Source organism: Gossypium arboreum, chromosome 7 (assembly GCF_025698485.1).
Source record: "Gossypium arboreum isolate Shixiya-1 chromosome 7, ASM2569848v2, whole genome shotgun sequence".
Classification (NCBI taxonomy): Eukaryota; Viridiplantae; Streptophyta; class Magnoliopsida; order Malvales; family Malvaceae; genus Gossypium; species Gossypium arboreum.
In genome coordinates, this window is record NC_069076.1 from 101,884,751 (window position 1) to 101,955,743 (window position 70,993).

General features: G+C 32.2%; 7 protein-coding genes, 1 long non-coding RNA gene and 3 other non-coding genes across 30 annotated transcripts; 6 read left to right on the top strand and 5 right to left on the bottom strand.

Moving 5' to 3' along the window:
• Positions 1-5,358: 5,358 nt before the first annotated feature.
• Positions 5,359-6,277, bottom strand: LOC108487271 (VQ motif-containing protein 31-like). The gene has a single exon (XM_017791572.2). It carries the CDS (start codon positions 6,029-6,031, stop codon positions 5,519-5,521), a length of 513 nt encoding a protein of 170 aa, XP_017647061.1. The 5' UTR covers positions 6,032-6,277; the 3' UTR covers positions 5,359-5,518.
• Positions 6,278-7,624: 1,347 nt separating this feature from the next.
• LOC108481547 (uncharacterized) lies at positions 7,625-10,069 on the bottom strand. Its single transcript, XM_017784667.2, has 5 exons — positions 9,812-10,069; positions 9,581-9,676; positions 8,797-8,922; positions 8,457-8,496; positions 7,625-7,872 (listed from the first exon to the last, which is right to left on the bottom strand). The coding sequence occupies exons 1-5, from the start codon at positions 9,956-9,958 to the stop codon at positions 7,799-7,801; spliced, it is 483 nt and encodes a 160-aa protein (XP_017640156.1). The 5' UTR covers positions 9,959-10,069; the 3' UTR covers positions 7,625-7,798.
• A 10,772-nt stretch (positions 10,070-20,841) lies between these two features.
• Positions 20,842-22,988, top strand: LOC108471868 (enhancer of rudimentary homolog). Its single transcript, XM_017773418.2, has 4 exons — positions 20,842-20,976; positions 21,319-21,412; positions 21,751-21,871; positions 22,531-22,988. Exons 1-4 carry the CDS (start codon positions 20,974-20,976, stop codon positions 22,619-22,621), a joined length of 309 nt encoding a protein of 102 aa, XP_017628907.1. The 5' UTR covers positions 20,842-20,973; the 3' UTR covers positions 22,622-22,988.
• A 661-nt stretch (positions 22,989-23,649) lies between these two features.
• Positions 23,650-26,719, bottom strand: LOC108469796 (ubiquitin C-terminal hydrolase 22-like). Of its 2 annotated transcripts, XM_017770852.2 has the most exons (4): positions 25,625-26,719; positions 25,136-25,254; positions 24,609-24,797; positions 23,650-24,518 (listed from the first exon to the last, which is right to left on the bottom strand). In XM_017770852.2, the coding sequence occupies exons 1-4, from the start codon at positions 26,395-26,397 to the stop codon at positions 24,022-24,024; spliced, it is 1,578 nt and encodes a 525-aa protein (XP_017626341.1). In that variant the 5' UTR covers positions 26,398-26,719; the 3' UTR covers positions 23,650-24,021. The 2 variants fall into 2 exon arrangements, with proteins under 2 accessions (XP_017626341.1, XP_017626333.1); XM_017770844.2 differs by having other exon boundaries at positions 23,650-24,797.
• A 4,773-nt stretch (positions 26,720-31,492) lies between these two features.
• Positions 31,493-33,583, bottom strand: LOC108454306 (probable phospholipid hydroperoxide glutathione peroxidase). Its single transcript, XM_017752726.2, has 6 exons — positions 33,115-33,583; positions 32,947-33,023; positions 32,796-32,857; positions 32,590-32,708; positions 32,337-32,504; positions 31,493-31,738 (listed from the first exon to the last, which is right to left on the bottom strand). The coding sequence occupies exons 1-6, from the start codon at positions 33,385-33,387 to the stop codon at positions 31,709-31,711; spliced, it is 729 nt and encodes a 242-aa protein (XP_017608215.1). The 5' UTR covers positions 33,388-33,583; the 3' UTR covers positions 31,493-31,708.
• Positions 33,584-33,756: 173 nt separating this feature from the next.
• LOC108454316 (uncharacterized) lies at positions 33,757-38,467 on the top strand. Of its 10 annotated transcripts, XR_008285804.1 has the most exons (6): positions 33,757-34,239; positions 34,445-34,517; positions 34,894-35,032; positions 35,242-35,380; positions 37,157-37,322; positions 37,962-38,467. It is a non-coding gene; the product is annotated as an uncharacterized LOC108454316 (long non-coding RNA). The 10 variants fall into 10 exon arrangements; XR_008285801.1 differs by having other exon boundaries at positions 33,789-34,517; XR_008285803.1 differs by lacking the exon at positions 34,445-34,517 and having other exon boundaries at positions 33,789-34,257.
• LOC128295746 (small nucleolar RNA snoR103) lies at positions 34,130-34,236 on the top strand. The gene has a single exon (XR_008286304.1). It is a non-coding gene; the product is annotated as a small nucleolar RNA snoR103 (small nucleolar RNA).
• Positions 36,205-36,310, top strand: LOC128295744 (small nucleolar RNA snoR103). The gene has a single exon (XR_008286302.1). It is a non-coding gene; the product is annotated as a small nucleolar RNA snoR103 (small nucleolar RNA).
• On the top strand, positions 37,550-37,655 carry LOC128295745 (small nucleolar RNA snoR103). The gene has a single exon (XR_008286303.1). It is a non-coding gene; the product is annotated as a small nucleolar RNA snoR103 (small nucleolar RNA).
• Positions 38,468-40,805: 2,338 nt separating the features above from the next.
• On the top strand, positions 40,806-45,427 carry LOC108452906 (probable protein phosphatase 2C 60). Of its 10 annotated transcripts, none has more exons than XM_053030657.1 (11): positions 40,820-40,949; positions 41,596-41,719; positions 42,063-42,126; positions 42,699-42,807; positions 43,163-43,316; positions 43,711-43,836; positions 44,049-44,172; positions 44,289-44,365; positions 44,510-44,562; positions 44,686-44,740; positions 44,833-45,427. In XM_053030657.1, exons 2-11 carry the CDS (start codon positions 41,603-41,605, stop codon positions 45,037-45,039), a joined length of 1,086 nt encoding a protein of 361 aa, XP_052886617.1. In that variant the 5' UTR covers positions 40,820-40,949; positions 41,596-41,602; the 3' UTR covers positions 45,040-45,427. The 10 variants fall into 10 exon arrangements, with proteins under 10 accessions (XP_052886618.1, XP_052886617.1, XP_052886616.1 ...); XM_053030656.1 differs by lacking the exon at positions 40,820-40,949 and adding an exon at positions 40,957-41,111; XM_017750717.2 differs by lacking the exon at positions 40,820-40,949 and adding an exon at positions 40,972-41,185.
• A 243-nt stretch (positions 45,428-45,670) lies between these two features.
• On the bottom strand, positions 45,671-46,614 carry LOC108452937 (early nodulin-like protein 1). The gene is made up of 2 exons (XM_017750755.2): positions 46,209-46,614; positions 45,671-46,130 (listed from the first exon to the last, which is right to left on the bottom strand). The coding sequence occupies exons 1-2, from the start codon at positions 46,396-46,398 to the stop codon at positions 45,784-45,786; spliced, it is 537 nt and encodes a 178-aa protein (XP_017606244.1). The 5' UTR covers positions 46,399-46,614; the 3' UTR covers positions 45,671-45,783.
• Positions 46,615-70,993: the final 24,379 nt, after the last annotated feature.

A 70,993-nucleotide genomic window follows, 5' to 3' on the forward strand; every position in this document is an offset into this window, starting at 1 on the left:
TTCCTATTCTTTGCTTGTTATCCTCAGATATGTGTGTACAAGGCTGAGCCTTCAGCAACTGGGGAACTCATATTTTCTGCCATCATCGGTTTCTTCCTACTTTCTTCTCTTCTAACTTCAACAAATGTCTCTCGGACGGAAGGCAGAGGCCTGCTGCCCAAGATTCTACCCCTTCATCCAAATCCTTATTGAGACCAACAAGAAATTTGAATGTTCTCTTTTGATCAACATCTTTTTGTGTAAAGTTGCATCATCTGGACATTTCCAGGGGTATATTTCAAACATATCAAGGTGCTGCTAGTACCAGGTTATTGTGTTGAAATATTGAGTGATAGTCATCTCCCCTTGTCGAAGATCATGAAGTCGAGTTTCAATTTCAAAAAGTTCAGAGGTATTTTTGGAACTAGAGTAAGTTTCTCTTGCTCTATCCCAGATTTCCTTGGTTGTTTTGTAGAGAAAGAAATTTTCTCCAATTTCCGTGGTCATGGAGATTATTAGCCATGACATGACCATATGATTTTCAATATTCCACATGCGATACTTGGGATCCATTGTCGCCAGAATAGGAAAATCAGTGAGATAATCATCCTTGCCTCTACCAAAAATAAACATAAGGACGGATTGTGACCACTGAAGAAAATTGTGGCCATTGAGTTTGTGACGAGTGATCGGAAGAGGAGAGTTTTCGATGATATTGGCTGAGGAGTTTTCATAGTTTTTGGCTGAGGGATTTTGCTCGGGTCTGGAATTGACTTCCGAGGAGGAGGTGGTTTGTGTATCCATGTTGTATTAGGGTTTAGAGCCTATCTCTGATGCCATGAGAATTTTGGTGAAGGAAATACAGCCTAATACTTATATGAGGATGACCGGCATTCCAATCCATTATTCTAGGAAAAATAATAGGACAATCCCACAAACTCAGGAATCTTAACAAACTAGGAAAGCAATTAATTAGGAATCAGTTAATGACTGATCCTATTTCTTAAGAAACTAAAGAATAAATCCTAATCTACCAGATTACAGCCTATGAGTAATTTCATAATATATAGAAACTAATTCGGCTCCTTTCTACAGAACTCATATATCAAGAAAGAGACTGGGCAAAGTTGGATTCAATATCAAGCACGAGTACTTCACTGAGATAGTACCATTCATATGACACTACCATGGTAAATTACCAGAGTTTTCTACCTCCAGTGTTAATAAATGATAATTGAAATGACACTTTTTTATCAAGTCACAAGCCTAAACCCTATTAATATCAAGCTTTTCCTTTATATGCAAATTCAACATAGGAAAGGCAGGCTCCAGAAAACAGCTCAAAATAGGTTAAATTGCAAGCCTAGTGTGGGGTTTATGCACAAGAGTGGATTGTGCATATGCTTCTTGAAACATCATGTAAAAAAACGGAAGGTATCAGGGTCTGTCATCTTTCTTTCCAAGAGACACATTATTAATGACATATTATTTATGAATTATTATAATCAATTATTAACTATTAAGAGTAAAAAATGAATATATCAATTTTTTTATAATTTACACAAATACTTTAATAATTATTAGGAATTTTTGTTAGCATTATATTTATGAATTATTATAATCAATTATTAACTATTAAGAGTAAAAAATGAAAAATACTTTCATGAAATAGACACAGAGTCCAGGTGGCAAATGAAAACGCTCCTATCAACACATCAGGTGCCATTCTGTAAAAGCGAAAGCTACTTTCCTACAAATTTCGTTTTTCTTCTATGACATACGTAAAAGATAAACCAGTATTACTCATAAGACTGTTCTCTTTTCCTGTTTTTTGGACTTTTTTTTTTTTTACTTTTTTATCAATGATGGATGATCAAGTTTTATAAGTCAAACCTTGGTATAAATATTCAAAACTGATTCCCAAAACAAGGTTTATTTCTTATGTGTCTCTTTGAATTTTCAATGTTAAAAAGTATTCATTTTATATTTTCTAATATCCATCTAAAGCTATAAAATATTATATAATGTTCTTTTAAGAAAATTTATTTACGATCTTATATATTAATTATTGAGTTAATTGAGTTTTAGTTCAATTGGCATAAGTATTATTCCTAATACGGAAGAATATAGATTCAAGTACGTTAAAATATATTATTATCTAATTTATGAGTCGGGAAGAGTAAATATGAATAAAAGCTGTACATTATTGAAGTTGGTTGAATTATTTTAACATTGAAAATTTATCATTTTTTTTGTGAAAAAATAAAGGAAGTCTAGAGGTGGAGAAAATGCTCTCGCCAATCCCAAGTATGCTCAAATCCACTATATGAACAAATTTCAAAGACTTATCATAAGGGGAGGAAATGATAAAAATTTCTTTTCTAATTAAACTACTAATTTCAAAGAATATTTACATAACCCTAACTCTCTCCCAGTGGCGAAGTCAGAACAATTTTTTAAAAAAGACCGAATGAAATTTTAACTTTTTATAGTTTATATCTTTATAATTTTTAAAGAATTAAATCGAATTTTTATAATTTAGGAGGGAAAGTGCAACTTTATATTTACTAATTTAAAATTTTAAAAATTTTTAAAGGGTCTAAATAATAATTTTTCATTTTAGGGGGGCGGGGCCCCATCAGCCCCCCTAGCTACGCCTCTGCTCTCTCCCTTTGATTTTGAGTAATTAATTAATCATGGATGTTTCGTGTAATCTACCAGATATTGTAATGTGCTTCTTGACTTTTTAATCCAACTCATTTGAAAAAGAGAGAGAGAGAGAGTTGATAATGTTAGACACATGAAATTAGAAATTTTGTTTAATAAGCTATGATAAAATTATAAATTTTAAGATTAAAAAGAGTTTGAAAAAAATATCATGAATCTTGGAAGGACGAATTTTAATGGATTGTAAAACGAATATGGAGGATACTTTAGTTTCACAAAAATAAAAAATTTAGTTTTTTTATACAATTCTTACTAATACTCATAGCCCTCTAACCCTTATATTACAAGATAGTATGTGCTTAAATATGTTTGAACTAAGGTCTCTTATATGTTGTAATAGTAACAAAGGTTAATCAAACTAAAGCTTGTTATACCCCCCACCAATGGGGGACAATTGGTAGAATGGAAAGCTACTTAAGAAACATACTTCACTTGCTACAAATCTGGAGGTCACCAAAAGTCTTACTTCCCGGCTCAGTCACCTAAGCATGTGGAAGATAATTATTCAAGATGGCTAACTACTTGCTCCCCAAAATGTAGCCACCACCCGTTCCTCCAAACACTTGGGCTTCTATTAGGAACATGATCCTTTTTATTACCAAACATTACATGGGTTTAATTGCTTTGTATCTCAAATAAGGAGGAATGACAGAATACATCCCATCACATGCATCATCATGCCATTGGAAACATCTGTCACACGTGTCCCATAATGATAACATGATTTTAGGTTTGCCACATTAATGCTAGCCAACACAAGACCTTGCCTATAAATAACCCCCAAGATGATAAAAAAGGGATCGATTCTCCAGCTCACTTGTCAACACTCTCCCAATTTACTTCCCAACAACCACCTATACTATCTCCCATTCTTTCTCTACTCTCCGACTAAACAAGGTGAACCGACCTCCGCCAGCACCATCACTTCCTCCTTTATATCTTCTCTTTGTTAATCCCAAGGAATCAACTAAATAATTTAAACTAAATATGTTAAAAAAATTTAAATGAGTTAAAATAATAAAAAAATTCATTTAACCAAATATAAATATCATAAAAAAAAAAGAAAAAATACCTAAAATATTATATGAAGCATTTATACAAAATAATATATAAAACAATTATGTTAAATTTTGTATAGTATGAATTATGTAATCTATTAAAATTATATAAATATAAATATAAATAAATAAATTATTTCTTAACATTAATTTAATTATAAATTATTATTATATCATTATTTTTTATATAATACGTAAAACTATCAATAACCTCTCTCTAACCTTTAAATAAGGGGATAATGTGCTTCAACGCACTCGAACTAATATCCTCTTGCACTAATAATAATATCAATACCAATTAAACTAAAACTCAATCCGCACAAATTATTATATGCTATGGTCGAAAATTCCAAGATATCTAGAAGAGTTGAGTGGAAAGAGGATGGGGGTAAAATAAATAAAGTGATGAAGTTGGTTACTGTTGTTTTTGTCGAGTCAGGCAATATGTTCCATCATCTTAAAATAATTAGGACGTATACTGTTTGTTATTAATTATGGCAGACATGATTTTATGTGTTTCTTGAAAACTTTATGTTTAAATGGGCCACTCTACTACTATTTCACCACCCTTATTTCCTTGCATTAATGATGTTAAAATTGCCAAATTTCTTATTTTATAAATTTAAAACTATAAATGGGAAAAATTTGCCCATAAGTTAGTCTTAAATTATTGTACCTCCTTCATTATTGCCAAATATTGGGTAACACCACATTTGGTAAATTTATATCAAATATGAATGATGTTTAGTTGCAAGTGTAAGATTGAGGTTGTTTGAAATTACAATATTATATTCTTTATTTTGTAAATAAATAATTTTTAGTTATTTCTTTAATTGATATTTTCGATTAATTCATGTTAAAAGTGGTAATTCCATTACTAGTCAAAACTATATTTCTATTTATAAATGAGGGTAATAAACTAGAATAACAGCGCAACTCACTTAGCAACGAAATTTAATTACAAACAATAAAAAACACCAAACCAATAAATAATCCAAGTGAAAATGGTATTCGAAATGGCTCGTTCCCTTTGTTCTTCTATTAAAAGACTTTGACTGAACGATTGCATGTTATGTCTATTAAAAGTTTAATGGGGGAGAGATATAAACGATATGGCCGCGAAACTAGTAGTACCAAAAAACCACTAGAGATGCACTAGTACCTTAACTGATTGTTGATGAAAGTATGTTAACTCGTCGCAATTAGATTGCATCTACAATGAAATCCAGTCAAGGGCAAAATCAGAATTGTTGATAAGGGTATCATGATATTTATATAAAATATATATGTTCAAAATAAGCCCCATCTTACTTTTAACTAGGTAGTTTTAAATTTGAGATAATCTTGATCACCAAAATTAGGAAAATGAAATAAATTAAATGCTTAATTTGTATTAAATATTATAATTATTTATGTTTATTTTTACTTAATTAATATTTAAATACTATTTATATTTAAATATTGCAATTATTAAATTTTTTACTAAATTAATATTTAGATAATACTTTATATTAATTTATTAAATTAAACTAAAAATGTTACTAAATTTATAGTAAAAAATATAAATAATATAAAAGAAATCAAATTAAAAAAATTCAAGAAACCATGATATCTATCTTGAAGAACAATACACAAAAACAACAATGACAGATTTTTTATGTTTTAAGTTTTAACCATCAAATAATGTAAAACCCCAGAATTTTTTTATTTTCTTACTTGCAAAATTTACCCTTTTTTGGAACAATTCAGCAACCCTATTCTCGTTTATCTTGCCTATGTGAAGTAAGTGGAAAAAGTGCTAAGAGCTCCGGTGGTTGGCTTCCTCTAGGAGTATTTAATGGTGATGGGTGCAAGTAAAATCCCTTCTCTGCAATTGACTTTTCCTCCTCCCAAACTGAAACCACCGGAGACGACAGTGATATGGTACCAAAAGACAATGGAGTCACTGGACTGGGACTCGGAGAGTCGAGCCGGGAAACTTGGCCCGGAGAGCAGGACTGAGTAGGTGTTGAGTTGGTGGGACAGGTTGTGAGAGTACCGAGCTTGATCTCGAGCTTTCTCATGGCATGTTGCCTACGTTCTTGGAGCTTGAAAGGTGGACGGCGTGGAGCTGTTGAGGAGAGCCTTCCGGGGAGCTTGTCAGTGTCGGGGCCGGTGAAACCAGTGAGCTTCTGGACCAAGTCTCTGAAGGTGTTTGCATCTGCCTGAACGAACATGGTTGGGGTTGCAGATGAAGAAGAAGCTATGTTGTATTGGTGATTTTCCATGTTAAGCAAAGCAACAGGGCGGAAACTTTTAGAAGATAGAAACCAAGACGGGCTATAAATAAGAATATAGAAGTAACTTTCGTTGATTGGTACTTGGAGAATGAAATAGGAGAATGTTTGATCGGATGTTTTTGTACGTGTACATACACTCGCCAATCTTATACATAGTCGGGATAAAACCTAGAAACTATGGTTTAACATTTTCTTTACAAAAAATAATATCATGATACTAGAAAAAACTATGGGCGCTGAAATATTATTTAAAATTAGGGAGCCTTGCGTCAAATTCAAATTATGAAACGGATTCGAAGGAAAATCGAGAAAATTGAATATAAATATTTATATTAAAAAATTCTTTCGGAGAGGATAAGAATTTATGAAAAAAGAAAATTTAATTAAAAATGTCAAAAATAAAAAGGGGAGTACAAGATAGAGAAATAAACAAACTCTGAATTCAAAATACAAAATTTTTCTAAAATTCTCATAAACTCTCTCTTAATTTTGTTGTTGCTATTTTAAATTATTTAGGATTGATAAAGAACCTATTTATAAGCTAAATTTCATGTGAAAATATGACTAAAATATCTTTAAAATAATCAAAGTTAAACTGAAAAAATTTAATAGAGTTTAACTAGGAGAAGAAACTCGGTTACATGAAGAGTACGTCGCCACGTTGTGACGTCGCATTCGACTCATCAGAACATCATGCATCGCATCGTCGGAGACATGGTGCATCATGTCGTCGAGACGTCAATTATTTCTTATCTTGACGTGAATTATGTCTATTATACAGTAAAAAAAACCAATTGTTAAGGGTGGAGGAAAGGTCTCAAATTTTGTCGTTTGTGCAAATTGAAATGATAGATATTATATGATGTGTAAAAAGAATAGATTGATGAAGAAGAGGATGGTGGCGATGGCGATGGTGATGACTTAACAAATGTTTGCTTCAACGTGGTTAATGATTATGAATCATAGCCCCAAACTATTTTCCAAGCATTGAATGCAATGCATGTAGCAGTTAATCTCTCGATAAAGAAAAAAAAGTCACAAAATTTTCCTAAATCTTTATAAAATTTTAGTATTATTTAATTATTTTATAGTTTTTCTATAATTTTTATAGTTCTCTAAACTTTTATAATATTCTAATATTTTTCTTAATTAATTAAAAATAAATTAAATTCTTGTAAAATAATTAAACCCTTGACGTGAACATTTTTTGAAGTCAAATGCCATATCAACTACCACATCATCATTTCTCCACATTGACTGCTACATCAATTATTATGTAATCACTTAATGACTTGTCAAGAATTTCAACAAGAAATTATATTTCAAAATTCAATTGATTTCTAACTTTCAATTAAAGCTCAATCGATTTTAGTTTTCAATTAGAGCTTAAGTGATTTTTACTACATTATGAAGGTTTTTTGACATTTAAACTTACGATATGAAAAATAATATAAACATAATACAAAAATAACACCGTTTTAATTTTTATATGAATTATTATTATTTGATTACGTCACACTCATGCTGTGGGTGACAAAATTATATAAAATAAACACAAAATTGAATCTGCATCCAAAAATCTTATTAAATCACCAACTTAATCATTTATTTCTTTTAAGATTTCTTTAATTATTTAATTTAAAAGAATAAGACGCATACATATTACAAACATAACAAACTGACATATGTCTCTTACAATATATGTGCCAATCTTTCAACACCAACTCATCATCATCCTTGGAGATCAAAGTTTGTTCAGTTGCTTTGAACAATGGCTGAGAAAAGTAATTTGTTGATATCCTCAGGCTCTGATTCCCGCATTTGATCTCCTGAACCAACAGTGTAAAAAGTGTTTTAAATAAAACCATTGATGCAGATGTATCAATTGCTTGAACACCTGCAAAACCATTTTCTTATCAAAGCAAGAGTGCAACTCAAAATTATTCCCACATTTGGTTACGTTCAGGAAACTTAACCAACTCCTAACAACAGATAAAAATTTAAGCTCCAGCTATAACAGGGAATAAACCTTTGGCCAGAAATCTTAATCTGTAAGTATTCTAAGAACAGAGATTAATGACCTTTGATGGTGGATTAACTGCCAAAAATATGTTTATAAGCAAGTATTGGGACAACAGAAAATACTATAATAAGCGAAAAAGTCACTGCATTTGAATCTTTTAGATCCGAGTATATCTGTACCATCTGGATGCAGGATGCCAAATCTTAACGGGCGCTTAGCTGAAGTCATAATTGAGAATGCAAGTATTCACTCAGGACAGTTTCAAAGCACCAACAAAGTGAACCAATGATATATTCGTATATTTTCTTATATACCCTGCCTTTTTCCCTAATGAAAGAACATTTCCGATGGTGTCTGCCATTATTGGGTAAAGCAAAGCAACAAACATACCTATTCTTGATCTGACTTGATCTGTCCACTCATCAATGATCTGCATGATGCAAAATATCGAAGTGGTGAAAAAACTTTCTTCCAATTACGGTTCAAGTGCGCAAGAATTCAGATATGAAGGGCTTAACACACCAACAAGATAAAATTCATGTAGGCTTTATCAAGAAAATTGAAACTACCCATGGAACATCTAAGCATGGGTGTTTAATGTTAAGCATTAGTTTAATCTTGGTTGCTTGCTGGCAAGTGGTGCAACCACTTTAGACACCACTTGGAAAATAGGCAACCCTTAACAACAGGTGCATTAATCATTAGCAATGGAATTGAAAAGCAGGAAAACCTGGTTGAAATTGGTGAGTGCCGGATCATCAGAATCACTGGTGAGGGACGTGCCTGTTGATGCTTGCATACGCTGGAGTAAATTTCTGTTCCCAACCAGAATTGTTCTAGCCTTATCAATCAAATCCTGAAAAATGAAATCAATAATTAAACAAAGCTCAATTTGCAATATAAACATGTTCTCATAGGGGAGAGCATAAATCAGCTAGAACCGATTAATCAACCTATTCAGTTAGCTCGAGCCATGCAGAAAATTAAGTACTGAATATTTAAGTATTGAAAATTTAAAAACTGAATTTAAGTTATAAAATTGTTTGATATATTACTTAAAATTAATTAATGAATATAATTAGATTATTTAGTAAATATATATCTTAAATTATAAAAAGAATACATTCTACCTTTTATCCTTGATTTTAAACATCTCAACTTTTTCTAAACAAAAATAAAATTTTAGCAGTAAAGATTTTATAGAATAATAAAATATTAAAATAAATAAAATAAAACTAATTAATTGAAAATATTATACCTTAAGCTTATCTACTTATTATTTTCTACAACTTTTTATAGAAAAATTCTATCAAATTGTTTTTTTTAGATTATGATGTGTAAAAACTAAATATTAATTCTCAGTTGATTCTGTCAATCAAACAAGGCCTAAGATGGTTTTAATTGCTCAGTTATTTGTTATTAAAATTAGTAAACAATCGAATCAACCGAGTTAAATGCCTACCTCTCAACTTCAAAACTCTGAGATTCCTTAGATTAGAAGAAAAAAATAAAACCTGTTTGGCAGATAAGAGCTCACGGCACTGCTCGGTCAAGCTCGATAATTCTTCCTGGATCTTCTTCATTCGAGACACCAACTTCATAGGGTTCGCCTGCAATCAAAACTCAATAAAGCTTCAATTGAGTTTAAAAAAAATAAAGAAAAGAATTATTGTCTTCTATTAGTTACCCCATATAATGCAAAACCAAGAGATATGGAAATGAAAGTTAAGGAAATTGGGGATTACATTATCAGGATAAATTTGTTGAAACTCCTTCTCGAGCCTGTACTGAACAACGAGAAGATCATGGTTTGCTTTGGTGAACAAATTCACCAAATTATCAGCTGCTTGATGATGGCTTTTCTCCTCATTGTTCCGATTATTATGACCCATCCTTTCTCCCCCTTTCACAATCGCATCCCAATTAGGGTTTTCTTCTTTTTGAATTTAAGATATGCAAATTTGCCGCCTGCCAGTGACAATGCTAATTTCTTTTTAACTTTTATCTTTTCAATCTACGCGCCATGAAGTGCGTGGATAAATTAAGTAATTAACCAATGTTAACTTTCAAGACTAAAAGTGCCGGTTTTTTAAAATATTTATTGGATTAGATCGGTTTTTGAAAAATGATGGAACAATATCAAAATAACGAAAAAAAGTTCAGCTGGAAGCATTTTTAGTGTAGTGGCAGAAAAACGTTTTTAGCTGAAAGTGCTTTTTGCCACATTAGTTAAACACGCTTTCAATTGGAAGCGTTTTCCTCAAATGACTGTTAAGAGTATAAGCAGAGAAGGCAATTAGTTTGTTATACTTTAGCTAGCTATTAAGTTGTTATCATCTTAGCTGTTATCATTTTAGCTGTAAGTTGTTACTAATTGGTTAACATAACAGTTAACTCGTTTAAGGTTATATACTCCGGTAAATCATTGAATTGAGGTAGTTTATGAAAATCATTTTCAATAGAATTCAATTCAGTTTACCTTTCATTTCTCAGTAGTTTCTTCAATCTTCATTTCTTATACTTCCTTTCATGGTATCAATCGCCTAGTTCTTGGAGATCTTTCTTACGGCCACCGATGCTTCCTCTGACTCCGCCACAGTCCCGCATTGTGCCTCCACCACCACCAATCAGCTTATACAGTCCTTTCCCCGTCACAACTCCGTCAAACTTGAGGACGATAACTATGTGCAATGGAGACAGCACATTCGATTGATCACTGACGGATACAATCTCACTGAGTTTCTAGACGAAACTCTTCATCTTCTGCCACGGTGCGTGCAGTCGCCGGACGGTGTATTGGCTCCAAATTCGGCTGCCTTGGCTTATGAGAAATAGGATAAGTTACTCACCTCCTAACTTCTTTCCACTATTTTTCACCGATTTTGGCTAGTTTTACAGATACGAAAACCGCAAATGATGTTTAGATCATCGCGACTCTGTTGTTAGCGGCGGTTTCTGGCGCCAAACTCTCTCGAATCCGTCACGAGCTTTCTTCGTTGAAGAAGGGAGCGTTGTCGATTAAAGAGTATATCGCCAATATTCAAAACACTTGTGCTTCACTCGACTAGACGGAGCTCGAATCTCTAAAATAGAGAAGGTTGAGATCGTGTTAACCAGTTTACCATAGGAGTATGATGTTGTTTTAACCCTTACTTCGTTCTCTGCTGATCCTCTCCCGCTTCATCGGTTGATCCACGTGCTCTTGGAGTTTGAAAGCCAATAGGTTCGGGCAATTCTGGATACGCCGTTGCAGGTTCATAGTGTTGAAGGTGCTCTAGCCACGATGGCGACTGAAGATTCTTCACGCGGTGGACGTCTGGTTGCTGGTCAAAGATAGGTGTTCCGATCGCGATTACAATGTCAGATCTGCAGTAGGTTCGGTCACACGGCTCAATGGTGTTATTACCGTTTTCATCGCGATTACAACCGTTCGGGGCCAGAGGTGCGAGCACTGCTTTCGTCAAATCTGCCTAAAGGGTGGTGGAATGTCTCTGCTGTGGCGCCTTCATTTGTGCAGAATAGGGGATTTCATTCGATGGAGCAATTTGGACGTAGGAGTGACCTCCCTTTTGGCCCTCTTTTTGGGCCGCTTGTACATAGGCATGGTGTGGATATTAGGCCTAGTGGACATGCTACTGCGCCTGGCCTTGAGAGGTATAGGCCATCTGGGCCCATGTTGACAGATTAGTAACTTGGCCATTTTCCATGGATTCTACGCCTGATGGACATGGGGGTCGTGGTCAGCCCAATTGGTTTAAGCCTCCGATCATCTCAAATAATGTTTAAATTTTACGGTTTGTAACTCATGGTTCGGGGTCTCGTGTTTCACGCGCTCGGGTCTGTCCTGAGTCGGCACCTCTGTGTGTTGGGTTACCCAGAATTCCCGACGTCCATTCTTCAGATATATCAAATTCTACGGGCTCTAATATAAATTCTACCAATTTTGGAACTAACTTTGATGATGATTCCTATATTCCTCTTCCTGTAGGAACAACATTGTTGTACCCAGATTCAGGGGCTACGCATCACATATGCCGAGACGTCTCTGCCCTGCACGAGTCCACACCATATTCAAGTATTTCTCCACTACTATGGGCAATAGGACTCCTACCAAAATTTTAAGTATCGGTAATTCTATTCTTGCATCAAAGACTAAAATGCTTCATTTGTCTAACGTTCTTTGTGTGCCAGCTATACAAAAAAATCTCCTATCTGTTTCTCAGTTTACGACTGAAAATAACATGTTTTTTGAGTTTCACCCAAACTATTGTGTTGTTAAGAACATCAAGACCAGGGAAACTTTACTACGGGGCCACATTCGTGATGGATTCTACCAGTTTTCTCCGATGGTGTTTGTTCGTACGGTCATGGCTACGTCTCCATCTGACCCTAAACCGCTATCTCCTGCAGCTGATTCTGATGTGTTTACTCTTTGGCACCGACGACTTGGCCATCCATCTGCTCCTATGATTAAGTCTGTTCTAAATAAATGTCAAGTTTTATTCAATAGAGCTAATAGCTCTGATGTTTGTGTTGCTTGCCAGAAAGGGAAATTTCATAAGTTGCATTTTTCTCCCTCTACTACTGAATACAATGAACCATTTGTTTTAGTTGTCTCCGATTTATAGGGACCTATTCCTGTTGTGTCTGAAAATTATTAGTATTATGTGTCATTTATTGATATGTGCACTCACTACACCTAGCTCTATCTTATTCAACACAAATCTGATGCTGTAAGTTGTTTCTTTCAGTTTCAGCAAATGGTAAAAACACAATTTAGGCGATATATTAAACAGTTCCAGAGCGACTAGGGAGGCGAATTTTGTGCATTCAAATCTGTTCTGGCTTTGCATGGAATTATTCACTGGATTACTTGTCCTCATACGTCTGAACAAAATGGTGTGGCCGACCGTAAACATCGACACATTATTGAAGTCAGTCTTACATTGTTAGTCCAAGCAAATCTACCTATACAGTTTTGGGGATATGCAGTGTGTTGTGTGGTTCACCTTATTAATCGTCTTCCCACATCTGTTCTAAATGGGCATTCTCTGTTTTTGGTGCTCCATGGCAAAGATCCTTCGTATGCTCATTTGCGGGTATTTGGATGTTGTTGTTTCTCGTATTTGTGGTTGTTTAATTCCCATAAGTTGGATTTCAGGTCTCAGCCATGTACATTCTTGGGCTATAGTGCTCATCATAAAAGGCATCAATGTGTAACGGCCCAAATTTCAGTAGTGTCGGAATAGTGATTTGAGATCACTAAATCTGACATGTGAGTTTAGATATTAGCCAGTAAAAGTTAAATGTGATTTTAGAAATATTTTTGAATTAGTGGAATTATGAATTAAAAGAAATTTATAGATTAAATGAGATAAAAACGAGGTATCGAGACCTCGAATTTATAAACCAAGAATAAATATTTTTAAAAATATTTATGGAGTGTTAATAAGTTAGTATTAAAGTTTCGTTAAGAAATTTTACCATTTTGATAGTTAATTGAAGAAAAATGAGTGAATTGAATAAAGTACAAAACTATAAAATATGATTAAATAGCTTAATAGATTATAATAGAAGGAATTAAAATGTAAATAAACCCAAATTAGATGGGTTGGCAGCATGAGTGTGTAGGAAAAATAAAAATCAAGTGTGAACAAGGGGCAAAATTGAAAATAGGGTAAAAATTTAATTATAAAATATGATATATTAAGTAAATCTAGAGTTTTCTTCATTTTTATTCATCCTCTCCAGCAAAAACACCATTGAAGGGTTCTTTTAAGCTGGTATTTCATATTTTTATTACATGTAAGCTCAATTCTTGATTATTTCTTGTAATTTTTGTGTTTTTGAGACTTTTACAACTAGGTCCATTTGTTTAATTCATTAGTTTTTTATTTCATGGGTAATTTTGAAAGTTTCCATGAATAAGTGCTGAAAGTTTATGATGATTTATCATGGAATTTAGGTTTTAATTTTATTATATGATGATTTTATGAAGAGATTTTTATAGAAATCAATTTCTAGGATCTAATTGTGAAAGTTATTGAAATTAGGGTTTTGTGATGAAATTTTGAGTGTTAAAGGATTTGAGGTAGTTTATAATGTCTTGATAAAGTGTTATTTGAGAAGAATTAGCTCAATTGATGAATAATTTGAGCAGGGACTAAATTGTAAAAATTGAAAAGTTTGGGTAATAGTGTAATTTTAAAAATTAAAGGGCATAAATTGTGAAGTAGAATAGAATTGAAATAGATGCTAATGAAGGAATGATTTTATAATTATAGATCAAGAAAACGAAGTGAATCGTGGAAAGAAGAAATTGTAAGAATAGTCCCTGAATTTCTACGGCTTTTGCAAATTAGCCCAAGTAAGTTCATATGGCAAAGTTTAATATTTTATTATGAAAATATTATGATTGCTAAGGTATCTTATTGTAGACGAATACTATCAAATTGTATTAATTACTAAATAATGTTTAACTAAAAGTACAAATTAGTTGGAACAATGGTTTTGAGTGCTTTCATTTTATGACCAAGATGAATTGACGGAAAAGATGTGATATGTGTGCCCGTATAAGACCATAGTTGGGCTATGGCATCGGTGCAATGTGATACGTGTTCCCGTATAAGACCATAGCTGGGCTATGGCGTCGGTGTGATGTGATAATGTGATTCCGTATAAGACCATATCTGGGATATGGCATCAGTATTATACGTGATCCGTGTAAGACCATGGCAGGGCTATGGCTTCGATGTGTGATGTGTGATATGTGACTATGTGCAAGTCCATGGTTTTACCATGGCAATGTGATTGTGAAGCACTCAATTCCATTATTGTTCCCTAATTTGTCAATGGAAGTGAATGAGAAATTGGCCCAAATGAGTTAAATTGTGAATAGTAACATGGAAATTATTCAAATGAGCTTATTAATGAATTTTTTATTTACAGGATGAATTAGTTAACTTAAAAATATATGTTTGTGTACCATGTTCGGTAAGATTTATATTTTATGCCTATGAGTTTACTAAGCTTTTATAAGTTTGCTTGTGTATGTTATTTGTTTTGTAGATTGATTTATATACAAACGGAGGATCGGATCTACATTAAGGATCACACTATCCTGATTTAATCTGGTTGATTTTGTTAAACAACTTTTTTATTTATATGGCATGTATAGTGGTTGATTTGATAATGTAATTGTAGGAACGATTAAGTATGCAAAGTAAGTTGAATGTGATGTTTTGTGTTTGAGAATGAAATATACATGTTTTGGCTTGAAATGATTGATTGGTTAGATTCTATTAGTGTGTAATTGTGTTTAAGTGCATGAATGGATGAAAGAGTGAGAAAAATGGCCTAAAACGGCCTATTTTCGTCCACACGGGTAGACACACGACCGTGTGTCTAGGCCGTGTGTGACACACGGTAATCCCACGGGTGTGTGATATGACCGTGTGTCCCTTGCATCATTAAATGTGAAGTCAGGATAGTACACGGGACAAAGACACGACCGTGTGTATTGGTCGTGTGAAGGACACGGGTTTTAAGCACGGTTGTATGTCAAAATTGTGTGAAAATGGCTTTAAAATGGTGAAAAATCAGTGTACCACACGGCCTAGCCAAATGGGCGTGTGCTCAGACCGTGTGCCCCTCTGATACTTAAGAAATTGCAAGTCAGAATTCCACACAGGCTGACTACATGGCCATGTGATCCTTACAGGCTGGCCACACGGCCATGTCTCAGGCCACACGGGCTTATACCCCTATCTCTAAGGAAAAAATTCTAAAGTTTCCAGTTTAGTCCCGAACCACTTCTAAAGCATGTATTGGGCCTTGTAGGCCCATATTAGGGACTTTAGGGTGAAATTTGAAAAGAATTTATTTAGAATGCAAATTTTATAACTCGGTTTTGTATAAATAAAAGTGTATAAGTCTGGTAATGCCTCGTAACCCTATTCCGATGACGGTTGCGGGCTAGGGGTGTTACACAATGTTTAAAACCGGAGGGAAATATTGTTTTGTCTAGACATGTTAGATTTGATGAGAATCGGTTTTTATTCTCTACTTTTGGCATTCTCCCTTCCTCGACTAACGCCTCTGTTCCTACTTATGTTTTTGTGGTTACTACAAGGCCCAGCTAGTCTCCTATTGTCTTGCCTGAGTCAACTCTTGCACTTGCTTGCACTTGCTACTAGTTTATTCCTCATCCCGGGTACCTCTAGTCTTCTTCCAAGTGGCTTCGAATCGGGGATACAAGCACCTCTCCTATTCGGCCACCGTCTATCTCTCCTACTGCAAGAAGGGTCAATGCCCACCCCATGACTACTCGGTCAAAGGCCAGGATTTTCAAACCAAAAGTTCTCTCGGTTGAAGCGTGTATCTATGAACCCTATACAATTGAAGAGGCATTTTTTCATGAAAACTAGCGACAAGCTGCTCAAGCTGAATATGATGCTCTTATTCAAAATTCTACTTGGGAACTGGTTCCTAAATTCTACTTGGGAACTGGTTCCTACTCCTCCTGGTCGGAAAATTATTGGTTGTAAATGGTTGTTTAAAGTCAATAAGAACCTTGATGGGTCTGTTGCTCATTGCAAGGCACGTCTTGTCGCCAAAGGCTGCTCACAAGTTCTCGGTTCTGACTTCAAAGAAACGTTCAGTCCGGTTGTTAAACCTGCCACTATTCGAACCATCTTATCTGTGGCTGTTACTAGAGGATGGCAACTTCGTCACGTTGACATCAATAATGCTTTTTTGAATGGCGATCTCACAGATGAAGTATTTATGTAGTAGCCTTCAGGTTATGTTTGATTTGGGCCCTACGGTGAACACTTAGTGTGTCGATTGAGGAAAGTCTTGTACGGCCTTCGTCAAGTTCCTCGTGCCTGGTTCGATAAATTAAAAAGTTTTCTTCTTTCTACTGGATTTGTCTTGACTAAATCTGATACCTCTTTGTTTACTCGTGTAACAACTATTTCTATTTTGTACGTTTTGGTTTATGTGGATGACATTATTGTCATTGGGAGCTTGTCCAAAAGCATTGATGAGTTTGTTCAACAACTTCATCAGAAATTTTCGCTCAAAGACATGGGTGATCTCAGCTATTTTCTCGGTATTAAAATAAGTCGGTTTTCTACTGGTTGTCTTCATTTGTGTCAGTGAAAGTACATCCGTGAACTCCTTGATCGCAGTGGACTATCTAATGCTAAGGATGTTTCCATACCATGGTTAGTTCTTCGGTTTTGTCAGAGGATGAAGGGAATCGTCTAATTGATCCGACTAAATATAGGAGTTTTGCTGGTGCTTTACAATACATAGTTTTAACTAGGCCAAATATTGCCTATGTTGTGAATCGAGTCTACCAGTTCATGCATGCTCCCACTGTAGTGCATATGGCTGCCTTAAAATGAATTTTACGATATTTACATGGCATTTCTTCCCTCTGATAGGTTGTTATTAGTGGGCTATGCTGATGCCAACTGGGGCTTGGATTTCGATGATTATTAGTCAACGACAGGGTATTGTGTGTATATCGGCCATACACCTGTCTTCTGGTTGTCAAAAAAACAAAAAATTGTGTCCCGATCCACTGCTGAGGCAGAGTATCGAAGTTTGGCTGCTGGCACCAGTGAGGTTACTTGGTTACTGTCACTATTACAAGAGTTACATCTAAGTTCGACTGATCTACCTGCTATATGGTGCAACAATTCCAGTGCCGTAGCTGTCGCGGCTAATCCTGTACTTCACTCAAAGTTTAAACATGTTGAGCTTGATATTTTCTTTGTTCACGAAAAAATTGCTTAGGGATCACTCGTCTTTGGCGAAGTACCAGCTCGTGATCAAGTGGCTGACATTTTTACCAAACCCTTATATGTTTCATCTTTTGTACGATTTCAGAATTGTCTTCAGGTCTTACCGGTGGAGAAATTGGGAGAATGTTAAGAGTATAAGCAGAAAAGGCAGTTAGTTTGTTATACCTTAGCTAGCTGTGAAGTTGTTATCATATTAGCTGTAAGCTGTTACTAATTGGTTAGCATAACAGTTAGCTTGTTCAAGGTTATATACTCCTATAAATCATTCAATTGAGGTAGCTTATGAAAATTATTTTCAATAGAATTCAATTCAGTTTACCTTTCATTTCTCTGTAGTTTCTTCAATATTCATTTTTTATACTTCCTTTTAATGACTAATTAAATAACCATTGGAGAGCAATGGCTGCTCGCTAACCGTTGGAACCAACGGCTTCCCCCACCCAACGGTCACTTTTTAATTTATATATAAACCCCCCATTTCAATTTTTTTTCAATTCAATCTCAACTCTCTCTCATATTCTCAAATTTCTCTCAATTCCCTCCTAAATTCTCAATCAAATTTTATTTCTCTCTCAACTCTCCTACTTTTTTTATTAAAATTATCTTAAGATTTTCGAAAATTATTTTCTCTATTACAATTTATTTCGTGTTTTTCGAAATTAACAATGGCACAATCTTTAATCCGTTTTTATGGCAAGTACATTTCTGTCAATTAATTGCAAATGGTAAGATTTTTTTTATAATATTTAATGTAATTTGATTTAAATCAATTGCAAATCTTATCAACTTCAACCTCCCCTAAAAAAAATAATCAAAACTCAGTTGCATTAAAAAAAATCGAAAAAAATTACAAACTAATCTTTAATCAAATCAAGTAGTTTGAGCTTCGATTATGAATCGAATTGAATTTTACAATTCGAATAATTCATGTATATGATTGGTGTAAATACAATGCTTGTAAATTTCGAATTAAATAATTATTAACTTTACATCTGAAAATTTTATAAAAAAAAACTAAAGAATATATAATAAACTAGAAAAATATATATAAAAAACTCAAAATCCTACAAAACCCTAAATATAAAATGTTAAAAATCATAAAACCCTAACTTTATTAAAAAAACAAAATCTAACCTTAAAAAAAAAAAAACACTTCTAATTGAAAATGTTTTTGTTATTTCGACCTAATCCCATTATTTTTAAAAATATGACCTAATTCAGTAATTAAAAAGAAGAAGGCATTTTCAAAAATTCGTTCTAACTTTCACCTTATTTCATTTCACCAAGTTTTTTTAAAAAAGAAAGGATAAAAAGCCTAACTAAATTAAAATAATTGCTTAAAGAAATACAAATCAAAGAAAAACGACACGACACCTTTTATATATATATATAGGTGGTTGGGTACAAAATATCGTTAAAATCAAATAAATCAAGATAATTCATTTTTGTTTTTATTTATTTTGTTATTCGGCTTAAATAATTTATTTGATCGATTTTTAATTTATGATATTTAAATTGAATAATTCAATAAAATCATAGTAATATTCAATTACTCGTATATAAATCAACTCAAATATAAAATAGTTCAGTTAATTAATTAATTAAAATATAAAATTAAATAGTTAAATATAAAACAATAAAATTGATTAATTTCAATAAATAACCCAACTTAAGTAAAATATAAAATTAAATACTCAAATATAAAATAATACAACCCAACCTAACCCAACCCGATTAACTAATTAATTTAATATAGATATAATATTTCGATAAATAGTAAAAATATATTATTTCTTAAATGTTTTACAATGATAATTCTTCTTTTATTTTATTAGCTTGTGAATTTAATAAAAGTACAAAATATTAGTTTAATAAAAGTATATAGAGTAAATTTTAAATTTGTAAATATTATAGAAATTTATGGTATATTTTAACTAAAAATAATAGGTAAATTATATTCATGGTCACCCTAAAATAAAAATTTTCTTATTTTGGTCACTCTAAAATTGTTTCTCAAATTAGTCACTCTGATTAAGATAATTGTTTGAATTAATCACTACCGTTAATAATTTTGTTAACCCACTAATAGATTGAAGATGTTAAATGGTGTTAGTGGTGGGCAGTGACGAGGATATTGAGAAAGAGAGAATAGAAAAGAAAAATAAAGAGATAAAAAAATAATTCATCATGTTGCAAATAAATAATTTTTTTTGACTAATTATAAAGAGGTTTCTAACTTCAGTCAAAAGTAAAAAAAAATATCACGTTAACAATCTGTTAGTGGATAAAATTTTAATGACAGTGACTAATTCGAATAATTATCTTCATTAAAATGATTAAATTGAAGAAAAAAAAATTAAGATGATTAAAATAGGATAAACCCTATTTTAGGGTAACTATGGATGTAGTTTACCCAAAATAGTAAAGCCATTATATTTCAGTCATCGTCGACCATTCTAAAGACGTGGCAGAACCATAATTTACTCTTTAACTTAATTTTAGGTAAACTATCAAAATCTTCACTTTTGTTTACCTTAGTTTATATTTTAGTTATTTATATTTAAAATGTTACGTTTTAGTCACTTATGTTATTGCGTTATAACATTTTAGTTACTAAGCTGTTAATTGTAGAAGGGAGGAAAATTTAGAAAAACTACGTTAAAATAAATAGAGAATGGAGAAAAACAGTGAGAAACAGAAGAGAATAGAGAATAAAGAAAAAAATAAAAAGAACATAAAAGAAAAAAATTAAATTGCTCAAAACAAAAAAAATATGGGGACCAATTATTTAAATTAACCTAAATTTTTTATTGAAATGATGATTTAACGTGCCATGTCAACATATCATTAACAACAATTAACGGTCCAATACGTAAATGACTAAAACATAACATTTCAAACATAAGTAACTAAAATATAACCTGAGTTGAAAAAAGTGACAATTTTGGTAGTTTACCCTTTAATTTTGTTTTTGTTTGTTTGTTATTTTGTGTCGTTCTGATATTCGGTTTTCCATGACTTCCATCTTTGGTTAGTTCAACGGTAGCAGCACATTCTCTTACATTCTTCTTTCGGTTCCACTCCAACAACCAGACATGGTAATTCCTCCTTTTATTTTCCTTTAGTTCTACTAATTTTGATTTTAAATTTCATTTCTTTTATTTTCCCTTTTTGTTCAATTTCAAGTTCTTTCCTCAACAAACTAGGGTTTCGTTAAAATTTTCTTTTCGATACAAAACCAACCGAATCGCAGCTATTTTCCTATTACTACACGATTTTCGATTTCGTTTGTAGAAATTACTTGTTGATTAATTCATTCTTTCCGGCGTGTTAATGGTGCAATCCTACTTTCGTAGTAATCATTTTTATTTGATCAATATGGTCGGCGGTGTATATATATATATATATCTCCTCCTTTTGTTTTTGTGCGTGAAATTTAGGCAAACAGGCACACCATTATTTTGATGCAAACTTCACAGAGCAGAGCAACCAGAACATTTATGGATTATGATTCCATAAGTCAAGCTATGGATGGTATGTTTTTGCCTATATTTTTCTTGGTTTTTGTTGTTTTGGCCTACTAGTGTATGTGTTGATTCTACTGACTGGATTGCCCGTGTGGGATTCGGATTTAAGTACCTACTGCCTGTGTTCTGCAGGCAGTGGACTGTACCTTTTGCATATCATATGTTTTTCATTCTATAGAATGTATGTCCTAAACTATTTATATTTTCCATATTGTGTTAATGATTTGGTTGAATGAATTTGAGTGGTTCCAACACAAGTCTCCGGATTGAATCTACACTATTTTTTCCTTCTCATTGTTTAAAGATTTGACAAGTTTGACAGTTTATGCTATTTGGCATGTGCAGGGATATGTGGACTATATGAAAGGAAACTTAAGGATCTAAATCCAGCTACAGGAAACATCACTTACGATATTGCTGATCTTTACAATTTTATTGATGGCCTTGCAGATATGAGCGCCCTTGTGTATGCCTCTCTTTTCCTCCGCTGTTTCCTTTTTTATATAATGCATCATTCTCATGTATTTTATGTTATATTGCATGCTCAGTAGTCATGTGTCCATCATAATAACTGTTAATCAACGGCATGAATATGTCACGTAAAACCTGAACCCCAAGGAATAACTGTGTTTTGAGTTTGTAAGTATACTATTTCCTTCTGGTGAAACTCAAATATGTTTGTGAATAAGTTTTGTTACGTAAGTTCCTTTTTTTGGGGGAGGACCATATCTCTATACCCATTCCCAAATATGTCCCGGACAGAGGTGTTAATCATGCAAACTTAAGAGAAAGAATGAAGAGTCTGGGTAACATGGTCCTACATCCAAGGAAATTAATATGGCTGATGGGAAAGTCTATGTATAACTTTGATTCTGAGAATGGTCCAACAATCATGGGGTAATGAGTATCATTGCATATATGGGAGACAACATCTTGCAACAGATTATTGGATTGTTTGAATAGGTGGAACCATGTGGTTTCTCTGCGTTCCATGGGAAGCTAAACGGTTTACAACCAATGGCTTTGCAAAGTCCCTTTTACCTAATATTTGTTGCTTGCATCCATGTTCTTATTATTTATTTGGTGGGATAATTGGTTTTACCATTATTATTTTATGGCTTGCAGCTATGATCACAGGATTCAAGCTTTTTTGCCTAACGACAGGCAATGGATTAAACAGAAACTATTTCAACACCTGAAGAAGTTGGCACATTAAATAAATCCTGTTCACTGAAAGTAATAGAAAAAAAAAATGTGCATCAAAGTGCAAAAGACCTCATATCATATCTGATAATTGTGCTTTTATTATACCTCCTAACTTTTGCACACATATTTTTGAGTACCCATTGCAGCTTTGTCCAGAGTTTCAGATGAAATACCACAGGTTTTGTGTGGTCAGTGTTGTACTCTAAGCAAAGTTACTGGTAATTTTGTCTAGAAAGCTTGACCTTTACTATAATCATATACTATTTGGTTGAGTGGTTGGTATTTGATGGTAATTTCATGTCAAAAGCTCAAGTCTTGATAATCAAGCAAAGGAAAATTATATTCCTTTTCAATACAAATTCAACCCAGAGATTAAATTGTCGATATATCTCATATTCATATAGATTACAATTTCATTGTCAATGATTTAGCTAAGAATGCAGGTTTTCAAGGCATTATCTTTTTCTGCTCGCTTTCAGCTGTTCTTTTAATCTTTCCCTTGCATTTTTTTTTTTTGAAATGAACTTTCAATTTATGGAAGGCACTAAGGTCAATAAAAAAAGATCAAATATCCCATAAAGCCACAAAGCAACAATCAAAATGGTAAATTTTCATCTTAGTTTATTTTTTTAGTTTTAAAATTATATGTTAATATAATGATAAAATTATATTTTGATTCCATCAAAATAATGAAATTTTAATTTAATCCTTGTAAATATTTTAAAATAATAAATTAATACAATTAAAAATATTTAAACCTTTTTATTTTTAAATTACAATTCAATTTTAACTTCTCTTGAAGTAAATTTCTAGTTTTGTTCTACTAATTACACAATTAGGAAAGCTCATACAGAAACAATGTCAAATTAGTGTATTCCCGTAGTCATTTATCTTGACTTGTCAAAAAGGCAGACGCGTGCAACTTTTGATGATGCAAATCTATAATATATATTAAAGCCAATATAAAAGATTCCCACCAACCATTACCACTTTTAGACGTGGATGAACCACAGTTGATGACAGAAAAGGCACAAACCATTAAAAAAAAAGACCCTTTCAGTAATTTTATAGCACACAAGAAGCATACAATACAATGATGTTAACTGTTTATTCTTTACACGACTGCCTGCACTGCAGTCAAAAAAAATTCAGAGCTTGGATCTTGTAGTGAGGTTTTGGGGATCCCAACTTGAAAATTGGTTTGATTTTTTACTTTCCCTTTTGGCCAATAACTGTTAGGAATACATGGCAGCCATAGAATTTGCTATTTGGATATATAAATATTTGATTCTGATGATCAGGTTTCTGATATTTGTACCTCAGACTGGTTTGATACTAGAAGAATGTTTCATCCAAGAAAATTGTTGCTTGATTATCTTTAGCTGGCCTTGCTTGCATGAGTTTGTTGCACTAGGAACAACCGGCAGTAGAGTCAAATGGATCTCTACGCGGGGAAATATGCACGAAACTTGAATCCTCGATCGCTTCATTGTAAAGCAGCTTCTGTACGTAGAACAACATATAACACTGTGAAGCTCTCACTATTCCTTCATCAACCTCAGATATCCAAGCATCATCGCATTTGTACCACTGGTTCTTTAGTCGCAGATAAGTCACGTAATGTCCTGACTCCAGCATCCCCGAATGAGCAATCACAGCAAAAATCTCATATGCTGCAGAACTATTGGAGTTGTCATATTCGAAAGTGAATATTCTATTTCCGAACTTGCTTCTAACAATGGAGGATGACAAATATGGAGTCATGTCCAATGAGAAAGGGAACTGCATATACTGATTGATTTTCCTCGATATTTTTCTGACTAAAGAGTGCTCGACTCTCTTTATATGTAAACACAGCACCAATGGGAGTCTTCTAATAGACAGTTGCTTTGACGAGTCACGTAGTTCTTGACAATTTTGACAATGAAGTTTTTGATCAGAACCTAACCTCTCAGCTCTTGTAAAAAAATTCAGACAACCCGAAAGAGTAGACGCACCTGTCTTCTCATCGGGTTTAATGGGTTTGTTAGCATTGGATGAAGACAAATTACTCGTGTCCATGTTGAGTGAAATATCAACACAAGGATCGTAAGTTGTGGAAGTAAATCCGCAGGAGATACATGTCACATCAGATCTCAACAACCCAGAGAATGCCCTATGAGCAATACATTGGCAGTCTCCATCATCTGTTTAAAAGAATAACAACATCATGAGTAAAAAGAACTGCATTTCAAACCCAGATTATGTCCAGATTATCGGTTTGTTAATATATGTATGTCTACAGGTCAGTTCTAATTGTTTCCAGCCTCTTCAACATATGCATGTCGACATCAAAATCCCGAACTACCACTGACAATTAATCAAATTTCATATTCTGCATCTAGGCCTGGTGTCCTCTACAACTGTATTTATGGCTATGGATTAGTAGCATATGAGATAGAGAACCATTACTACCTTTCGACAATGTAATTGTACATAGGACATGAAATTGAAGCAAGCAAACATGGTCTCAGCATCTTATTACCTTTGCCGGAGTTTCGTATTTTGCTTTCCGTCTCATGAATCCCATCTAAAACTGAAATGAAGAACTCATGAGCATCCTGCTCCTCATAACTAGCTAGATTCGATGAATGCTGCCACCAGCTTCAATAAAAAACAACATAAATCCATCAGTAAAGCATGATCCATCCTTAGGCATTTAGAAACCAAGGAAAGGGAGGACAAAACAAACCAAAACAACTTGTCATTTTCATTTTGTAATATAAAGAAGTTTATTTTTGAGATTAACTAGTCTTTACAACCCTGAAAATGGAGAATCCGACCGACATCGAACCAAACTTTTAGTTTAAACCCATTTCCTTTCACACAATACTTATTCCAGACAACAGATCTCAAGTAAAACAACCTAAAATAACCTAAAGCACCACAGTATACCATTCAAATAATGCAAGTCAAATACCAAAATCAGTAACTCAAACAAGCATTGAACCAAGGCACAAATTTATTTTCAGACCTATAAAGAAAGTGAGCAGGAGTATAAGGGGTTCGATCACCGGAAAACATAGCTGAAGAAATAGCATCAATGTCACAAAGCAAGCAGAGCTTTTCACCAGATCTTTTCCTGCATTGAATACTGTTGTGTCGATCATTCAGAAAGTAATTCCTCAAAGGAGGAGCATGAAGCAAAGCCTGCAACACAGAGTTCATAAAACAAGTACTCCCCAGATTGTTCAATCCCCTCAATCCCAATGGATAACATGATTTTGCTCTCCGATCTCTCATTGAAACCAACAGTTTTGATTTCTTCAAATCTAATCCTATCCCAGAATCTAATCTCTTTCTCTTGCTTGATCTCTCACCACATGCCTCAAAACCATTGGTTTTACTTTTACTACCTCCAGGCAAGTCCTTGACTTGGTTACACACAACAACTTTGTCAAAATCAGGATCGTAGACCTGATCACAACACAAACAACAATAAAGCTCTGATCTGTCCATGTCAATAGCTACCTCATGGCCTTTCTCAGATTGGGTATGTAAAAGAATGTGGGTTGGACACCATAGTGAAGAGCACATCAAACAAAAGTAAAGTCTTCCTTGATATCTATCACAGAAACTACATCTGGGTATTTTAGTGGTGTGTTTAGCAACTCTAGTTCTTCCATTAGGGGTGGTCTTGAGGCAATTTCGGATGGAATAATAAGTATTGAAGCCATGCCTGAGCTTGTAATCAGCTAGGTGTTTGCAGGGTTTGGGGGTAGTGTAGATAGAGTTTCTTGCGCACATGCTGCTGATGTTGAATACAAAAATGGCTTCGAATTGATGTATGAAGCTGAGATTTTTATCAAGTGTAAAAAAATCTATTAATAATAAATAACAGTATACTACGATCTATATATATTGATAAAGAACATAAAAAGAAAGAAACATGATTTTCCAAGAAAATTATCCAACTGGAAATACTAAAAGAAGAAAACAGATGGGATTTGGAATAAAAGAGTGTGGATTTTGGCTCTTTTATTTTGGGTTGATTGAGTGAAAAAAAGAGAAACGGAAAACAGGGATGCAATTGTGGAGGGTGCTTCGAGGATGGCTTAATTCATAATTTAGCCCTGAAGTACTTCCATTTTCCTATTTTGGTATTTTTGGTCCAGTTACAAAAAATCTATTATGCGACTTTGGCTAATGAAAAAGTGCCTCGTAATTTTTTTTGGCCAACATGACAATTATATTCATATAAAATAAAAATATTAAATTTAAATTAAAAAATAGAAATTTATAATACTAAATATTTAAATATAAAAATTTTATTGATTTTGACTAATCATTAACCGATCATCAGTTGGGGTTGACCTGCCACGTGATATTTTTTCATACTAAAGTTTAATATATAATCATAAATTTTAAAAAATAAAATAATATATAAAAATTAAAATAGTTAAAAAATTAAAAATGTATTTAAATTTCAAGTTGAAATTTAAATACCTTTTTATAATTTTATAAAAATATTTTTATAATTCATATTTTCTAGATTTTATATATATTTCTAAATTTTTATATTTTTATTTTATTTTCATATTTTTAAGGTGTATATACATTTAATAAAATAAAATATTTATTATTTTACATAAAGTCATTATATGGTATTTTGTGATTGGCCATCAATTGTTTTTTAATATATATTAAAAATAAACTAAAAAAATCTATGAGAAACATACTTTAGGTATTAAATTAAAAAGTAATCGATATTTTAAGTATCAAATTGAGACAAAAAATTTAGATATCAAATAAAAAATAAATATATTTTAAGGGCTAAATCATGAATTAAACCTTCCATGAGTTTTGATTATTTTATTTATTAAAGAACAATGAGCGATGCAATGACTGAGTGATGACTATTAAACCTTTCCAGAACCGACTACACTTGTGTGTGTTCATTTAAACAACATTGGAAATCAAATTATTTCCCGTTTTTCATCAAAATTTGGTGTATCCGCCGATTCATTATTTTTTATGATAAAAACTAATATTTTCTTTATAGTAAATAAATAGCAAAAGCGATAATAAAAAAAAATGAACACAAAACAGTATCAGAATTACTCCAATCTTTTATCAATAAATTCGGTATTACAATGGAGACTATTTCGATTATTCGCATATTACTGATACCAACAATCCGAATCTTAATTATGTGATCTGAAATTGATATCAAAACATTATCTTTATTAATAATACTAAAGTTTCCTTCTTTTAAAATTAACCGAACTTTTATTATTTTCTCTCAATTTTCAGTTTCTTTTATGTTTTATTAGTATAATTTTTAAATTAATTGTTATCACTATTTAAATTCTTTTATTAAATTTATTCACATAACATTTTGAAATAAAAATTTTATTTGATAGTCATGTAACAATAAAAATAATATTGGAAATGTTTATATAAATTTTTCTTAACAACATTTATTCGAACTCGTTGTGGTAAAATATTTCTTTCTTGTTGGAATAGTGTTCCTAAAAAATTTAATGTCAGTATTTTGATTAAAATAATTAATAATATTTGACATTATAAAAGTATAATGATCAAATCATGTTAAAAATAAAGTACACAGATTAAATCCCAAAATTAAAGTTTAATCATTATCATAATATATATAAATATATATATATATATATATAAAGAAGAAGAAGAAGCAAAATAGCCTAAAAGAGATGAAAAGTTATGCATCCGCATGTAGAACCTTTAAGGCATCAAATTATATATAACCACGTAATGTTTTAATCGAAAAATTAATGGTTAGAATCTATGAGTAATTTTAAGCATTGTGTAATTATAATATCAAAATAATGTTTTAATAATATTTATGGATAATTTTAAGCATTTTGTGAAAAAATCTATAATGATTGTTCAAAAACAATCATGATAAACAAAATCTATTTTGTTGAATTTTTAAGTTTATTATTTTATTTTTAAATTTAGGTAAATTATATAAATGATCACTGATTGTGCTCGCGTTCTTGTTTTGGTTATCTAATATTAAAATTTTTAATTTAAGTACTAATATTTGAATTCATTCTTATTTTGGTTACTCACGGTTAAATTGATAATGAAAATTCATTTTCTAACTAGTATAATAACATATTTAGTCCTCAATACTTCCATATTTTATCAATTTGATCCTAATTCTAAATAATTCAATAAATTTCACCCTTTACATTTACAAATTTTTTAACCAAAGTTTTTAACTTTTAAAACAAAGATATTCTAAAAAATAATTCGCTCAACTAACGAGCTATTTTTCGAGCTAATTACTTTGCTGATAAATTTTCGAAACTTCACATCCAGAACAAGCAGGTTATAGATTATCGAATCAATTACCAAAGACTACATTTGAATGTCAATGAGACTTGTTCAGTAGTGTTATAGTACTATATAATTTTTTTAATAAAGCAGTGGACACAATTTTCACACCCAATGTATAAAGTAGTGGCTGCTGCAAAAAAAATGGTTGCCCTGTTTGTAAGACTGAGGCAACACCTGGATGATAGCAGCAGTAGCCATGGATGGATTCAATTTAACCCTCCTGTTGGTGGTTTACTTACTGTTAACACCAAAACAAAATCGGGGTTTCATTTATTTTATTTAGTCTAAAAGGGTTCAAACCTCTATTTGATTAGTGTTTATATGGATGAAAATTGTCGCAACTTTGCCTGAAAACAAGTATGATTGTTGCTTTCAATCTGATTCATAAAAACAATTAAGGTGAGGTGATCGGAAAATTTAAGTTAAACCTTGAAGAAATATAGCTTTGAATGTCATATATTTATTGGGTTTGTTGAGAGAAGTTTTTTTTATTTTTTTCTTTTTTGGAGTTTACAAATTTATAGTTGTGTAATGCCTCTGTTTTAAAAGCTAAATTTTTTAGTTAGGAATTTTGAGGATTAAATTGATAAAATTTGTAAATATAAAAGTTGAATTTATTGAATTTTTAGAATTAATATTAATTTGATAGAATATGTAATATTGAGGACTAAATGTGTTAATATACCAGTTATAAAAACGTTTCTTTTATCAATATAACAACATGACCAAAATACGAATAAATTCAAGAATGAGTGCCTAAATTAAAAATTTTTAAAGTTGGGTGACCAAAATAGGAATATGAGCATAGTTGGGTAACCATTTGAATAGTTTACCCTTTAATATTTCATTTTAGATAGTAAGTTAAATATATTTTTAAACAATACTTGAAAAAGGGAATAACATATTTTATTGATGTTAAATTCTGTTATTGTCTTTAAATATTGTAAAGAAATAAATTTAAAAATCTTAAGAAATTTTGTTACGTTAACATTTAAAATTACAGTGTTCAAAATAGTAAAATCTGATATTAAATATTATTTTTAAATAATGTTACAAAAATAGAGTTTAAAAACTATGGAAAAATTCCACTTATAAATACTATTAAAACTATTTAATAAAATAACTATTTTTTAACAATGTTTATGATTTTATAATATTGTTATAGAAATTCTTTTATTTTTAAAACATGTTTTCTTAAAATAAATTTGAATTTGTTTTAAAAGGTAAACTATATAAATAGTCATTCAACTATCAAAAATTTTATTTTAGGTATTGAAAATAAAATGTTTGTAATTTAAATACTCACGTTACATAGTTCGGTCATTTTGATCACTCTTGTAAAGTTACAAATGGTAAACCGGCGTGGCGGTTAAAAAATCGATACAATAATGTATTTAACCTAAACTTTTACATATTATATTGATTTAGTCATAATTTTAAAAATAACCCTCAAAATTTATAAATGTTCTCAATTTAATCTTAATTCTAAAAAATAAAAAAATATAAATAAATACATAAATATTTTTAAAAATTATAATAATAAATTTAAATTTTATATTAGTATTAAAGAAAATAAAAATTCCCCTCGCCACCAGACCTCCCCTGCTATCGTCTCATCCCCTCCATTTTAGCATTCAGATTTTGTCCCCATCCTTAAATAAGGCATGGAGGGCCCTTTGTTCCCATGGTTGTGCCAAGAACGTAGAGGTTCACATGACCATCCTAAGAGTCACAAGTTACCTAAATTCGTGGATCACGAAAATTTGAAAAATTTACATGTGACGGGATTCAAATTCATAATCTATAGCATATAGTAAATTTAAAGGTAACATAAGTACCATATTAGCTCGCAATTCTCAACCGGCTCGTGTGAATCCCCTGAATTCTTAGTACACTCATATGAACCACTCATGCTTTAGACAAAAGACAATCTGAGGATTAAAATTGTGATGAAATATTTATGATTAAGATTTGTGATTAAATATAACTAAATGGAATCTTATATTATAAAATAATAAAAAATAAGTTGTTTCAATACGAATAAATTAAAAATAAATCTATCCATGAGTTAGGTGAATTGATAAGTTCAATTATGTCTGATTTTCTATCAAGCGGAGTAGAATTTTATTTAAATAATAAAATATTTTAAATTTAATTGTAACTTTTAAAAAATGTATATTTACATATAAACAATGAAACAAGGCATTAAATTTGACTTAGTTTTTGACATAGGACCATAACCTGAGGCATAAAGAAATGGTTAGTTCTGTAGAAGGCTTGTATTTACATTTCTGAAATAGAAATCCTTGACATACACCACACTAACTTTGAGGATTTAATCAAAATGTATTGACGTTTGAGACCAATTTAGAAGGACGTCTCGTGAAATTAAACCAAAAATAAAATAAGTCATAACTTTGGAAATAAGGTTTTAAGACTATTTTCATATCCACATTCATTCCTAGAGGAAAATTATGAAAAAAAAACATGTAAAGCAAAAGTGAGAAGATATTGAAAAAGCTGAGGCAAAGTAAACAACTTTGTATAACTGTTGAAAAGGGAAATTTGATCAAATAAGCAGACCTCATACCATGGAAAACAGAAAACAAAAAAGTTCATATCAGACATATAGCCGAAAACACCGTTCCATCTTCTTTTTCTGAAATCTACTTTGTACTATGTATCTACTTATTTTCATCGCAAGCAGAAGCGGTTCATGTCACTGTGACCTCGAGATTCATGTCGCGAGGAGCTTCTGAATGTCCTTCTGCAACACCATCACATGATAAGAACAAGAATTAGTCCGTTGAATCATATTCTGAGATTCAGGGCCAAAATAACAAAAGAATAAAACGACCAAATCAAAACAAAGAGACATGTTTTCGTTGTCAATGTTCGGTATCTATTGCACCGAGTACAAAAAAAGATTCGACCTAGCGGTGCAAACAGGGAAGACTAGAACAAACCACTTCAAATCCAACATAGTGGTATTACTTGACAGTAATACAGCTTTTGAGTTTGATTGCAACACCAAATCTGATACCAGAATAAACCAGTAAGATAATAACTGTTCTGGATGTTCTATCAGATAAGAGAGTTGCATACAATGTCGGCATTTCAATGCCCCGAAAAGAGAAGAGCATCGAATATAGTAGAAGAATATGTTTGATATCAATCCAAAATCCAAAAAGCCACCAGTTCTTTCTCAAGATATATAGCAATCAAACAGCAAACAAATGATAAATTTTATAAGTATCAACATTGATCTTTCATTACAAGCCTTAAGACAAAGAATCTTAAATCATACTTGATTTCATGTTATCAAAACCCTAGTGCTTCAAGTGTTATGAGATTAACTTGCATACCTCAATTTGGAAAGGCGATGTCGTTGGTGGATACCTCTCAACAACTTTGCCATTTTTATCCACCAAGAACTTCTCAAAGTTCCACTTGATCAGGTCACTGAAAAATCCACCAGCACTCGACTTCAGAAACTGGTAAACGGGAGCCGTATTCGGTCCATTCACATCAACCTGATGCATAAAACTTCCTTTAGTCCTTCAAGAACTTATCTCTACCGTAAATGCTATAATCAAATAGAAGAGCAGCTTGACTCACCTTATCAAATATAGGAAACTCTGCCTTGAACCTGGTACAAGCAAATTTTTTAATATCAGGATTTGATCCAGGCTCTTGTCCCCCGAATTGATTGCAAGGGAAAGCTAGAATCTCAAATCCTGTGATAGAGTTTTATCAACAAATCTTACAAAAACATGATGACATTATTAAGGAACAAAATATCAAGGCAAGAATGCTTAACTGACCTTGATTCTTGTACTTGTCATATATGTGGGAAAGCTCAGAGTAATTTGATGTTGTCAAACCACTATGAATCAAAATGAAAAAATTTCAATTAGACCAACAAAAAAAAGACAAAAGCTCAAAGCAGCCCTAGAAAATATTGTGATGATATACCATCTTGAAGCAACATTAACAATCAAAAGAACTTTTCCCTTAAATTTGCTAAGAGGGGTATCCTTCCCATCAATATCCTGCTCAAAAAGATAGAGAGAGATATCCTTTAGCAAAATACAGTAACAAAATTGGAACTTTTGTTCAACGTAATATTCCCCAAGCTTGTACCTTTACTGTGTAGTCGTATAGGGTTTTATCCGTAGCTGCTCTTGCATAAATGCCTGAAGATCTAGAGTTAAAGACAAACCCAGAAGCAGTAAGCGATAGCAACGAGAATCCATTTTGGAAAAAGGCTGATTTTGAAGACCCAAGCGAGGATTTGATGGAAGGGATTGAGAAAGACATGGAAGGCCATGATGAAGAAAAAACTTGGTTCTTTTTGGTTTGGGAAAAATCAAGAAGGGGAGACGGAATAGTTGCAGAGAAAGACATGGAAGCCATAATTTCGTTCTCTGTTTCCTTTATGTCTGTCTAATTGTCTAAAATGCAACTTTGGAAGACAAGAAAAAAGAATGTTGGACAGTGTTAACCATAACCTGCGAAGCCAGTGGGAGGTTTGTTTAAAAGGACTTTGTAGCGGAAGGTAAAAGTCCACGTTGGTTTTCTTTTGATGTTTGTTATGTTACTGATACGTCTCGCAGGGTTAAGTTTGTACTTTTAATTTTGTTTGTAAGCAAGTAAACTTATTTTTGGGATAGGTAAGGGCCCATTTAAAACCTTGAAAAAAAAACTTCATGGTTGGGTTGGTTCATGAAGTTTCTTACTGTTGTTGCTGATGACTGGATGATAATTGAGTAGCGTGGCGCCTGGTGGGTCAATAGCTTGTACTATTTCTAGGACATATCCAGGTTGGAGAGTTTGAGGCTTAGAGGGAAAGAAAATGCATCTGATCCTCAATAAATTTTGATACAAGTTGGCAGTTCCAAAACTGGGCTAAGTGTGGAGAAAAATCATGGGCCTTAAATTTACAATCTCATCATCAACTGGGGTTTCAAAATGTCCATTCAAAAACCCTAGCTTTTTATAATTATCTAGACATGCAATTTGTCTTTGTTCTATGTTCGAGTGTCTTCCAAAAGGGACGATTTTTCAGATATGGGGTTCTAAAAAATTGAAACTTGTTTTGTTTGTTATCTATCTTTCATTGCCTTGTTTTTTAGTTGTCCTAATTCTTGGCAGAACACTCAAGCTTATGTAGCTGCTGTAAATATGGACAAATATCAATATGCAGGCTTTAAAGTGGGCGAGCCATTAGTACATGGACTTCCATAAAGAACCTACATTACATTACAGGTTTCTATAAAACAATAGGTTTGCATGAGTTCTGATTTATGTTTATTATAGCAAGTTGAGTTTTTCTTTTTAGCTTTTCTATGATGAACAAACTATAATGCTTCTAACACTACTGTTTTATTTTTCAATCCCCTTTGGGTCCATTGTTTGATCCTCTTTTTGTGTGTTCTTATAAATTTAATGTTTCTGTTTCTGTTTGTAATAGGCTGGGTGGTTTTTTGGTTTGAAGTTCATGAGCATGTTTGGTATAAACATGAACACCTGTTGAACTTATGCAGGTAGTTTTTGTCTTCTTTAGATGATGATCCAGAGGAATCATGTTTGTGAACTTGACATGTGAAACTATAGACAGATTTTTAGCTTATTTTGCATTTATATCTTGTTAAGGTTATAGATAGTGAGTTCCAATTCCCAATAGATTTGGTTAATCTTGCATTTTGATATGATTTGCCCATTTTTGAACATTCCTTTGCCATCTGATATTTCTTCAATGAAAGGTATCTTAGACATTGCTTCTTGTTGTTCTAATTAATTGTCAACTAGAAATACAGATTTTGGAATATTGTGGTTCTTCTGTAAGAATGAATGAAAGGATTATGGTTGGATATATTTCTGAAACTATTATATTTCAACTTTTGTCAACTCCTACTTCAGTTTCGCTCAGTTGTTGATTAGTTCAGAGGTAGTTGGTTAGATATTCATGACTCCTTCCTCAAGTTACGAAGATGGAAAAGGGCATTTAACGACGGACAAAGATGCTGGTGCAATTTATGATGCATGTTACGAATTCAAGGTGGAGCGGCTGGCTGATTCACAAATCTTTCCTTTATTCCTGTCTTGGACAAATTCCTATGATTCCTTTCCCAATGTCTCTATTCTCCTAATAGAATCAATTGGTTTATCTTTATATTAATAGATGGTTAGAAATTACAGCTTATGTTTGTTCATCAATTTATCTTTAGCTCCAAGCTCAACTCCTAACTCATTGTTCCGAGATAACAGGGTCAATCTGCTGCCGTTGGAGATAAAAGATCCTGGAATACAATTCATGACTGGACTAAAATGGTTTCGAATAATAGTGATTCAAGGCTGTAGGATATGAAGCAATGAAGCAAAGGACCAAATTTTATCAAGCCTAGGGGTAACGTCTTACCATTTTTTCCACTCCCCACCCTCTTTTTTCCTCAGTATTTTGGTTATTTGCTTTATAATTTATATCACTTATTCTTTATCTCTAAGTCATTTAGAAAGATTCCTTATCTGGAATATCTCATTTGATTCTCCATCTGCAAGGTTTTATTGTGCGTCTTGATGAATGTTGTTTTTCATTTGTGCACTGTGTGGTATTTTGAACAAATTACCCTGGAGAAGTATGATATTCGTAAGGTCAGTTGATTGATTCTGGCAAAACATCCAACCTGGTGATTTTAAAGGCTTCAACTTTGTCATGTCTTGAGACCTTCATCTTTGGCTTTTTTTTTATCGCTTGAGTCTGATTTTACTGTCTAGTTGCATTTCAGGGATTTGTCTGTCAATAAACTTCTAAAATTTCAGAACCTTAGAAGGAAAGAGATGCATTCGATTTCCTTAAGAAACTTTGGTACCAGTTGGCAAATCCAGAACTGGGCTAGTCGAGGCTAAATTATGGACCTTTAAATTACAATCACAAATTCAATTGAGGTGTCTCCGTCTTTCAAAAGGTTCAATCAAAAACCCTAACTTTTTATCTTCACATGCATTTGCCTTTGTATGCTGAAACTATACCTTTGTTTGAGTTTGTGCCAAAAAGGGATGATTTTCAGATATGTGTTTATAAAAAAAAAGTCATTTGTTTCCATCTCTCATTGCCTTTTCCTTTGAGTGAAGAATGATTTTTTTTAATGCAAGTAATAAGGTTTAAGTGATTGTTAAATGGAAGAACTAATTTTAATGGGTTCTTTAGTTGTCCTAATTCTTGGCAGAGCACTCAAGTCTGTGTAGCTGCTGTAAACATGGACAAATATCAATATGCAGGCTTTAGGTGGGTGAGCCATTAGTACATTTTTGCCCATAAAGAACCTGCGTTACATTACATTACATTAAAGGTTTCAATAAGTTCATTAAACAAATTTACAAATGAAAGATTGTAAATTTAGTGAAGAATGCATTTGTTTCGATCTTGGTTTAAAGTTTTTATGACATAGGATTGCATGCAGTGCTGATATTTTCCTTTGGAGCAAATTGAGTTCTTTTTGGCTTTCTACAATAAATAGACTATGTTTCTAGCATTACTGTTTTATTTTTCAAAGAGTTGTATATTGCCTTTGGGTCCATGATTTGATTCCTTTTTTTATGTGTTCTTACTAATATAAATTTTCTATTTCTGTTTGTAATTTTCTGGGGGGTTTGTGGTTTGAAGTTCATGAGCATGTTTTGTATAAACATGAACAGCTGTTGCAATGTATGGAGGTTGTTCTTGTCTTTTTTAAATGATGATCCTGAGGAATCATGTTTGTAAACATATTATCTTGTCAAGGTTATAAATAGTTATTTCAAATTCCCAATAGATTTGGTTAATTTTGCTTTTTAATTTGATGTGCCCGTTTTTAGAACATTGCTTTGTTATCTGATATATCTTTTATGGAAGGTATCTTGATTCTTACACATTGCTTCCTTTGGAGTGAAGGAGCTGTCATTCTAATAATCGTCAAATACTAATACAGATTATTGTAGTTCTTCTATAAGAATGATTATGGTTGGAAAAATTTCTGAGACTGTCATGTTTAGACTTTTGTCAACTCCTAATTCAGTTTCGTTTTGTTACTTCATTGGTAGTTGGTTAGATAGTAATGGTTGGGTTATTCGCTCGAAGTTGCTTGTTCACTTCTTGGTATCATTTCACCCTTTGGGTTGTTTCTTGTATTGTGGTTGGTTGCAGCAGTTGATTCACTCCTTCCTCTGAATTTCTCGATTAGTGGTATGGAAGGGGACATTTGATCATGGGGAAAGATGTTGATACTCTGTTATGCAAGTTATGGAAAATACTATTATATGATGCTTAACCCAAAATCGATCGGGTTTTGGGTGTCTCCTTCCTTCAAAAGGTCCATTCAAGTGCCTTAACCTTTTATCTTTACATGAATTACCCCTTGTGTACTGAAACTATTCTATGCTCAACTTGTGCCAAAAAGGGGTGATTTTCAGACATGGGGATTGAAACTTGTTTGTTACCTATCTCCCTCATTGCCTTGTGTTTTTTTGAGTGAAATCAGTGTTTTCTTGAATGTGAGTAATATATGTGTTTTTAGTTGTCCTAATTCTTGGCAGAGCACTCAAGTTTGTGTAGCTGCTGTAAACATGGACAAATATCGATATGCAGGCTTTAGGTGGGTGAGCCATTAGTACAGTGACACCCATAAAGAACCTGCATCACATTACATTACAGGTTTCAATTAGTTCATAAAACAATGACTTGCCATATATAGTCCATTCCCCAAACACTTTTTTCACAGTATTTTGCTCATTTGCCTTGTAATTCATATCACATATTCTCATATCTAAGTCTTTTGGAATGAAGGATACCTTATCTAGAATAGTATCTCATTTCATGTGCTATGGTCAGGATTTCATCGTACATCACGACTGTTGTTGTTTTCCATTGTACGGTATATTGAACAAAATGCCGTAAAGGCTTCAATTTTGGAATTTATTTGATCACGTTGTTTATCTAAATGGAATGGCAGGCGACATGTGCACTAATGAAGCCGATCTTGCTGCCTGAAAAATGTCCCGCCCACATCATGCAAGCTGTGTCGTTGAAGCAAGTACAGTTATATGTTTGTGGTGAATTTGGTTCATTGCGTTGTTTGTTATCCCATGTTTGTATGTGGTGGAGGAGCTTTTGGGGCCATATGTTGGTGTTCACTCACTTTGGAAATTCGTAGGGTCGTAGTTTATCTCATTTGTATCTATGGAAAAGTCCAATTGATATAGTTTTTAAATCTTAGGGAGATTAACAATTCAAAGATAAGTTGAATTTATTATGGTGTACTTACTACCAGAGGTTTTATTATTAAAATATGCTTAATTTGGTGTTGAGTTAGGAACACCATAAGCCTGAGGAGGCTGAAACACCTTTGATGAAGGCAGCCGGCAAAGGTCCTAATTTGTAAACGGTCAAACCGGCCGGAATACAAACTTATGTTTATTAAGCAGAAAACGAAAACACATTTTTATTTTTATTGATAAAGCAGAATTATTCCGACAGATGCAAGACTTTCCGGAAAATATTGTGGTATTTGTTCCATCTACTTGTACATTCTATTCATAATACAATTCGTATGCAAGGTACTGACCGTAATAACTTTGCACCTATGCTGCCATATTTTACATTGAAGACAAAAACCAGTATGTTTTAGTAAAAGATGAAAACAATTATTCTTAGAACCTTTTTAGATGAACAATACGTTTATTTTACATTTAGTGTGAAAATAATAATAATAATAAAATTAAATATTATAATATAAAATAAAAAAAATTAAACACATCGCACTCGATCTCGATTCCCCCATTCCGAAGAAAGGAGACTATGTTTGTTGCCCTTTACTTGGACAATCAATTAGACTGATTCCTGACTTGCACACTTATCAACTTGTTCACCAAAAACCAAAATTTGTGGGCTCCACTTCTAATTCAATATCGAACAACCACTTTCAACCTTTATATAATTTCATATAAATTAATTAAATATCTATTTTATTTTATTTTGAAACCGAACTAATAAAAATTTAAATTACTTTAAATATACCAAAAATCTTGATAGTTATTAAGAAAAAAGGTAAAATAATTTGCTTAACCCTCGACGATTATAATTTTTATAAATTTAATCACTACTCTTTAAAATATTAATAGAATAAGAAAAATTGAAATGTTTTCATATTTTCAATAAAAACCCATAAAATTTGCAAAAATTATGGGAAAAAATTAAAATCTCTTTAAAATTCGTAGAAAAAGGGGATTAGGAGGGGTTACTATCAAGAAAACTGCAGAAGCAGGGCCAATAGTCGACCAACCAGACTTCCATATTCAATGCCTTAATTTACATTCATTTTCTTTTTATGTTTTGGATTCCAAGCAATTTGCGTCTTCTTCCACTGAAAACTATACAGGGTTCATAAGATTGTTTGATTCGGAAAAAAAAAACATTTTAATAAATTTTAAAAACTATTAAAATATGAAAAGTTACAAAAATTTTAAAATGTGTTATTTACTATTTGAATAATAATAAAATTTCAAAAGTTTGAATTATTATTGAAAGTATTTTTATTTAAATTTAAATTATAAATTTAAAAATGTGTAAATTATGACTTTTCTAATTACTTATTATTTGATTGCGTATGAGATATTTTCTCTAATAATTTTAAAAAACTGTGTATAATTATTACATAAACAGAAATATGATCACAATTTATTATGTTGGGAGAGCCATCATCACATCAACACTAAAAGACATTTACATCATAAATTTGGAATAATTCTTACTATGTTCAATCTATAATTATTTGAAAATAATTGGCAATAAAAACAACATTCATAATAATATATAATTAATGCATATTTTTCTTCACATCAACAATAATAATATATTTAATATAAAATTATTAAATGGGATAAATTTTAAAATTATACATAAATATAAATATGCATGGTTATATATGAATTTTGAATTTATGTTAATATATACTTTTCAAGTTTCTATAATTTTCATACAATTTAAAATTTAATTATTTTAATTTTATTTTTAAAATTTATTCTCTTTACTTTTTGAAATTTTAAAATTCAACTTTAAAATTAATTTTTTTGTATTATATTTTGAAATTTAAAAAATTCACATATCTAACAAAAAAATTATTATTAATGATATTAAAAATACTTATTAAGGAATAAATAATAATAAATTTCTTAAAATAAAAATCAATTTACTAATTTAAAGTATAAAAATTAGGAAAATATATTTTAACCTACAATTTGTTATAACGTTATAATGTTTTGAATAAATTATTCAACTCTTTATAATATAAATTCTTTTAAGTTCATTTTAAGGATTTTTAAAAAGAATTCTCCATTCATTATAAGATAAAAACATATTTAGAGATTCAATTTATAAAATAATTAATTTAATATATCATATAATTATTTTTAACAATTAATATTTTTAACGAGTTGTAACGATACTCTTCAATAATATAAAGAGATACTATATAATCTTGTATCTCTTATCAATTATTTAATGTCATTTCAACATCATTTTTATGTTATTGCCACATCATATTGGTAATTTTTGTAACTTAAATCTTAAACTATGGACATTAGATCTTGGACTATGGACTCATAATCTTGTGTTCAGGTTCAGTATCCAATATTTAAAGTTCAGGATTTAAAATTTAAATTAAAAATATCAAAATAATATATCAATTACATAAAAAACATTAAAATGACATTAAATAATTAATAAAAGATACATAAATTTCATCCCATCCTCGAGTATATATATATATATAATATCTATTCTAATAAATTAGATAAAAATCTAATATTTAGATTTCAATTTAATACAGCTAACAGTAACATTCTTACATATTTGAAGTACATATGTTTTTCCAACAATAGTCGCTGCCACGCCATTGCTTGCTTTCCTAACAAATAAAATTAATCATTTTTATTCAATCCAAAGTAAGAAAATTTAATAAAGCTCTTTGATTTTCTTCTTTTTTTCATCCTCTTCTTCTTCCTTCGCTTGTTTATTTATTTGTCCTCTTTCTTTGAATGTTTCAGTTCCTGTCTGTTTCACCTCATAATCCCTCGTTTTTCCTTTCAGTTTCCATGAAATTTCTGTAGGGTTTTCCTTAGCTGGGCATGTAAAGATATTACTAACAACTCTTTAACAAAGCATCACTTTTTTTTTCCTGTAAATTTTTATTCTTTTTCTCGCTTGAATCTTGCGTTATTTCATCTTTTGCATCAAATTAGCATCTGGGTTTCTCTTGTTTTGTTATGTAAGACCTTAATTTGATCTTACCAAAGTTAGTGACTATTTAGTTTGTTGCCTAGCTTTCCAAGTGTAACTTTTATGGTTTTTTTTTTGTCTTAGCATTTAATCTAGCTTCATGTTCTTGCCTGCTCTTACTTATTTCTTTTCTTTCAACATTCATTTTTTTTATTACTATTCAAGATTAAGTTTTGATTTAGCTTAAGAATTTCTGTTGTGTGTAGTTATTAATTTCACTCTAAATTTTCTTTAGCTACAAAAAATGGGGATCTAGTACGCCAATTGAATTTAAAAGCTGTTAAATTTTAACATGATTCATTCAACTGCAGAAAAAAGATGGGTATATATCTCAGCACCCCCAAAACTGAAAAATTCTCTGAAGATGGCGAGAATGACAGGGTTAGATATGGTTTATCATCTATGCAAGGATGGCGTGCTACTATGGAAGATGCTGTGAGTGACAAATTAAACCTTTAGACCCAATAAGAACAAAAAAAAACTCTAGCTTTCAAATGTTTTGATAATTTGGATCCTTGTTGCTACATTCTATTACCTGGTTGAAAATTTTTCTTTTTGGGAGGAAAAATTTTGGTAAATATGTTTAGTCTGTTATAAAAGGTCTTCCAAAACATTGAATTGAAGTTCTTTGTCATTTACTATTTGTAATGTGGGTCAATTTGTCATCTGTATTCCATATGTTATATATATTGGACCTTACATTTTATATATTTCTTTCAAATTACCAAATTCTGTTTATATGGATATGTTAGTTACCTTTTATTATTTGTTTTCATAGCATGCTGCATATCCTGATCTTGATGCTTCTACTTCGTTCTTTGGTGTTTATGATGGTCATGGAGGTAAGACTTGGATGGTTCAGGTACTTATGATTGTTTTCAGTTACATATACAGGTTATGAAGGAGCTTGAACCTATTCTCTTTTCAAATGAACTTTGATTCTTAGCTACTTTTCAACTTTTTGTCTACAAAGGGTCCTCATCAGGGTTGAACCTATGAATTATGTGAATTCTTTTTTCTTTTTTTGGGGGGGGGGGGGGCAAGATACTTTTTTTTTTTACTTTGGGGCCAAAGCTAGAAATTTTGTATTAAAATGGCTTCAATTGAATTTTTAACTTTTGAGAGGGGCCAAAAATGCAATTTTTCTGTTTAACAAAGAGGCTAAAAGGGATTAGATTGAATTATTAACATTTCGGAGGGACTAAAGTTGAATTGTACCATTTAACCAGGGGGACCGAGGCCCCTGCCTGCCCCCTGGCCTGGTTGTCACAGTTGCTGGGGCTTAACTTTGATGCTGAGGTGAATACTTTTATAGACCGCTTTGAGAATAACATCCTGATTTTTACAAATACGGTCACAAGTCTTAGTAGTTGCCAGCGTTCATGGTAAACTTACCCAAATTCATAACTTGCAGGCAAGGTGGTTGCAAAGTTCTGTGCCAAATATCTTCATCAGCAGGTTCTCAAGCATGAAGCATATGCAGCTGGGGACATAGGAACATCACTTCAGGAAGCATTTTTCAGGTTATGTAATTTGATTATGTTTGTTCTTCACTATGTTCTCATTGTTAGGGAGGTCAACAAAGCAGTTCTGGTGCCTCGATAATTTGAGGGATTTCAGTGTTTAGTACCTGCTACTAACAATGTGTGTTGATCAATTCTTTGATACTTGAAGTGTGAGAGTGAATTTTTCTTTTTGTTCCACTTTTTACTCCTGCTAACATCTCATCGTGAATTTCACAAGGCTTAAGTCCTTCTAGCAGAAACATACGCATGCATGTTCCATGCATATTGAAATAGCAATAACAAGGTTTATTGAAATGCCTTTCCATATGTTTTTTGTTTTATATGTTTCTAACTTGAGTTACATTTAATGCAGAATGGATGAGATGATGCGTGGACAAAGAGGATGGAGAGAATTAGCCATTTTGGGCGATAAGTTAAATAAGTTTACTGGCATGATAGAAGGATTGATATGGTCTCCAAGGGGTGGGGATAGTAATGACCAAGTTGATAATTGGGCCTTTGAGGAGGTACTTACGTAAACAAAAAGAATATTCCCGGGTTGTTGTCCTTAACTATTATGCTAAATAGAAAGTTGACGATAGCCACTAACTATGATGGAAACTTAGATCAAAGAAGAAAAATCGAACATCATTACTACTTGTTTACTTTTAGTTTGAGCTGATTTGGTGTGTCTATGCAGATTATATTATGGAGAGTTTATTTCCATCTTGAACATTAATATCTTACTATGCATTTTACCTTTTCAGTTGAGGCAGGTATCATAAATGTACAATCAGGGTTTGTCTGTGATTGCATGATAATATGGTTCATCCATGATTTTCATGAATTAATTTGTTTGTACAATTAAGGCACAAGAACTTGTGTGTTTAGTTTATATTTCTTTTTTATAATTGTAATCAGGGCCCTCATTCTGACTTTCCTGGACCTACTTCCGGTAGCACAGCCTGTGTTGCAGTTATTAGAAATAACCAACTTATCGTTGCTAATGCCGGCGACTCACGTTGTGTGATATCTAGAAAGGGTCAGGTAATATTCTATTAATGATATAATTTCTTCTCAGCCAGATTCTAAAAATCGAGATTATCCTTGTTAATCAATTTAATTGTTAGTGGATCGATATGCTTTTGTACTTTTAATTACGAGACATCGAACATGAGTGTTGTTGTAGGGAATGCACTTTTCTGTCTGAATTAATGGTCTATTTTATTTGTGTTCTTAAATGGCTTCCTTTTGTTTAGGCATACAATCTCTCTAAAGATCACAAACCTGATCTTGAGGTCGAGAAAGAAAGGATCTTAAAAGCTGGGGGGTTTATACATGCAGGACGTGTCAATGGCAGTTTGAATCTTGCAAGAGCGATAGGTAATTACTTTACCTCTTCCTATGCAAATGAATGCTTCCATGCATCAATAAGGGAAGTAAAGAGAGAAAGAGATTTAGATATGTAGTTTTAATCCATCAATTCTTTTTTGCTGCAGGTGACATGGAATTCAAGCAGAATAAATTTTTGTCTGCTGAAAAGCAAATTGTAACTGCAAATCCAGATATAAACACCGTAAGTATATCTCTTTAAGCATGGTGGCCAGATCACTATACTATAAATTTTTTTTCCTACTTTTGCTATATATGTTCATATCAGTCCTAAAAATATTTGGAGCTTGTAGTCGCTAACTTCTACATCTTACTAATTTTCTATTAGGTTGAGCTTTGTGATGATGATGAGTTCATGGTTCTGGCATGTGACGGAATCTGGTATCCAGTGCATTTTCCTTATATTTTATAGAAATAGAATTAATATGTCTCATTTAGTTGATTACTCGTACTCTTCATGGCTCATTACCTAAGGCCTTTTGAATTATGGATTTTACGTTTCAGGGACTGCATGTCAAGTCAGACACTAGTTGATTTCATTCATGAACAACTAAAAGCGGTATGTATATAAGCATCTCCAACTTTCGTCAAACTGTAATGTTTGAATACTCTGGTTTGAATACTTAGTATAAACTATTGAATGCAACGCAGGAAAGCAAGCTTTCTGTTGTTTGTGAGAGGGTACTTGACAAGTGCTTAGCACCATCAACAGCCACCGGTGAGGGTTGTGATAATATGACCATGATCTTGGTGCAGTTCAAGAAACCGATCAAATCCACCTCATCCGCTGAGGAGCAATCCTCGAATTCCGAATCCACTGAAACTGAACCAAAGCTAGAGGGAAATGCAGAAAAGTAGTTGCTGCAACTGTTGGGGGAGCCTTGGAGGTGTCAGATCCTCTGGTTGAAGATTTGACGACCCTTTGGTTCCTCAGATATTGTGGTATGCATTTGTAGATGGGTTAGAGAAGGAATGAATTGACACATATATTATATGCACCACCACATTATGACAAAATAGCATGTACAGAATGTTTTCTGGGTCATGGATCTTGTGTTAAAAGAATCTTTATGTTAACCTTTTAGATGAAGGACCACTTTAAAAGACTTCCAAAAACATCTTAAATTACCTTGAAGAGATGAGACCCTTGTTAGTTTAAATTATGACAAATTCATGAATGAATGGTATTTATGGACTTGATTATGCATTTTTTTTATGTGGATAAAATGTATTTTTTTTGAGCAAACATCATTAGAACCCGATGTGGATGGAAATACTATTAGGTCAAATAAAAGATTGAAAATGCAAAAACTCCGGTTTAAATTTTGGTTTTTTGGTATCTTCTTTGATTGAGTAACTGGTAACATTATTGACAGAAAATTTTAGTTTTTTATCTCACATGTTTCCTCCTGGTTTTATGGTATATCTACCATAACCATAACTTGTTAAGAGGATTGAGGATTGATTAACCCCAGCTTGGTCGTAGATGTGTAAAGAAACATATGCAAAAAAATATAGAATAATCAAACCAATACATAAAAATGAATTTGCTATTTCTATAGCAACTCAACTACATATAAAATAATCTAATGGATATCAAACTCAAAACAACCCCAAAACCAAAACCCCCCCTGTCACCAACAAACCAGCCTTCAACCCTGAAACACCGCTTGTTGGAGCAACGGCCGGACCTTCAAAATCAACCGGCGAAGGTGCTGGAGAGATTCCAATGTACCTATGCTTTTGAGACATCACAACCACAATCATCTTCTGGCCTTGCTCGCAGTGACCCTTTGCTCCACTCACGAAGAAATATGGTCCTGACTTGTCAAGCTTCACCTTGGTGTTCCCATCTTTGTACTCTGCAATCGGGTTCGACGTATTGCAACTTGTATAATCCTCCTTACTCACTTGAAGCACCGAGTCTTTACCACCATCATATTTCCACACTGTAACAATACACCAAACAGGAATTGTTAAACAATGCCCACAAAAGTGAAACAGCAGACATAAGTAGCTTTACATACCGAGAGAGTCGCCGATTTGGAAACGAGCTTTTTCAGCCCATTTGTTGAGAGAATCTGATTCAGAAGAAGGTATCTTCCAAGCGCCTGTTTTGCCACCAACCATGATTTCTTTACCTTGTGCAAAGCTTAAAAATATGAACAAAAGCACCAAAGAAGGAGTTATACTTCTTGAAAAAGCTTTAGCAGCCATGGGGACATCAAAAGCTTGAAAAAGCTGAGCTCAAAAAGAGAAAGCAGAGGACTGAGTGCTTAGATAAAAGAAGAGAGGTGAGTTGGGTTGGTGAGTGAGTGAGTGTATTTATATATATATAGGTGAGAATGCGTGGAAAGTAGCCGTTACAGGGATGGGTTTTAATGGCGGGGCACATGGCATTTTCTGGGGCACTGAGTCTCTGACTCGTTGTCCCTTCGCCGTTGTAACGGTTAATAAATAAAGAGAGAAATGGATCTAACAGTCAAATATAGATAATCCAAGGGGGAGTAGACGATGGTCTTTTCAACGTTAGCCGTTCTTTCGTGCGTGTCATGACTGGGGGTATTGTTCATTTTATTTCCCAGAGGTTTTTTTTAATAATCTCTTATCAGTTACTTTTCACATAATTTTTAAAATTATTCCTAGATTTTCTTAAATTCCAATTATTAATAATATTAATATTAATCGAGTTAATACTTAATTTACATGAATTTGTCTTAAAGAAAGGATTTTATGTTTGTATAAATTAATATATGGAAAATAAATAATTACTTGTATTTATTTTTAAATTGAGTCAATTTTTTTATAAAATTTGTTGCTAATGTAAATTTGATGAGCTTTTACTTGTTCTTTTTCCTTTTCTGGGATAATTAGTGAGGGTTTTGCTTAAGTTAAATTTTATTATTAGTCCTTGTATTTTATAAAAATTTTAATTTAGTCCCTGTACTTTAATTTAGTCAATTGTAGTCCTTGTGCTTTTTAAAATTTGCAATTTTCGTTCAGACCTAAACAGTAGTGATTAAATTTATTTGGTTAAATTTAATTACTAATCTCATATTATGCGTGTAATTGTAGATTTAGTCCATATTCTTCAATTGAATCATTTTAGTCCCTATACTTTTTAAAATTTGAAAAAAATATTTTAATATGTGAAAATAACAAGTTAACATGACATTGCATATATAATAATATGTTTATTGCATCAAATTTTTGAAATAACATAACTTAATTTTAACAATTATCGTTTGATTAAGATTAAAATTTTAAAATTTAAAAAGTATAAAAACTAAACTATAGAAACTTAAAACATAATTTAACCTAAATGAATAAGTGTGTGAGCCTTTTAGTTTTTTTTTTTTTTTTCTTTTTTTCTTTTTTCTTTTGAGATAACAAATGAGCGTTTTGCTTATCTTTGTTGCATTACTTTGGTTTGTAGTGTGAATATGTATAATATATAAAATTTATAATTACGATAAATATATTCATATAATTATGATAATTAAATTGATAATCGAAATATATTTAAATTTAAATTATAATACATTTGATCAAATCTCGCACATGATAAATTAATTTAAATCAAAATAAAATCTCAACATTAAATTCATACAGACGTAAATACATGAAAAGACTCCTACTTCAATATTTGGAGTTCTTTTAGCCTTTTTATCAACACTGTTAGTGCTTCGTTGAGAATCTAAACTTAATTTATAAAATAAATAAATTTAGATTGTATCAGCCTTATTCACGTTGGATCCCAAAACCCTCCTCCTTCATGCGTTACAAACCAAAAAAGAAAAAAAAAAAAACACCCTAAAATTCTTCTTCAACTACACTGCTAAGTCTTGACCTTTTTAGCGTACATTTTTGTGCGTTATGGTGGAGCAATTGAAGCATATACTATACAGTTAAAAATTTTAAAATGAAAAATATTTAACTCTTAATCAAAAGTAAATTGTAATGAAAAGTATTTATTATAGCTTGTTGGTTTAATGCGCACAAATACTTTTGCATGCCAAAATATTACGTCCTTATGTTGTAATAAAGAATTTTGTTCTCATAAGCAATGACCTAGCTATTAATTGGAGACGTTTGATAAATGATTTAACTAAACAATTTTGTGTATGAATATGAGTTACATGATGTTCAACTTTTATCTCAATTGACATACAATAATCATTTAAAACTTGGGATGTAAACTCATTAGAATTATCAAGACGAGCTTGATTGCATAATCTGGAATTTGTGCTCTTAATCGAATTATTTAAGCAAGTAGTCTCAAAAAAGTCAAGTTGTGAGTCGATAATAAACACACATGTGACCACTTAGTAGATGTATCTATCAAAACTAGACATGTTTATGGTCGGACAAGGTTACACGCCCAAAAAAGTGGGAGGATTTGGGTAAAAATATACGCCCGAAAAATGAACTTGGGCAAAAAAAATAAGGCCTAGAAAACGTGACAGCCCTTGGGTAAAGCTTTTTTGGATCAAGCCTGGCCCGACCAAAATTTGCAAAAAAAAAAAAGAGCTATTTTTTTGCTATTTCTTACTATTTTGTTGCTATTTTCTTGTTGTTTTCACTATTATGTTGCTACTATTTTGTTATTATTATTTGGATATTTATAACTCTTGTTTTATTGTTAATTTTGTTACTATTTTAGAGACATTTGCTTGTTAAGTTGTACCTATTTTAGTGTTATTCAAGTATACATATTTTTTTAATTTATTTTCAATTTGTTTGAAAACATTTATTTTAATATTTTTAATATTTTTGATGTATTATATTTGTAACAGCCCGATTTTGGGGCTAGTCGGAATAGTGATTTTGGAACCACTAAACCAAGGTCAAGAAAATTATTTTAAATATCATTTTATGTATTGTAGCATGGTTAGATAAGGACATGAAAATTTGGTGAATTAATTTTAGCGATTGCTTGCTTAATTGTGAAAAGGGACTAAATCGCATAAAGTGCAAAAGTCCTATTTTATTAGATAAGAGTCTCAATTAGCTAAAGAACCTAAATTGGGGGCCCTAAAGAGCAATTAGACCCTTAAAAAATAGGGTGGCGCCATAGGGGACAAATTGATGGGAAAGTCAAGATTAGGTGGTGTTTTGGTCACTAATTTTGACTAGTTTTAAATAAAATAAAACAAAAAGGCTTCATCTTTTTATTTCTTCTTCTTCAGCTTATTTTCATCTTCTAAAGGGGGATTTTGAGAGCTCAAAATATCATCCATTAACATCTCTTACAAATCAAGAGAAACGTGATTCGGGTCTTGATCAGGGTAAGAACAAAGTTTACGAGGATTAAGCTCGTCTTCATCATTTTGTATCGAGGTAATTACAAATGTAAATAATGTGTTATTGAAGCTTACTTTGGTATATTTTAATAATATACATGTGTAATTAGCTTATTGTTGTTATGTATCTAAATTTTAATTGTTGCCATGAATGTATAAGTGACATGTTATGCGAGTAAATTACAATGTGAACAAATGCGATGCTATTCGATCAGATATGAAGTCCCGTTGAACCTTAGACATAGCATAGGATACAAAGGGGCATGTTATGAAAGAAAAATTATGGTCTGAACTCATGAGTTGAGTCTGAGTTCATGAGATAAATGCTATAGGTAACGTGGGTCCGAGTACTGACTTTGTGTACAGACCCATGAGTGGCTCAATGAACAAATCTTACATGATAGCTATAGGGTCCGAGTCTTGACTTGATAAAAAGGCCCGTGAGTAGCTCAGATGTGAGTGTTTCATAGCAGGAGGTAGCCCTGATTTCTTATATGGTATTAGATGCAAATTCCCCACGTATCCATATGTATTTCGAGAGTTCAACGGGTAACCCGAAGATTTAGTTGGTGAATACTTTGATGAGGTATGCATACTGAACTCATGGTTAGGACCTGAGTAAGGAATGAGATGTATTAAGTATACATGAATGAAAGGGAGAGTAAGATAGAGACGTTAAGTGATTTATATCTTTTAAGCATGACAAGCTACCGTTGGATGAATATGATTTTCTTATAATTACACTTTATTTGCATATATGTACGTACTAAGCTCCCACGCTTACCCTCCTTTCTTTTCTTTCCTGATAGTGTCGCCAAGCTAGCATCGAGGATCCAGTGACATCAAAAGCTTCGATCACACTATCACTCAAGACCTTGGTATAGCTAGTTTCGTTGTTTTGCTTTTTGGCATGTATAGGGACTCGAGTCTTTGTTTAGTGTTTTGTTAGTTAGCCATAATGTGTTGACTCATATGATGAATATGATACTCATTTTGTATAAGGTCATGGATGATGGTCGGGCCGGGTGACACGCTCGAAAAGTGAGAGGATTTGGGTAAAAATATAGACCCGAAAAATAGACTTGGGCAATAAAATAAGGCCTATTTAGAAAACGTGACAACCCTTGGGTAAAGCTTTTTTGGATCAAGCTTGGCCCGACCTAAATTTGTAAAAAAAAAAAAAAAAAAGCTATTTTTTTCCTATTTTCTTACTATTTTTTACTGTTTTGTTGCTATTTTCTTGTTGTTTTCTCGCTACTTTCTTGTTGTTTTCACTATTATGTTGCTACTATTTTGTTGTTATTATTTGGATATTTATAACTCTTATTTTATTATTAATTTTGTTACTATTTTAGAGATATTTGCTTGTTAAGTTGCACCTATTTTAGTGTTATTCAAGTATACATATTTTTAAATTTATTTTCAATTTGTTGAGAAACATTTATTTTAATATTTTTAGTATTTTTGATGTATTATATTTTTTAATATATATATAAAAGATTTAATACAAGTGGGCCGGACCATGCCCGAGTTTTAGCATTTTTATCCCAATCGGGCTTGGGTAAAATTTTAGTCTCATTTTCAAGCTAGGCCAAGCCCGGGCTTAAGATTTTGGTTGGGCCCGACCCGATCTATGGACACCTCTAATCAAAACCATAAAATATCTGAATGATCCACATGGTGGATGAATGAGTCCACATATATCACCTTGAATATGCTTCAAAATTACGAGTGATTCAATCCTTTTTTTTTTTTGTGGTGGTCTAATAATAAACTTTCCTTGAGAACATGCATCACATGAGAATTCTTTAAATTCAAGAATCTTTTGATTCTTTAGTGGGTGTCCAATTGAATTCTCGATTTCTCTTTGCATCATAATAGATCCAAGATGGCCTAATCGATCATGTCAAAGACTAAAACTATGTGATTCTATAAACTTCTGGTTGGTAATAACATATGCTTCAATTGTAGTAATGTGCATAGTATAAACCAGATGAAAAAGCAAGTAGTCTTTCCAAAACACATTTTTTTTCACATTTAACAATTATGATATATAAATATTTAGTATTTTTCTTATTTATAATCTCAACATGATATCTATTTATCAATGAAATTTACAACATTTAATATATAATTTTTATATATTAACTTAAAATAATATTAATTATATACATTCAATAATATAATAATAAATGTATTAATTGCTAACTGTAGCGACGTAAAAATTTTTTAGCTTAGCTTTCGGTGGGTCGCTAATTGTGATGATTTATTAAACATTTGATAACCAACTTTCGATTTTATTAATAAAGGAGTCGCCACCGATCCTTTTTATAGGTGTGATCGGACACCTAATAAATTTATTTTAAAACAAAAGAAGGCCAAGTTTAGGTCTACGTGAAAGTCTAGAGAAAATTTGGGTTCGAGTCGATTCTGCGAGGAAGGTATTAGCACCTCATGACGCCCAAAATTGGTATCTTATAAACAAGTGTTGTCTTAATTTTCAAAATTGCTAGTCCAAAGTAACATTGAATTGTGATCCGATCAAAACACGAGAAATTTCAAGTTTCGTTTTCTATTGAGAAGGATATACCGTTTTAACACGAGTCGATTGATATTCACCCAACATAGCGATGAAATCGATGGCATAGTGTTTAAATCGGTACGTTGCCTTGCTTATTGAAATAAATAAAAACACGAATAAATATTTTAAAATAATGAACAACGGGGTAATATATAAAAGTGGTCGGGAAACGAAAGATAATAGTTGGAAATACATCAAGGCACATAATACATACAACAATAATGTTAAAACAATGACAATGCATGCGATATTAAATGTAACAATAGTATGAAATACGAGAATACAATGAGAACACGATGAATATACCTATAAAGATAATTGAGAGTATATATGTAAAATGTATATATATGTATATATAAATAGTAATAGTGTTAGAAATATACTATATATAGTGTTTGAACTATATACATAAGATGGTAAATAGGTATATGTAACTTGTATTATTAAAATATGTACATAGGGTAATATATACAAAATTTAACTAATGATATTGAAAATACATGTTCATAATATATATAAAGCATATATATAATATAATACTAAAACATTTTACATAATATATACACATATAATTACGATGTTAAAAAAACATATTAATATTAATAATAATACTAATATTACATAAAGATATACTTATATATATATATTAAAGATATGTACATATATGATATAATACATGAATAGTACGATATTTAATATATACGTAATATGTATAATAAAATAATAATATATAAAAAATATATACGTATATAACAAAACATATACTACGGTTAATGATTATAATAGTAATGGTATTAAAATATAAAAAAAACAACAATGTAACATAACAAAATACTATATATAAAATCTATGTACTTAAATAGAAAAATACACTATTATAATGATAGTAATAATAAGTATAATAACGATATTGAAACACAAAAACAAAAACAATAAAGATATTGAAGTAAAGTAAAAAAATAAGCCTATACGTAATATATATATATACATATATGCATAAAACATATATAAACATTGGTAATAATAATAATAATGTTGAAATATAAAGGCAAGTATAGCATTAAAAATATTAAAGTAGAATAAATAAAAACCTAATTACAAATACATATATATATACGCATATAACAAAAGCACATAATAATAATAATAATAATAATAATAATAATATGAAAATAACAATGATATTTAGATAAAAACGAAAAAGAAGGAAAAAAAAAGCAAACAGGACTAAAATTAAACTAAAACAAAGTTGTGAGGTAGATTTGAAAAGAAAATAAGGAGGAGAGGACCAGATTGCAATATGCGCATAACGTGGGAGGTTCAAAACGAAATATCCCCAATCATTAAGACGCGATTGCTTGGTGCAGGCTAAATTGAAAACCTCGAGAGAATTAGGTGGCCAAATTGCAAAATCATAGGAAAAAGGTAACTAAAGCACTAAATTGCAGCAAGACCGGAGAGGTTGAGGACCGGGGACAAATATCCCTAAAAGCGAAATACACAAATCATGGAGTTAGGCGCCGTTTCACTTTTGACTTTTCAATTTTTATTTTAAAACCATTTTAACCTTCATGTATTTTTTTCTAAGAAAACTGCTCTCAAACCCCCCCTCCTTTTATCTCTTCCTCCTTCCTTCAGCTAGGGTTTCAACACCCATCGTCGCCGGCGGTTCACCGTGCCAAACGGAGAGGGGAGCGCCACGGGGTAGATCCGGTAAGACTCTTTTCTTCCTTGATTCTTTTTTGTTTTAAAGTAAGTTAATGAAATAAAAAATAAAACAAAGCAAAGATAAATAGAAAGATTGAGATAACAGAGGAAAAAAATTGAAGTTCACCTTCTAAGCTTTTCTTTTTTCTTTTGTTTTTGATACAAATTTTTTTGTACATCCTCCCCCCTTACAAATGATAGATTTTGGCTTTTTAAGGCCGATCTACAAAACATTCCTCTTTTATTTTTTTGTTTTCGTTCTTTTTTATTTCTTCCCCATCCTCGCATGCTTTCTCTTGTTGTTGTTTTTGTCTTTGTTGCGTGTGTCGATGTGGGTGGCTCACGAGGAGGTGAGGGCATGCGTGGGTGGTGCGCGTGATGGCCAAGGGTGAAGGGGTGGCGGTGAAAACTTGGTGGCTAGGGTTTTTTTTTCTTTGAAAATGTTTAGTTTGTTGGGCTAGGTGGGCTTTAGGTTTTTTATTATTTGGGTCATTTGATGTGGAAGTTGGGCTCTTGTTTTGGGGTGGGTATTTGGTTGTATTTGGGCCAAAATTGGCCTACAACAACTGCCCTCTTTGCTCATTATCGTAAGGGAATAGAGCAAAGACATAATGAAAGGCCAATTTTGCGGTTTTGCCAATTGTTGACTTCTTTGGCGCTTCTCTTCTTCAGTAGTCTCTTTCCAGTCCTCGCATCTTGTAGCTTTAGTTCATTCCACTGTGACTTCAAAGAGATAGAAACTTGTATTTTCAATCTACTCGCATCTTCGTATGTAAGATCCGTCGTGTTTTGCTCTTCGCAACTTCGAGAGATGAGATCTGATATCTTCAATATGTTCAGCTACAACTTCGTGGAAGTGAGGTTTGTGGTCTTTTCTTACGCAACTTCGAAAGGCAAGATCTTATATCCTTGATCAGCTCCACTCGCAACTTCGAAAGACAAAATCGGCGCCTTCAACCACTTCAATCTTTATTCTCTACTCGGCATGTGATCTTGAGCTCAACTCATTTCTCGCAGATGAATTGATTCTTTAAAAACAGACATTAAAACAGAAATTGAAAATAGCTCAGCACATGAGCTAAGGCTCAACTCACTTCTCGCAATGTGAGTTGATCTTTTTGAAACTTAATTTGAAAAGCAGATTTTGAAAATACCTCGACATGTGACCGAGGCTCAACTCACCTCTCGCAATATGAGTTGATTTTTGAAAACAGAATTAAAAGGCTCAACTCACCTCTCGCAATATGAGTTGATTTTTGAAAACAGAATTAAAGGTTCAACTCACCTCTCGCAATATGAGTTGATTTTTGAAAAACAGAAATTAAAAGGCTCAACTCACCTCTCGCAATATGAGTTGATTTTTTTGAAAAACAGAAATTAAAAGGCTCAACTCACCTCTCGCAATATGAGTTGATTTTTTTTTTTTGAAGGCAGAAATTGAAAAACGGAAATTGAAAATACCTCGGCGTGTGACCTGAGACTCAACTCACTTCTCGCAATATGAGTTAATTTTTTTGATGAACAGAAATTGAAATTACCTCAGCGTGTCCTGAGGCTCAACTCACCTCTCGCAATATGAGTTGATTTTGACGAACAGAAATTGAAAAATAGAAATTGAAAATACCTCAGCACGTGAGCTGAGGCTCAACTCACCTCTCACAATATGAGTTGATTTTTTTGATGAACAGAAATTGAAATTACCTCAGCGTGTCCTGAGGCTCAACTCACCTCTCGCAATATGAGCTGATTTTTTTGAAACACAGAAATTGAAGAACAGAAATGGAAAACACCTCAGAATATGACCCGAGGCTCAACTCACCTCTCGCAATATGAGTTGATTTTTTTAAACACAAAAATTGAAAAACACCTCAGCGTGTGACCCGAGGCTCAACTCACCTCTCGCAATATGAGTTGAATTTTGAAAAACAGAAATTAAAAGGCTCAACTCACCTCTCGCAATATGAGTTGATTTTTGGAAAACAGAAATTAAAAGGCTCAACTCACCTTTCGCAATATGAGTTAATTTTTGACAAACAAAAATTAAAATTACCTCAGCGTGTCCTGAGGCTCAACTCACCTCTCGCAATATGAGTTGATTTTTTTGAAGAGCAGAAATAGAAATCGACAATACCTCAGCGTGCCCTGAGGCTCAACTCACCTCTCGCAATATGAGTTGATTTTTTTGACAAACATAAATTGAAATTACCTCAGCGTGTCCTGAGGCTCAACTCACCTCTCGCAATATGAGTTAATTTTTTTGAAAAGCAGAAATTGAAAAGCAGAAATTGAAAATACCTCAGCGTACCCTGAGGCTCAACTCACCTCTCGCAATATGAGCTGATTTTTTGAAAAACATAAATTGAAGAAAACAGAAATTGAAATTACCTCAGCATGTCCTGAGGCTCAACTCACCTCTCGCAATATGAGTTGAATTTTGAAACAGAAATAAAAGCATCAGAATACCAAAACATGTTATCTGGTGGAACTCAGGTGTCTTTTCCTTTAATTCAATACAACTATTATAACATCTTCTTATTCTACTGGAGTACCTGTATATGTCATGCATGATGTTATCATGATATGCACATGTTTGTCTTAAATGCCTTTATGCCTACATGATTATGCTATGCGCCTTAGGCATGTTTGTCGTATGTCCCTTTCCGTCATGATTTTTGATGATCTGTGTTCATTGCTTTGACTCTTGACTTTCTCTTCAGGCCCTGTACCCGTCCTCTAGCTTCACGAGTAATCTGCGTTTCTCAGTTATCGCTCTCTTGCCCCTGGTTGAACTTTGTCCTTGCGTTGAGGCTCTTGTACTTATCAAATTTTCATCCAGGTAATGCTTAACATTTCTTTTGTTTAGAGTATGTCATTTTACCATTTATCATGTAAATAAACACATAATGAGATGCATGAAAAAGGTCAGATAGGGACAAAAATGATCTTTCATATTCATCTATTTCAAATGTGGCAAACAAAGCAAGTTAAACAATGAGAGTAAAAAATGTCAAAAAGGAAGAAAGGATCGTATTCAACGGATACAAATGCTCTAGATATTCAACACATGAACTCTTCCTCGTTCCTCAATCAAAATCTTTTGAGCGTGGCTTCTTCGTAGAAGATTTCGAGCTTTTAGAAATGCTTCAAATCAGTAACCTCACCGCTTGACCTATCGTTCGACCGCCAGTTTGTTTCATTAGGGCGCCTCTCGGTTTTCATCCTAATCTTTTTGTACTAATCAAAACGCCCTTTTCGGGTTTTCGCCTTGATCCTTTTTTTTTTTTTTTAAGATGCCCTTTTCGGGTTTTCATCTTAAGCATAATATTTCTTCACAGCATCTGAGTTCACTGGATTCGACAACTCTTTCCCATCCATCTCGGTAAGGATCAAAGCTCCTCCTAAGAATGCCTTCTTTACGACGTACGGTCCTTCCCAGTTTGGTGTCCATTTCCCTCGCAGTTTTTTTGTATTGGGAGAATTTTTCTCAACACGCGTTCTCCTTCATGGAATTCTCTTGGTCGTACCTTCTTGTCATGGGCTGCGATCATTCTCTTCTGGTACATCTGCCCGTGACAAATTGCCCTTAGACGTTTTTCTTCAATGAGGTTCAGCTGATCATATCGAGCTTGTACCCATTCTGCTTCTTCTAACTTTGATTCCATTAAGAATCGTAGAGAAGGGATCTCAACCTCGATAGGTAGCACAGCTTCCATTCCATAAACCAGAGAGAAAGGAGTTGTTCCCGTAGATGTTCGTACAGATGTGCGATATGCAAACAAAGCAAATGGAAGCTTCTCGTGCCAATCTTTAAACGTCTCAGTCATTTTCCCAATGATCCTCTTAATATTTTTATTGGTCGCTTCAATGTTCCCGTTCATCTTTAGGCGATAGGGCGAGGAGTTATGATGCTTTATTTGGAATTGCTCGCATACTTCCTTCATCATCTTGTTATTCAGATTCATGGCGTTATCTGAAATGATTCTTTCAGGCAAACCATATCGACAAATGATTTCCTTCTTCAAAAACCTGCAAACTGCAGTCTTGGTCACATTGGCAAATGAAGCGGCTTATCCATTTTGTGAAGTAATCAATGACCACAAAATAAATCGATGCCCATTAGAAGCTTTCGGAAAATAGGCCTATGATATCCATGCCCCACATAGAAAAAGGCCACGGAGAAGTCATGACGTGAAGAGGCGACAGTGGCTACATGAATTTTATCGTAGAGATTTGACATTTGTGGCATTTTCGCAAAACTAATGCGATCGCTTTCCATCGTCAACCAAGAGTAACCGAAGTCTCATAATCTTTCCGCCATACTAAAACCATTAGCATGTGTCCCACGATTCCTTCATGGACATCTTCAAGTATCTTTCGCTTCAACATCATCCACGCGTCTCAAAAGTACTTGATCCTTTCCTCTTTATACAGATATCCCATCAAGAACAAATCCACGCCATTCTTCCGATTGTTCTTTTGTCGTTCTCATTCGCTTGTTCGGGATAGCTTTGATTCTTGATATATTCTAAGATATCATAGAACCATGGCCGTCCGTCTGCCTCTTTCTCAATGCTACAACAATGTGCAGGGACCTCGTATATGCTCATTTTGAGGGCATTATTTCGCTTCTTTACTTGCTTTGAACATTGAAGCCAACGTGGCGTGGCATCGCCTAACGGTTTTCTTCTCGTGGAAGTGATTAAAAGTTATTTCTTCAAATTCTTTAATCAATTTCGCCACTAGGTCACCAGATTTAACCGGTTTCAAGTCTCTCACTTCCCAATCTCCACGGATTTGGTAAATCACCAAGGTGAGTCTCAGATACCTCTAAAGTTTTGACGTTTCATTCAATAGTGCACGAAGTCCCATGATACATGCCTCATATTCTGCTATGTTATTAGTACAGAAGAAGTTCAACCTGGCAGTGAGTGGGTAATGGTTCCCTTCTGGTGATGCTAAGACTGCTCCAACCCCGTGCCCCAATGGGTTTGATGCACCATCAAAGCTCATCTTCCATGACTTCTCTTTGGTGACTTGCATTCTTTTTCGTAATGCACATCAAATCTTCATCCCGAATTCAAATCTCAATGGCTCATATTCATCCATTGTTCGGGTCGCCAAAAAGTCAGCTATTGCGCTTCCTTTTATTGACTTTTGACTCACATAGACGATGTCATACTCTGATAGTAAGATCTGCCACCGTGCCATTCTTCCTGAGAGTGCAGGTGCCTCCATCATGTACTTTATTGGATCTAGCTTTGAAATTAGCCATGTCGTATGATACAGCATATATTGCTTGAGTCTCCGAGCTACCCAAACCGAGCGCAAAGAAGATATTTTCTATGGACGAATACTTTGCCTTATATTCAGTAAACTTTTTGTTGAGGTAGTAGATCGCATTTTTTGACTCGTCGTGTTGCCCCAGTACGCAACCCATTGAATTCTCGATCATAGTCAAATACAATATCAATGGTCTTCCCGGTATTGGCGGTACTAGCACTGGAGGATTAGACAAATACTGTTTTATCTTGTCAAAAGCCACTTGGCACTCCTCGTTCCATTCTCCGGGATTATGTTTTCGAAGGAGTCGGAAGATTGGGTCGCATTAGTTGGTAAGTTGAGCGATAAATCGGCCGATGTAGTTTAATCTCCCTAAAAATCCTCTGACTTCCTTTTGCGTGCGCGGGGGTGGTTTTTATTTTATCTGGATCAACTTCAATGCCTCTCTCGCTGACAATGAAGCCAAGCAATTTTCCTGAGGTAGCCCCAAACGTACATTTAGACGGATTGAGCTTTAGCTGAAACTTTTTCGATCGTCGAACAACTTCTTCAGTTCGCTACATGCTTTTCTTCCCTCGGACTTAGCAATCATATCATCGACGTAGACCTCTATTTCTTTATGCATCATGTCATGGAATAACGTCACCATAGCCTCTCGATATGTTGCCCTGCATTCTTTAACCCAAAAGGCATCACCTTGTAGCGAATGTTCCCACATCGTTATGAAGGTAGTTTCTCCATATCTTCCGGGCCATTTTGATCTGATTGTACCCCGAGAATCCATCCATGAAGGAAAACAATGAATATTTTACCGTGTTATCCACCAACGTATCAATGTGTGGTAAGGGAAAATTATCTTTAGGACTTACTCGATCCAGGTCACGATAATCCACGCATATTTGTACTTTGTCGTCTTTCTTTGGTACCGGGACTATGTTAGCCACCCATTCTGGATATTTAGAGGCTTGTAGGAAGCCAGCATCAAATTGCTTCTTGACTTCTTCTTTTATCTTCAACAACATCTCAGGCCTCATCCGTCTTTACTTTTGTTGAATAGGCTTGCATTCTAGCTTTAATGGGAGCTTATGGGCTGCTACATCTTCATCCAATCCTGGCACGTCCTGATACGACCATGCTAATACATCTTTGTATTCGCGGAGCAAAGCAATCAAATTATGTCTGGTGCCCCCTGAAATAGAAGTCCCAATCTTCACTTCTTGCTTCCTTTCTTCAGTTCCCAGATTTATTATTTCAACGGATTCTTGATGAGGCAAAATATGTTTATCCTCTTGTTCCACCATTCTTAGCAAATTAGGAGACGAGACATACTCTTCAGCATTTTCTTCAGCTTCGAATTCTCCTAAACAAACAGCCTTCTCAAAATTGATTTCAAGACTCGTAACGGGTTTGTTCATGCTGTTGACATCTGAGCACCTGAAAGTTGAATGAAAAAGGAAACTATAGAAGGGCATCCAAGTATTGAAACTAACAAAGAAATGTCATGTCATGGCAATGAGGCAAATGTGAGTATAGGCTATGAAATGAGAAAATGATTATGAAATTAGCGATAATGTGAAAAAAGAAAATCGTGACAAAATGCATCTTCATTGATATTCATTTAAATGATAAAGAGCAAATACAAGCTCTTACAAAAGAATTCTATTATATCTAAGGACACAATAGAATGTTAATGTTTGAGCATTACTCTGAAGACTTATAAACTACAAGAAGGTCCTCGGCAGTCTAATTGTTCAACATGAAACCAGGGGGGCAAAGGTGTATCCTTGAGACATCTTTACTTGTGTCAGCTCCTTTGTCAATGACATTTATATTAATGTTCTGAAAACCCTTTTCGATCATTAACATTGTGCCTTTTGCATTGTCCTGCCTCGGGTATATCATTCCCACAGACGTAAATGTTCTTGACAAAGGAGGGAATTCCATAGGCTCCCATTCTGGTTCTCGGCCTTTACAATCTTTCAATTTTTTCATTGAATTCAGCCTCCATTACTCTAGCTTGTCGGTGAGTTTTATACGGATGACGTGGTTCCAGTCTTGTGGTATTACAACTGCGAATTATATATTTTATCTTCAGCGACCGAGTATGGGATATGCAATGTATGAATGAATGCATGAATGAATATATGAATGTCAAATGAATGTCAGTCATGAATGAATATGCAAAAATTTGGTGTTAATTTCAAGATAGCCCCTGTTTAGGCATTTCCTTAATCAAAGGAGTATTACACAACGTTTCGGTCACTCGTATAATTGACTCCTCCATTAGAAACCCGTTTTTGGCAACCAATCTTTAATCAACACCTTCCTAATATGATGCCTTTAATGCATGATGAAAAAACAATAAAGCAAAGATAAACAAACTTGATTAGTAATTTAATATAGGCAGAAAAACATAGAGAACTTCAACAAATCGAACTACCTGACCTAGTTTATTAAACAGACCCAATCCTCTTATATAGAAAGTAAAAATGCAAAAGGCAAGAGGCATTCCTCCCGTGCACTTATTTTGGGGACTACTAAACGGACAGAGGTTCGGCATGGCTCTAGTTAGGTGGCTCGTATGGTTCATTATATGCGGTTTTGGTTCTAGATAGGTACTCGAATTGCCCGTACTACCATCTGCTAAGATTAGCACGGAGCCTCGGTCATAGCCTATCACAGGCTCACGAGTTCAATTAGAGGGATTACATTTACTTATGCCTATGCGGAGGGACAAGTTAACTCACGAAAGCATAAGTCATATGGAACCCGAAAGTATTCACTAGCTCTGTGGAGGGACGAGTTAACTCACGAAGCGTAGCGTTTACTTTCACTTAAACGGACGGAGCCGGGTAGAGAGCTCTTGTTATGCAACAAAATGCACGCGCACGGTGTGGGGAGAAACTTGCAAATTAAAAAACTAAACCAAAACTAAAATCACAAAATTTAAAGTGAAAAACAACCGGATAAAACAAGTTAGAATATATACAACACGATGCAAATGCATGATTTTTTGAAAACAAAAAAATTGAAGATCACGACTAAATGTTAATTTGAACAAGGAACTTTGAAAATTTTGACAACGCGAGTTTAATTCGACTCGACTCTCAAAAGGTCCCCGATTGGAGTCGCCAATTTGTAGCGACGTAAAAATTTTTAGCTTAGCTTTGGGTGGGTCGCTAATTGTGATGATTTATTAAACATTTGATAACCAACTTTCGATTTTATTAATAAAGGAGTCGCCACGATCCTTTTTATAGGTGTGATCGGACACCTAATAAATTTATTTTAAAACAAAAGAAGGCCAAGTTTAGGTCTCGTGAAAGTCTAGAGAAAATTTGGGTTCGAGTCGATTCTGTGAGGAAGGTATTAGCACCCTCGCGACGCCCAAAATTGGTATCTTATAAACAAGTGTTGTCTTAATTTTCAAAATTGCTAGTCCAAAGTAACATTGAATTGTGATCCGATCAAAACACGAGAAATTTCAAGTTTCGTTTTCTATTGAGAAGGATATACCGTTTTAACACGAGTCGATTGATATTCACCCAACATAGCGATGAAATCGATGGCATAGTGTTTAAATCGGTACGTTGCCTTGCTTATTGAAATAAATAAAAACACGAATAAATATTTTAAAATAATGAACAACGGGTAATATATAAAAGTAAGGGAAGCGAAAGATAATAGTTGGAAATACATCAAGGCACATAATACATACAACAATAATGTTAAAAACAATGACAATGCATGCGATATTAAATGTAACAATAGTATGAAATACGAGAATACAATGAGAACACGATGAATATACCTATAAAGATAATTGAGAGTATATATGTAAAATGTATATATATGTATATATAAATAGTAATAGTGTTAGAAATATACTATATATAGTGTTTGAACTATATACATAAGATGGTAAATAGGTATATGTAACTTGTATTATTAAAATATGTACATAGGGTAATATATACAAAAATTTAACTAATGATATTGAAAATACATGTTCATAATATATATAAAGCATATATATAATATAATACTAAAACATTTTACATAATATATACACATATAATTACGATGTTAAAAAAACATATTAATATTAATAATAATACTAATATTACATAAAGATATACTTATATATATATATTAAAGATATGTACATATATGATATAATACATGAATAGTACGATATTTAATATATACGTAATATGTATAATAAAAATAATAATATATAAAAAATATATACGTATATAACAAAACATATACTACGGTTAATGATTATAATAGTAATGGTATTAAAATATAAAAAAACAACAATGTAACATAACAAAATACTATATATAAAAATCTATGTACTTAAATAGAAAAATACACTATTATAATGATAGTAATAATAAGTATAATAACGATATTGAAACACAAAAACAAAAACAATAAAGATATTGAAGTAAAGTAAAAAATAAGCCTATACGTAAATATATATATATATATATACATATATACATAAAACATATATAAACATTGGTAATAATAATAATAATAATGTTGAAATATAAAGGCAAGTATAGCATTAAAAATATTAAAGTAGAATAAATAAAAACCTAATTACAAATACATATATATATACGCATATAACAAAAGCACATAATAATAATAATAATAATAATAATAATAATAATAATATGAAAATAACAATGATATTTAGATAAAAAACGAAAAAGAAGGAAAAAAAAAACGAAAACAGGACTAAAATTAAACTAAAACAAAGTTGTGAGGTAGATTTGAAAAGAAAATAAGGAGGAGAGGACCAGATTGCAATATGCGCAAGCGTGGGAGGTTCGAAACGAAATATCCCAATCATTAAGACGCAGATTGCTTGTGCAGGCTAAATTGAAAACCTCGAGAGAATTAGGTGGCCAAATTGCAAAATCATAGGAAAAAGGTAACTAAAGCACTAAATTGCAGCAAGACCGGAGAGGTTGAGGACCAGGGGACAAATATCCTAAAAGCGAAATACACAAATCATGGAGTTAGGCGCCGTTTCACTTTTGACTTTTCAATTTTATTTTAAAACCATTTTAACCTTCATGTATTTTTTCTAAGAAAACGCTCTCAAACCCCCTCCTTTTATCTCTTCCTCCTTCCTTCATTAGGGTTTCAACACCCATCGTCGCCGGCGGTTCACCATGCCAAACGGAGAGGGGAGCGCCACGGGGTAGATCTGGTAAGACTCTTTTCTTCCTTGATTCTTTTTTGTTTTAAAGTAAGTTAATGAAATAAAAAATAAAACAAAGCAAAGATAAATAGAAAGATTGAGATAACAGAGGAAAAAAAATTGAAGTTCACCTTCTAAGCTTTTCTTTTTTCTTTTGTTTTTGACACAAATTTTTTTGTACATCCTCCCCCCTTACAAATGATAGATTTTGGCTTTTTAAGGCCGATCTACAAAACATTCCTCTTTTATTTTTTTGTTTTCGTTCTTTTTTTATTTCTTCCCCCATCCCTCGCATGCTTTCTCTTGCTGTTGTTTTTGTCTCTGTTGCAGGTGTGTCAGATGTGGGTGGCTCACGAGGAGGTGAGGGGCGTGCGTGGGTGGTGCGCGTGATGGCCAAGGGTGAAGGGGGTGGCGGTTGAAAACTTGGTGGCTAGGGTTTTTTTTTTGCTGCTGAAAATGTTTAGTTTGTTGGGCTAGGTGGGCTTTAGGTTTTTTTATTATTTGGGTCATTTGATGTGGAAGTTGGGCCTGCTGTTTTTGGGGTGGGTATTTGGTTGTATTTGGGCCAAAATTGGCCTACAACACTAACTTTATACATACAAATACTTGGATATTAAATATGACACAAGTAGTTGAGATAAATATTTTAGAGCGATGAAAGCATGCTTATAGCACATCATATTTCTTCACCAATTATTTTTTAAAAAATTTATAATTTAAAACGCTATATTTAAAATAATTTGGACAAAAAAGCATACTTAAATCTAGATTCATTTAAACTTAAATTTTTATTTTTTATTTTTGTTGATTTCAGAAGTGCCACGTTATTAATGTCACCAAAATTTTAAAATTTTAAAATTATATCTAAAATGAATTTGGATAAAGATATGATGTTACATGAACTTATTTATTACGTACTTAAATTTTTAATTAATTTTTTAAAAATTTTTTATTTTTACTGATGTGAATCACTATGTCAACGTCACAAGGTAGATTTAATGTCCATTAATATTACATCAATGATTTCATTAGTTTTTAACATCAACTTCAATCAAATTAGGAGGTACTTAATTTAATCTTGATCGAGTTATGTGCATGTAAGTTTTATTCTAAACGAAGGATTTAACCATACAACAAAATTACTTTTATTCTTACCAACAATATGCTCAAAGCATCCTAAGAGCGTTTAGAGAATATTCGGCCATTAAGAGCTTGGAAGCTTCACTGTCTTTAGAAATTTCAGTTTGAATGTAAGAAAAAAAAATCACAAATTTCCTACTTTTCAACCCAACATGAATTTATATCAACGTATATAAAATGAAAAAAAGATGAAGTCACGTGAACTAAAAGCGTGAAAGCAGCAACGCCATGTTTGGTTGCTTTCTTGATGGAGGCTACTCAGGAATGCCTGAAAATGGAATAAACCATTTGCATTTAACAATTAACAGTATGTTCATTTTTAGCTATGCTTCTTTTACATTTATGATACGACAAACTTTCAGCATTTGACAACACAAAACTCGAGTACTACGCCCAATTTCATCCATGCTTATTAGGGTTTTACCCGTAAGTTCATCTATATGATAATACACTGTGTGCATGTATGGATGTGAGAGTTTGAACTGGTATTGTATAAAAAAAGGTATTTGACAACACAACAATCATGTAATTTGTGTTTTATTTCAGATTGATTTATACGTGTTTACTTAGTCAACAAATGTAAAATAAGTACGTCTCAACGATAAATAATGATAGCTTAAGTTATGTTTTTAGTCACTATATCATATATAAATGATGGATTTAGTCTTCATATTTTAATTTGGTAAATTTTAATCTTCATATTTTTTAAATTGGTCAATTGTAATCCTTATACTTTCTGACTTTTTAAATTTTTGTCTTAACTAAAATAGTAGCGGTTTAATCTGTTTGGTCGAATCTATTAATCATGCACTATGCATAAGTTGAGAATTTAGTCTATGTTTTTCAATTTAATCATTTTTCGTTTCTCTTTATATTTTTAAAATTTAAAATTTCAGTACTGACAAAAATGATAGCCATTAAATTCATTAACTAAAATGACATGTTTTTTAGTATTATATATATGAAGTAGAAAGTTGACATGACATTTCACATATAATAATATATTTGTTACATAAGATTTTAAAAATAACATAATTTAACTTGACAAATTTAATAATTATTGTGTGGTTATGACAAAATATAAAAACTTAAAATAACCAAATTAGAATATATGAACTCAATCCGCAACTCCTGCATAATACAGATACTAACTGCAGTATTAAACCAAAGCCTCTATAAAAAAAAACTATTCCTACGTGGATGGCCTAGAATGTTGACATTTAAACAACTTAAAATTCCAGTGATGTGTAATATAATTAATTTTATTTAAAATTTATATTATTTAATATAATATGTTATATTTAGTTCCTTTAATTTATTCCAATTACCTTATTTATATTTGACTGAAGCTTTTGCTATTAGGGAGGTTTTGTCGTGGCTTAAATCTTTTGAACTATAATTGATTTGTTGTTGAGTTAACTATATAAGAGCGATTAATTCTTTGAATACTCAAGATAATGATGTTTTTTAAGTTTGGATTATTGATTTGGGATTGTCAAAATATTTCATTTCAATTTTAATCCATTTTTTGGTTGGACATGTCAGAAAGCTAATAAAGTCGTTCATTCTCTTGTAAAGGTAGTTTTATTCTATACTAAACACATCAAGTTGAATAGGTCTTTTGTGGGTCTTTCTAATATCTTAGATTCTAATGTTATATAGAGGTGGCAATTGGGTAGGTTTGGGTCATGTTATTTCAAGTTTAAGATTTTTTAAGATTAGGTTTTTTTTAGTTAAATCTTATTATTTCGATTTCAAGTTCGGACATGTAATTTATAAAAGTAAATATGTAATTATAACTCAATAAAAATTATTATTTTAAAATCTTAATATATGATACTTTTTAACTTTATAAAAGTAAAACATTATAATCAAACATTTAGTAACTATGTAATATAACTATTACGGAATTACCTAAGTCAATATTGAAGAGAAAATAAATATTTGATCAATAAACCAAAGTTTAGAGTTTTATTTCAATTCCTTTTACTTACTAAATATCATATTGGCATTTTTAATGCTTTAACAATTTTAACATTAATGTGTGATGCCTTCGTCTTTAGACTTTGCACTTGCTTTTTATTTATATATTTATTTTATAGTGTCAATTATTTATTTCACAATTTAATTATTTATATTTTTCAACTGGATCTCAATAGTCATCAAGAATCTATGAATGCAAATGCAACAGTTTCTACTACTTAAAAAAAAATCAGTCTCAAGTTTAGAAAGAGTTTGTTATGCTTGAACCTATGAACAAAGGAGATATCAGGAGGAACATCGCGATTCAAAAGATAGAGCTCAGTGGGTACATTGTCGGAAGGTTTTAATTGGGGATTCCCATTAAAATTCTAGTTCTTTAAAATGTCATTTGAACATGTGTTGTAAATGTTTGCGTGAATCTGAAGTAGGTGGGGAGACATCAAGTATGATCGAATTAGATATTTATCTAATAATTAGTGACTTGTATAGATTTAATAATAAGTAATACTCAATTAATTTTTTTAAAATTATATATATTACATATAAAGGAGTGGACAGTGGCACAATAGAGCTGGAATCGATAAATGAAACTAAGCATGATTTAGATAAATACTCATTTTATATTATTAAAATATTCATATTATTATTTAAAATTAAAATTATTATTAATGCTAAATTTTATTATTAAAATCAAATTTTAATATTAAAAATTTCATTAACATAAAAATAATTATATTAATTATATTAATAATTTATTTTATTATTAAATATGATTATGCATGTTTGATATATTAAAATTATAATATTAATGATATTGAAAATTATAAAATTGATATTAATATTTTAAATATTTTAAAAATTAAAAAATTATTAATATGATTATATTATGCTTGATATAAGTTAATTTTATATAAAAATCAAGTTATTTATAAGAGACTAATTTCTAGAAAATGATTTCTACTTTTGAAAAGCGAAAGTCAGTTTTTATAAATAATGACTTATTTTATGTTGAACAGTAAATTATGTTATGTTATTCAAACTATTTCCATGAAACAAACACTAAATAATAATAATAATAATAATAATAAAACATCTTTTGATTATTATTTTCCGTGAAATAAATACATCCTAAATAAATTGTTTAAGTTCAATTTTAATCTTTAAAGTCAAACATATGATTTTGATTAAATTTTATTAAGTGAAATATCTCACATCTAAATAAAATTGATAGAGAAATTTATGTTTATATTGTTATTAAACTTAAAATTGATTAAAATTTAAGAGAATCCCGCTGTTTTAAAACTAATATATAAATATAAATATAAATGTAAAAGTTTAAATTAAGTAATTTAGGCATGGATGATGGTTTAAAACCGAAACCATATGATGATTTTGGGCCATGCTAGAAACTCACATATCAATGCAACAAAAGGTTTAGTATTTTTTTTATTATATTGTTTTACAGTTTATGATGATTTAATTTTCTTTCTAAAAATGTAACATGTGTTACCACTGGATCCATTTTTCAATTATCATCTATATATTAACATGTAAATCTTACCGTATATGGTGGCAAAGTGCCCCAACATCCATTTACTTTCCCATTGGATGGCATCCATGTGATGTGCTTCCCCCATTCACAATAATCTTTCACTTCAGTGTATTCCACGTTTTCAAATAAAATTGTTTGGACAGAGAGAGAGAGAGAAGGAAAAAGATATAGGGAGTGAAAGGGGCAATGTATGGGTAAGTAGTTAGTACAATCATGTCGAGCTTTAACAGCATAAAACCTGGAGAGAATATATCACAAAGAGCACCAATCACTTAAAAAAAATTAGTAGGCAACTTTTACATGGAAAAAGAGGCTGGCCACAAAGGGGGCTGCATGGTCCTGGTCCCCCACATGTCTCGCTTCATTGCCAATGAAAAGCTCATCCACACCGCTCCCATTATTAACCATCATTTGTTTATGATGGCTTATGCTCACGCCTCCATTTGCCTCTACTATTATTTATAGTATTATTATAATATTGTCTTCGAGCTACGTTTGGCTAATCTTTTGACTAATTTGTGGCTTTTTTTTGGCTAAACTATGTGTACGCCCCCCATGTGCTAATCGCTAAAAGTTAGTGTGAATAGTCCTCATTTTTCTAAAGGTGGCTGATGGTTTCGATGGTAATCCCAATCACCACAAACAACGAAACTTCAAAACTATGTTCATCTCTCAAGTAGGGTCCATTGATAGAAAGATGATAATCTCAATTATTATGAACTAAGTTACACGTCTCTTATTCTTTAACCACCAACTTTTTCTTTCACCTAAATATCTTTCTTTTACCATATTGGTTTGGTAGTTCGAATATATTCAATTAGCTTCTTATTATTGTTCATCATATGTGAGTTTGGTAACTTTATTCATCTTGTCTAATCATATACTGCTTTGTTAGTTTGTTCTATTTTTATTTTTACAGAAGCTACGATGATAATAAACATTTAGATTTTGATGCCAAAGAGTTGTTAGTGGATTAGTAATTAGGGGAAATTTATAAAGCGGTGGTGCTGTCAGTCTCACTAATAAGGGTTCTTATGAGTTTGAGGAGCTCTGAGAGAGATTAGACAAAGTTTTGATATATGTCTTGGAGCGTCCCTCTTCAATGATGACAATGGCCTTATATAGAGGAGTGATGCATTTACATGAGTCCAAGACAAGAGTTCAAGTCTTCCTTTTTTGGAAAGACCCATTACAAGATTAAAATCCAAACAACTTAAAGCAAAGATAAACATCTATGTGCATGATTTTGTCTTTAAGAATGTTTAAAATTAACATCAAAATTTGAAGGCTTGGAAGTCCCTCGCACAAGTGCAAGGTTCAAATAATTGAGTTTGGAGAGTTCGTGTTTATTTATTTTCTTGAATTTAGGTTGACTTTGTGTTTCTTGCATTTAGGTAATGAATTACTTAATTGAATTATGTCTTTTTATTACAACTAGAAAGATGTTTTAAATCTCCTTTGTTGTTTTAATTGGACATTATAATTAAATTAGTTAATTCTTCACTACTATGTCAAGTAGGACTCTTATTTAATAAATTGTAAAAGGTTTTGACCTTGGATAATGTATTCGGTCGGTTCTTAGGAGTTATTTTAGAGGTTCCTTGCTATTCAAGAAATCTGAGAGAATTTTGTAACAAGTTTGAACACCACCCCTAATAAAAGGCATAGTCATGGCTGAAACTTGCATTCTAAGTAAGCTTATTTATTTTTATTATTTATTTCTTAAGGATCAAGTTATTTGATTTCTTTGTAAGTGAGTAAGTGCTGAAGTATGCCTAAAGACCAATCATATGATGATTGTAATAACATACTTTTACCTAATTTATTAAAAAATGCATTGTCATTATTGTTTTCAGTCTTTATCTCTATGTTAAATAAGTTGTATAATGATGAAGTCCTATCATTCTTAAATGTATTTAGTCAAGTATTATTGTGGGCTTGGACAACAATAATGTATTGAGACTAATAAGTGCGTGATTGATGGCAAGTGTTGTTATGGATATGTAATATTAAGTCAACACATAAGTATATGTTAGAGAACAATA

Bases quoted from the DNA above. Each gene is read 5' to 3' on its own strand.
- LOC108487271 (XM_017791572.2), bottom strand. From the start codon at position 6,031: ATGGAAAATCACCAATACAACATAGCTTCTTCTTCATCTGCAACCCCA.
- LOC108481547 (XM_017784667.2), bottom strand. From the start codon at position 9,958: ATGGGTCATAATAATCGGAACAATGAGGAGAAAAGCCATCATCAAGCA. The intron at 8,923-9,580 runs GTTTTATTTTTT...TTCATTTTTCAG, and splicing joins AGCTCTTATCTGCCAAACAG to GATTTGATTGATAAGGCTAG. The intron at 8,497-8,796 runs GTTTTCCTGCTT...TGCATCATGCAG, and splicing joins CACTCACCAATTTCAACCAG to ATCATTGATGAGTGGACAGA.
- LOC108471868 (XM_017773418.2), top strand. The intron at 21,413-21,750 runs GTATGTTTTTGC...TGGCATGTGCAG, and splicing joins CATAAGTCAAGCTATGGATG to GGATATGTGGACTATATGAA. The intron at 21,872-22,530 runs GTATGCCTCTCT...TATGGCTTGCAG, and splicing joins GCAGATATGAGCGCCCTTGT to CTATGATCACAGGATTCAAG.
- LOC108469796 (XM_017770844.2), bottom strand. From the start codon at position 26,397: ATGTGCGCAAGAAACTCTATCTACACTACCCCCAAACCCTGCAAACAC. The intron at 25,255-25,624 runs GTCTGAAAATAA...TTTTTATTGAAG, and splicing joins CCTGCTCACTTTCTTTATAG to CTGGTGGCAGCATTCATCGA. The intron at 24,798-25,135 runs GTAATAAGATGC...TCTTTTAAACAG, and splicing joins AATACGAAACTCCGGCAAAG to ATGATGGAGACTGCCAATGT.
- LOC108454306 (XM_017752726.2), bottom strand. From the start codon at position 33,387: ATGGCTTCCATGTCTTTCTCTGCAACTATTCCGTCTCCCCTTCTTGAT. The intron at 32,858-32,946 runs GTATATCATCAC...TTTGATTCATAG, and splicing joins GTTAATGTTGCTTCAAGATG to TGGTTTGACAACATCAAATT. The intron at 32,505-32,589 runs GTGAGTCAAGCT...TTTATGCATCAG, and splicing joins AGTTTCCTATATTTGATAAG to GTTGATGTGAATGGACCGAA.
- LOC108452906 (XM_053030656.1), top strand. From the start codon at position 41,044: ATGTTTCAGTTCCTGTCTGTTTCACCTCATAATCCCTCGTTTTTCCTT. The intron at 43,317-43,710 runs GTACTTACGTAA...AATTGTAATCAG, and splicing joins ATAATTGGGCCTTTGAGGAG to GGCCCTCATTCTGACTTTCC. The intron at 44,563-44,685 runs GTATCCAGTGCA...TTTACGTTTCAG, and splicing joins CTGGCATGTGACGGAATCTG to GGACTGCATGTCAAGTCAGA.
- LOC108452937 (XM_017750755.2), bottom strand. From the start codon at position 46,398: ATGGCTGCTAAAGCTTTTTCAAGAAGTATAACTCCTTCTTTGGTGCTT. The intron at 46,131-46,208 runs GTATGTAAAGCT...GTATTGTTACAG, and splicing joins CCAAATCGGCGACTCTCTCG to TGTGGAAATATGATGGTGGT.